Raw genomic sequence first — 72,089 nt, 5'->3', positions numbered from 1 at the left:
AGATCACAAACCTTCAGAAGTATTGGAATATAAACACGCAAAAATACCGTGGGCCTTCCGAATCCAGACTGACAAAGTTCTGGAAAACAACTCACCAGACAACACAGTTGTGGAAAAGAAAACGGTTTGGATCATTGATGTTGCCATCCCAGGGAACAGTCGCATTGACGAAAAACAACAGGAAAAACTCAGCCGCTATCAGGACCTCAAGATTGAACTTCAAAGACTCTGGCAGAAACCAGTGCAGGTGGTCCCAGTGGTGATGGGCACATTGGGTGCCGTGCCAAAAGATCTCAGCTGGCATTTGGAAACAATAGACATTGACAAAATTACGATCTGCCAACTGCAAAAGGCAGTTTTTGGGATCTGGACGCATCATCCGAAAATACATCACACAGTCCTAGACACTTGGGAAGTGTTCGACTTGTGATTTTGTCATACGAAATCCAGCATATCTATCTTGGTTGCTGTGTCATAATAAAATAATAATAATAATAATAATAATAATAATAATAATAATAATAATAATAATAACAACAACAACAACAATAACAACAACAACTGCAAAAGGCCACCCTACTGGGGTCTGTGTGCATCATCCGAAATTTAAGAAATTTGATTTGGCTTATATTTTTAAAACATAATTTTTTTTGTTATATATACTTCTGGTTATATATCTGGTAAGCATAATTGGTTTGCTTTCACATCTTAGGACTTATGGATTTAAGACTTCTGCATAGTCAGACTCTTTGATGGACATGTATCATTGCTCTTTGAAGATTTATTACCACCATCACAATTTTAATCTCTCTGATTCTAATCCCGCAATTACATTGTTACATTCATTCTTGTTTTATGCCTTGAAGTCGTTTCTGATTTAGGGCAGAAAATCCTGGTCTCCCAGTGTCCCAGTCCAACACTCAGACCATTCATTACGCCATGTTGGTTTCAACAGATTGAAATTCCCAAAAGCTCTTGGTAAAATAAATCAGTTTCAAAGATGTTGCTAGATGAGTCTTCTGCAATAGATTTCTCTCCCGTTTGTTCCCATTTTTTAATGCTGAAACAGGTTAACGTTGTGCTTGTTAATATGCTCTGAAGTGACACAAGTAATTTTGTGCCAAAGCAGATACCATTGAGTTATGTTTAGACCCCATGAATCTGTTTTATGTGATCGGGTCACACCAGCCTAGCGTCAGAAGTCTGTTTTTGACTGCAGTGACCTTCATTCCCCCGCTGCTCCATATTTTGTAAAGGTTAGGTTAATACTTGGTAAAGGTCAGGCACTGTCGCATTCTTAGCTCCGAACAATCACACCCTCAAGGCATGTCATCAAAAAAAGAAAAATGTGATCATAAACTGGGACATCAAGACTGTGAATGCTATGGGCATGTAATATTTATGCTGCAGGGAAGAAATGGCTCCTGCTGAGCATGCTGGAAGCACAATCCGTTTCAGGCGACAACATAACAAAGCACTTAGAGAAGAAAACTTTAAATGGCGAAGGCGTGTAAGATTTCTTTCAAAGATAGCTCTCTAAAGAAAAGATATTTACTGCCTGAAAATCACTAAGGAAGATTTTAAGGGGAAGACTATATATTAAAATAGGCCCTAAAGGCACCAGATCTAGTTAATATTTGGATAGGAGACTGCCAAGGAATCCCAGGTGCTGCACGCTATATTTTAGAGGAAAGAACTGGCAAAACCACAGCTAGGTATTCCTTGCCTTAAAAACCTTGTGAAATTCAAGGAGTTGCCGCAAGTTGACAGGCTACCGTATATACTTGAAGATAAGCCGAGTTTTTCAGCCCTTATTTATGAGCTGAAAAAGGTCAAGGCTGGCAATGGAGTCTGCAGGCTATTGCGTGCAATATGTGATGTATTTCTTTCTCCTCCTCCCTTGTCAGTGTTTTCTTTTGCAAAGCCTCCCTGCTCTTAATCAGGGGAATGTTTTGCAAAGAGAGACACCCTTGTAAGTCAGGAAGAAGAAAAATATATATTCACTAGCTATGCCCGGCCACGCGTTGCTGTGGCGTTGTCTGGTGGTGTTGGTGAGAACTTGTTGAGGTAGTGTATGGTTGTATGGTTGTCTTTATGTTTAGTATGCATTTGGTTGTTTGTGTACTGTGAAAGTGGTGAGGGTAGGGGGGGTCTATGTCCCTGTGTAGTATTGTATAGTATTTATACGTTGTCCATGTGTTGGGAATGCTTGGATTGTGTCCTACTGCATAGTAGAAAGGGTTGGGCTGGATGGCCCTTAGGGGTCTCTCCAAACTCTTGTGCCTGTCCTCTGGGCCGAGTGCGTTGCTAGGAGACCAAGTGGGCGGAGCTTAGCCCTCTAACTGGCAGCAATTGGATAAAAGCAATTATTCCTCTCCCTCTAATTATGACTTTATTTTTCTTTTCTTTTTGTTGTATCAACCTAGAGCCGTGGATGATGGGTTGTGTTGTCAAATTTCGAGGTTGGGGGGCCTGAATTTTTGTTGTTTTGTCCGCTGCCCTGATGCCATCACTCTTTTATATATATAGATTAATCTTATGAAAGCATTTTCCCCTGAAATATTTGTTAAACTCTCCTACAGATATACATGGCTTAAAATATTGAAGGGGGAATGCACACACACAAACATAGAGAGAGGGGTGGATTTGCAAACGTTTCAGGGGGAAATGCATATGTGAAATTAGTATCTATAATTATAGATCTATATCTAGCTCTGCATTGTTTATATAAGCATTGAATATTTGCCTGTTACTATGTTGGAAGCCGGCCTGAGTCCCCATGGGGAGATAGGGTGGGATCCAAATGAAGTTTTATTGTTGTTGTTGTTGTTGTTGTTGTTGTTGTTGTTGTTGTTATTATTAGGTTATTGTTGATACCATATTGTTTTTGTTGCCCCTTCTTTTCCACTTATAGAGCTAGTTTATTGTTTTTCTTTGAAATAGGGTAAATATTCAAAAACATTTAACCTAATGATGCCTCAATCAATAAAATTTTATTGGTACAGTAGAGTTCCGGTTAACCGACTTCCGGTTAACCGACACTCCATATTATCCGACGTCCCAGGCCCCTTGGGAGGCGCTCATGCACGTTGCTAGGTAGCTTGCTATCTACCTAGCAACGCACACAGGCACCTCCCAAGAGGCAGGGCGGCGAGCAGAGAAGCGCCCGTTCGCGTTGCTAGGTAGATAGCAAGCTACCTAGCAACGTGCACAGGCGCTTCGCTAAGCCGAGTGCTCGCTGCTCTGCCCCTTGGGAGGCACCTGTGCGCGTTGCTAGGTAGATAGCAAGCTATCTAGCAACGCGCACAGGCGCTTCCCAAGGGGCGGAGCGGTGAGCACTCGGCTTAAGAATCACCCCTGAGCGTTGTTAGGTAGCTTGTTATCTACCTAGCAACGCACACGGGCACCTCCCAAGAGGCGGAGCAGAAACGCTCCTGCGCATTGCTAGGTAGCTTGCTATCTACCTAGCAACGGGCACGGAACACTTCCTTCAACCGGCTTGCTGGATAATAGGGCCTCCCTATTATCCGTCAGATCCAGTTATTCGACATTCGGCCCGCCCGTTTATGTCGAATAACCGGGACTCTACTGTATCTATTTTTATTTTGAAATTTACTCGTAGCTGCTGCATTTCCCACCCTCGGCTAATACTCGAGTCAATAAGTTATCCCAGTAAGAAAAAATAGGTTAAAAAAAAAAGGAACCCACATACATCCCGTGAGTTAAAACTATGACTTCCCATTGTCCTCTTTAGGGTAATTGTTTTTCCTTGCATTTTTCAACTGTTGTTTGTTCCAGTTTTTATTCCATTATTACCGTTTATACATCAGATAGATTTATAATGAGTGGTGTTCCTCTACTCTGAATAAATTCTTTAAAGCACGACCAGTCTGGTTTTTTTTTTTTTTGGTTGCGTTTCTTAGTTTCTGTGTCAAACAGTCCATCTGTATTAAGCCAAACATTTTCAAGGTCCAATCATCTGGGGATGGTATTTTCTCCAGTTTCCACACTTTGGCTAAGACGAGTCTTGCTGCCGTGCACATAAGGAAAAACATTTTGTCTTGATTTACAGTTAGTTTTACATTTGTTAAGCTGAACAGGTACAGGTCTGGTGTTAAGGCGAAATTGATTTTTAATATTTTTTGTGACATCTGTCTTTCCAGAACTTTTTAACTTTTTTACATGTCCACCATTGATGGAAGAAAGTGCCAATTTCCTTTTTGCATTTCCAACATTTATTGGACATTCTTTTGTTAAATTTTGCAATCTTGGCAGGCGTATGGTACCACCAAAATTGCATTTTGTACCAGTTTTCACGTATGTCAATTGCGGTGGAGAATTTTAGTTTTTTGTTCAAGATTTCTTCCCACTGATTTATTCTAATATTGTGTCCAAAATCCTGTGCCCATTTTATTTGACAGTCTTTGATCTGTTCATCCTCTGTGTTCCATTGAAGTAGTTGTTGGTATATTGTTCTTATAATTTTTTTCTCCTTCTTCATTACTAGTTCCCATAGACCTTGTTCTATGAATGGTTTCTTTTCTTTTTGATTTCGCCAGCTTCTAAAACTGGCAAAACTAATGGGATTCCTTACAGATCAATAGTGTTTATTACAAAATCTAAAAATGTTTAAAAGAAATGATAATTTACTGTATGTGCAGAATCCTGATTTGCTCCTGGTTCTGATTTGGAGTTGAATTGGAATGTTCTATCATTTGTTTTTATTTATTGTCCAGATGTTGTACAACACAGGATTTTTAAAACTGAGAATCGTGATACTTTTTACAGCAGGATAACTGATAAATTATTTAAACTTGCATCTCTTCATTAACACCTTGAAGCATTGTGTATTGGCTAAATAGTAGACATGACGCCATATGACTCAAGGGGAATCAGAATGGAGGAATTATCAGAAATAGACAGAGAACAATAGGAACATTCAGAATCCAGGACAATAACATCTTAAAATAGAATGACTATCTGGGGCATAAGGATTGCTTTCATGCATAAAAATCTAGAGTCATTCCAGATGAACCCATACTCAAACGTACCAATGGATATCACTGTTCCTTTGTATTTCTTTGCTATAGGACTTCATAACACAAATCAGCTGTTCACTAATGGATAGGATAGGCAGCCATGAGTCTTCCAGATGTTGTTGGATTGCTACTCATATCAGTCCTACTCGAAAATATCTAGTGCTGGAGTTGCTGGTAGTTCCTGTCTAATAACATTGCAAGGACTATGGTTGCCCATTTCCACTTTGATGAATCAGAATATCAATTTTAAAGGATGGCTTCTTTCTTTAGCTTCTGCCAACCTAGCAGTTCGAAAACATGCAAATGTGAGTAGATCAATAGGTACCGCTCCGGCGGGAAGGTAACGGCGTTCCATGCAGTCATGCCAGCCACATGACCTTGGAGGTGTCTACGGACAACGCCGGCTCTTCGGCTTAGAAATGGAGATGAGCACCAACCCCCAGAGTCGGACACGACTGGACTAACGTCAGGGGAAAACCTTTACCTTTACCTTTAGCCCATACAGGCAGTTCTGGCAGTGGGATTTCAAAAGTTGTAGTAGTAGTTGCCATGCAATAGCTCAAAACCATGAACTTCATAGAGTTTCCTAGGCCAGTTCCTCCCTCTGAAATATAATCTAAAGCACTTCTTCTTAAACTATGGATCTCAGCCTCAAATGGAATTCCTTTTGCTCAATGTTGAGGTCACAAAAAAGTTGGCGATAGTAAAAGGTTTCTAAATGCCACTCATTAACTCAAATCTGATAGCAACAATTTGAAGTGTTTATAGTGGACTCTGTGGGAAATGATTCAGCTGTTCCCCATAAAAAGGAAAACCATTAGCAAATGCTGGTTTTATTTTTATATACCTACTAGCTGTGCCCTGCCACGCATTGCTGTGGCCCATTGGAATTGCACTGAATAGCTTTGCTGTTTCAAAGTCTGGCTGCTTTGTATATAGGGACCTCCTTTGTTGGGCTGGTTGAATGGGACGGAGTGGCCTGATGCTTTCTAAACCTGAGGGTGTTCTATGTAGGGGAAATCTTGGTTGGGCAGGTTGAAGAGCAGTGAATAGTCTCAGTGCAGCAGGTATGAATGTTGGTATTAGTTAACTTGATTATTATTGAATGGGTTTGCCGCTCCCAAGCCTGGCTGCTTCCTGGTTGAGGGAATCCTTTGTTGGGAGGTGTCACGTGAGCTTGATGTTTTCCTGTCTGGAATTCCCTTATCTTCTGAGTGTTATTGTAGAGATGATATTGTACCTGAGGGTGTTCCATGTAGGGGAAATCTTGGTTGGGCAGGTTGAAGAGCAGTGAATAGTCTCAGTGTAGTAGGTATGAATGTTGGTATTAGTTAACTTGATTAGTATTGAATGGGTTTGCCGCTCCCAAGCCTGGCTGCTTCCTGGTTGAGGGAATCCTTTGTTGGGAGGTGTCACGTGAGCTTGATGTTTTCCTGTCTGGAATTCCCTTATCTTCTGAGTGTTATTGTAGAGATGATATTGTACCTGAGGGTGTTCCATGTAGGGGAAATCTTGGTTGGGCAGGTTGAAGAGCAGTGAATAGTCTCAGTGTAGTAGGTATGAATGTTGGTATTAGTTAACTTGATTAGTATTGAATGGGCTTGCCGCTCCCAAGCCTGGCTGTTTCCTGGCTGAGGGAATGCTTTGTTGGGAGGTGTCAGGTGGGCTTGATATTTTCCTATCTGGAATTCCCTTGTCTTGTGAGTGTTACTTAGTGTCGCAATTTTAGAGATTATATTGTTCTGTATTCTTATTAGATCAGAGTAATTATTACATATTATATGTATATTCTTATATTATTGTTATATTATCTGTTTAGAACCGGAGGTAGGAAAGCTGGGCCCCCCAAAAGCAGTGAAGGGAAGGGGAAGGGCGGTGGGGGGGGACGGAGGAAAGCCGCAGTCCCCAAAAGTGGTGAAGGCAAGGTTCGGTCAGTGGGGGGGAGGGAGGAAAGTTGCGGTCCCCCAAAGCGGGGAAGGCAAGGTGAGGGGCGGTGGGGGGAGAGGGAAGAAAGGTGTGGTCCTCAAAAGTTCCCTTCCCTCCCTCGAAGTCCTCAAAAGTTCCCTTCCCTCCCTCAAAGTTTTTTGTAGTCCGCAGTTTGTGGTCCGTTTCCCTTGGTGAGGACCATGAGGGCCACCATTTCTCACAGACCTTGCTCTTGAAGTGTGAGGTCCTCTCTTCAGGTGCAGCGGTTTCCCTGTTGTTGTTCCTTATTCAGCGGTGGGGAGGGGGGGGGGAAGGTGTGGAGCCGAAAAGCGGTGAGGAGAGGAGAGAAGAGGAGGAGAGGTAGGAGAGGCACCTGGGAGGGTTGAAACCTTGTCGTTGAGGGTCTCTGGTTGAGGGGTGGGTGGGGGCTGTTCTGTCTTCACGTGGGGCCCATTTTGGCGCAGGCGCACATGGTATATTCCGGTTTTTGTTGTTTTTTAGGCCCTGTGGAGGTTTGTGAGGTGATATTTTGTGGTTTCAACCTCGAGGCATGGATGATGGATTGTGTTGTGAAATTTTGAGGTTGGGGGGTGTTTAGCTTTGTTGTTTTGCTCGGTGCCAGGATTCCATCACTCTTTTATATATATAGATATACCTGGGGTCACGTAAAACGTTCTTAGGTGGAAAAGGATTGTGAGTAGAAAAGCTTTAAGTAGCCCTGGTCTGTAGCACCTGATATTTTCTGGTGATCCCCCAACCAACTGAAAATCAGGTAGTAGGCTAATGTTGGTAGGACGAGCCAATTGTACCCTTGTTTCCTTTGCAAACTGCTCTAAAAATACATGAATAAGAAATTGCAAGCTGTTCTTGATCAGTAGGCAGCCCTTTCCACCTCAGCTCCTATGTTCTCCTTGACTGAGCTGTTAAATTGCATAGACAATGCATGCTTAAGGATTATACTGAAATTGTAATTTAAAGCTGGTCTGATGGGCCATTTATACATGTTGTCTAGCCAAAGACATTTGGGAGGCACAGCATACATTAATTTATTCATCCCAAGATAGCTGGTGGCAGAGGAGCTCACAAGGACCAAGCTTGCTAGTTTTAAGCTGTTGTTACAAGGTCTTGCTATATCATAGCTCTTTAAGTGTGAATTTGCACTAAGACTGGTGTGGCATTTTATCTGCGAATAGGCAGCTCTTCTAAAATGGTTTCTAATTCTTCAGGCTTTTCTCAGGTTTTATATTCTGAATGTAGAGAGTAAAAGGTCAAGTAAACGTTGTACAGAGTTGACCAGAAAGACCTTTGAACAACATCATTCTTAGTCTAGTTTAGGCAGAGAAAGAAAAGCATTTTCAGGCACAAATCTGATAAAATAAATGGGGATTCGGTAGATTAGCACTTCTTCAAGTACCATTGATTCTTTGGGTATACTCTAAGTATAGCTAACAATTGCATTGAGGTTAAAAGTTTTATGTATGTTGACAGCAGAGATATTTTCATGAGCAATCATTTTACTGAGTATTTGTCTAGTTCAATGATGGGCAACCTTTTGCGCTTGGTGTGTCAAAATTCACAAAAAAACCTAGCATGACTTGGGTGGTGTGTCACTTCGAGAAAAAAACCCATAATTTCGCAATATCTATAGTTTAAATAACAAAAATATATAATTGTAATATATAACTGTATTTAATAAATCAAAAACTATTTACTGCCATTATTTCCATGTACAACAATCTATGGTACCTCTTGCAGTTTCCACACTGATTTCTCTTTATTCTAGTTTCAATGTAGTCATGAATAATGAATAATAAAATAATAATATAATAGTAATAAAATGATAACATACTACAAATATATATATATATATATATATATATATATATATATATATATATATAAAAATGTAATGTGCATAATTCCCATGGAGTAAACAACAAAAACACTGGACCAAATCACACCGAATTTAGCCACAAAAGACATAGTCATCCAATCCATCTGCATGTGGCAGTATGTCAGCAAAAATGGCTAGGCGTGTCAGTGTTGACACGTGTGTCATAGGTTGGCCATCACTGGTCTAGTTTGCAACAGTCTACCAGCTCTAACACAAACTTCAATGAATGGATTTCACTATAGCAGCTCTCCTCCAATCTAGTGTCCTTCATATGTTTGGACTATAGATCCTATCATTCTACAGCCAAAATGCAGATGATGGGGATTGTAATCTAAATATCTGGAGAGGACACCCAAGTTGCATTTCAGAGATGGGCAATCTTATGTTAATTGAAAATAAGACATAATTAAACTGACTTTAGTCTAAATCCAGTTGCTAAACCTATCTAGGGTAGATTTGCTACATAAATTAATAAATTAATAAATACCCTAAAGGCATCAGGTCCTATCTGATCTTGGAAGCAAAGCAAGATCAGCCTTGGTTAGCATTTGAATGGGAGGCTATATTTCAGAGGAAAAGACTGGTATTTCTTGTCTAAGGCTGGATCAGCAGTGCCCTATGTAAAGAAGTATGAATTTTAGTTTACAGATGTCATGTTTAACTGTGTTTTAAAAGTCATGTTTAACTGTGTTTTAAAAGAGTCAGTATTTCAGTTACTCTGCTCTCATGAGTGGTTGCCATAGAAACATGTGTGGAGCCAACTGTCATTTGGCAGAAGAGAGTTTGAAAAGAAAGTCAGTCAGTCCGTGGTCAGAGAACCACAGGGAAGGTTGATTTTAGAGTCCGTGCCCTTATGAGGTACTGGGAAGACTGATTCTGGTTGAAGGGATCAGGGTGGCTCAAATGTTTGATTTTGAGTGAATTTTAATAATAAGTTTGGTGACTTATTTTAAAGTAACCTGTTTCCAGATAAGGAACAGATAGGCTGTGATTGAAATTCATAGGGTGGCTGCAATTTAGAGCAGTAAAGAAAGAAGTGACATTTTAGGAAGTTTGAATCACCTCATTCTGTTATTGCAACTGTTAATCTAAGTGCCTCAAACAAGAAGAGAAGTTATTGTAACCATTAAGCTTGTGCCTGAATAAACTTGTTATTGTTCTCTCAAACATCTCATTCTCTGTCATATACACACACATCAAGAAGAAAGAAGAAGAAAGAAAAACCAAGATTTAAAAGTCTCCTTTCTTAGTAGCCAGTGGCTAAATCTTCCAATAGTGGTGGCAAGAGTTGATAATCCCCTTAACATTTGGTGGCAGCATTATAAGAACATTTTTATATTGGTGGCAGCGGATATATAATATAAATATAATTAATTAATAGGAACTCCTCCACATCTCCGCAATCGGTGTCAGAGGTGGGATTTTTGGAAGGATTTCTCCCCCTTTCTGACATCGCCACACCCTATATCCCAGTTTATCTGCTTATCCCAGATTATATGGCAAGGTAGACTCATATAATCCTGTTCAAAGCAGATAATCTGACATCAGATCCTGGGATATAGGACAGTGTAGATCCAGCTTTAGAAAGCTCCAGCGTCTTCTAAGGTGGCAATTATCTGACTACAAATTGTATAATGATGATTATACTGCTGAAAAATGATAAATATATAGCCCTATGAGATTCTTGAGGTTGCCTTAAATCGACAGGTAACTTGAAGGCACATACACACAAGCACATTTTCTAAGATCTATTTCTGTTATGACTGTCATTTAGGTTTAAGCCCTTAATAAGTGTGGATTATTGACTGCTCTTCCTTCTACTAATTTGTCAAGATTGACCAGTGCTAAATAGTTACATATCTCATTATAGGCCCAGCTGGAAGCTCAGAAAGCAACACAGGATTTCCAGAGAGCCACAGAAGTGCTACGGGCTGCAAAGGAGACTATTTCCCTGGCTGAGCAGAGGCTGCTGGAAGATGACAAGCGTCAGTTTGATTCTGCCTGGCAGGAGATGCTTAATCATGCCACTCAAAGGGTAAGATTTGTTGCTTATCTTGGGAAAAGCTGTCCTTTGGTTTCTATCTTTTCCTGTTGAAGTTGAACATTCTTGAGAGTTTTGTGAAGGAGATGAACCTTACAGAATACTGTGTGCCATGTGTTGTTGACCAGGCTCTGACTTTGCAGTAATCCATCAGGAATTCCATCAAAAAAGAATTTGTGGTCAGTCATATAGGTTACTTCATACAGCATTTGGTCTGTTCTTGTCACATACATGGTATTAAAGGAACTCCATAAAGCCATCTTAGAAGATGCAAAAGAGAGCACAGGGGATTCTTTGTTAGATTTAATCTATTAAAAGACCACACTTTGGTTTATGTCATGTTTTAGATCATTTTCCCCTTGTACTTCTGTAAAATTTAGTAGGACGGTGGTTATTGCCTTTGTTTGTCAGTACTTTCTTATGATCCCCAACATCATTTAGGATTATAGACAAGTTCAGAATTGTCTTACATTTTTGTGGACTTCATGACCTGTGTTCCAGGATAAAATAGTGGTCTCTTTATGGTTTTTGGGTTATATACATAGGAGTCAGGCATTGTTCTGCATTTCCAAGTTATGATTGATTAAATTTTAGACAGATAGACAAGGGTATCTCCCTAATACAATTAAGTTTTTCTAAAAATGAAGTCTTAATTTAGCAGAGTCAGTATGGTGTAGTGATTGAGCTACACTATGTATCAAATTCAAAAAAAAATCTGCTCATGGCTTGGAAGTATTATTTCCTGTTTAATTGTGCGGTACTGTATATACTTGAGTATCAGTTGAAAATTTCAGCCCCTTTTTAGGGATGAAAAAGCCCTCCTCGAGTGAGGGTCTTGGCCTGCTTATACTCGAGTGATCACTCGAGTCCTGGCCGGCTTATATTCAGGTCGGCTTATACTCGAGTATATAGGTAATCAGAGTTGGACAGTCTTATCTTATTAAAGTATTATTAAATTACAGTTTTATGTAAATATTCAAAAACATTTAACCTACCTCAGTGATGCCTCTATTAATGTAATTTTGTTGATATCTGATTTTATCTATATATATAAAAGCGTGATGGAATCAGGGCACCGGACAAAACAACAAAACTACAGGCCACCCAACCTTGAAATTTGACAACACAACCCATCATCCACGGCTCTAGGTTGATACAACAAAAAGAAAAGAAAAATAAAGTCCTAATTAGAGGGAGAGCAATAATTGTTTTTATCCAATTGCTGCCAGTTAAGAGGGCTAAGCTCCACACATAGACCCCCTCTATCCTCACGACTTTCATAGTACACAAACAACTAAATGCATACTAAACATAAAGACAACCATACAACACACATTCAATACCACCACTACGTCAACAATTTCTCACCAACACCACCAGACAACGCCACAGTAACGCGTGGCTGGGCACAGCTAGTTTATTTTTTTAAATTTACCAGTAGCTGCTGCATTTCCCACTACCATCTTATACTCGAGTCAATACATTTTCCCAGATTTGTGGTAAAATTAGGTGCCCCAGCTTATATTCGGGTCAGCTTATACTCGAGTATATAGGGTACTTACTTTGAAAGTAATTGTTATACTCCAGAAACTTCAGTTTTGTGGCTGCCACAAACTATGTTGAATTAGTTGAGACTCTAATGAGATATTCATGTGCTGCAGGATGTCCCGCAAAAACAAAGATTTTGCAGTTTAATAAACGTTTCCCATGTTTTTTTATAATATAACTAGCTGTGCCCGGCCACGCGTTGCTGTGGCGAAGTATGGTGGTATGGAAAATAAAGTATTGAGGAATTGGTGGTAGTTAAGGTAAAGAGTAAAGGTTTTCTCCTGACATTAAGTCCAGTTGTGTCCGACTGCACACTGAAGTGGATTATATGGCAGTGTGGAGTCAAGATAATCCAGTTCAAAGCGGGTAATATAAGATTATAAATGGGTAATATAGCTGTGTGGAAGGGCCTTGAGTCTACACTGCCATATAATCCAGTTCAAATATGATCTGTATTTTATAGGCAGTGTGGAAGAGGCCTAAGTGAGGCCTAACTCTGCCTGTCCCCTGGGCTGAGTGGGTTGATAGTAGACCAAGTGGGCGGAGCTTAGCCTTTTAACTGGCAGCAATTGGATAAAAACAATTATTCATCTTCCTCTAATTAGGACTTTATTTTTCTTTTCTTTTTGTTGTATAAACGTAGAGGCATGGATGAGGGGTTGTGCTGCCAAGTTTAGTGTTTCTGGGATGTGTAGTTTTGTAGTTTTGTCCTAGGCCGAAATTTCATTACCCTGTTATATATATAGATCAGTTAGGAACTGACATGTATTTCCCAGGAGCAAAAATCGTGTTACATAGTGTTGTAGCTTAGCTATGGAAACCCACTGGGTGACTTTGAGTAAGTCACACTCTCTCAGCATCAGAGGAAGGCGAAGGTGCAAATCCCTCTCTGAATAAATTTTCCCAAGAAAATCCTTGATAGTTTCACTGTAGGGTTGCCAAGCTGACGGCCAAAACAACAGTTATCTAAGCACTTAGGACTTTGACAGAACAACATTAATTATGTTTATCACCAGCTTCCAAATTTTGTTCTGTGTTGTGTCTGTGTTGAGAAGTTGGGACTATATTGCTGTTAAAAATATACTCAAGCTCAGTGTAAAGTAGTTTGAAACTGCTTCAACTCAAACCCATTTTTTATTTCTTCTTCTTTTAAAGGTCATGGAGGCAGAGCAGACGAAAACCAGAAGTGAGCTGGTCCACAAGGAGACAGCAGCCAAGTATAATGCTGCCATGGGCAGAATGAAGCAGTTGGAGAAGAAACTGAAAAGATCTATAAATAAATCTAAGTATGTGCAGCCGCTTTGTAGATATAGGTCAAATTCTTACCTGCATATATTAGAGAATGATGCATGTGTGAAGAGAGGGAGTGAGTGAGTGGGTAGGGAACTGGGAGAGAAAGAAAGAGATTACCGTATATACTTGAGTATAAGCCGACCCGAATATAAGCCGAGGCACCTAATTTTACCACAAAAAAACTGGGAAAACATTGACTCCAGTATAAGCCGAGGGTGGTAAATTTCAGAAATAAAAATAGATACCAATAAAATTACATTAATTGAGGCATCAGTAGGTTAAATGTTTTTGAATATTTACATAAATCTCAAATTTAAGGTAAGACTGTCCAACTCTGATCAAATCATTTTTCTCATCTTCTTCAATGTAAATGTGCTTATGTATCCTTTTAATAATAATAGAGTAAAATAATACATGTAATAATAATAATAATAATAATAATAATAACAAATACAGGAAAATAATAAATGCAACAACAACAACAAGAAGAACAACAACAACAACACAGTAGAGTCTCATTTATCCAACATAAACGGGCCGGCAGAATGTTGGATAAGCGAATATGTTGGATAATAAGGAGGCATTAAGGAAAAGCCTATTAAACATCAAATTAGGTTATGATTTTACAAATGAAGCACCAAAACATCATGTTAGACAACAAATTTGGCAGAAAAAGTAGTTCAACACGCAGTAATGCTATGTGGTAATTACTGTATTTATGAATTTAGCACCAAAATATCACGATATATTGAAAACATTGACTACAAAAATGTGTTGGATAATCCAGAACGTTGGATAAGTGAGTGTTGGATAAGTGAGACTCTACTGTAATAATAATAATAAGATCAGAGTGAAATAATAAATTCATTAATAATAATAATAGAGTAAAATAAATGTAATAGTAGCAACAATAATAGGGAAAAATAATAAATGTACCATATATTCTTGAGTATAAACTGACCCAAATATAAGCCAACCAGGACCCTCACCCGAGTATAAGCTGAGGGGGGCTTTTTCAGTCTTAAAAAGAGGGCTGAAAAACTAGGCTTATACTTGAGTATATACAGTATATGATATTACATGAGAGGAGGGCTTTTAAAGGCTTTTGGTCATATAGATGAAGAACTCATAACTTAAACTTATATGTCTGTTGTCCTTGACCAAAGATTCTTCTCTATGTTATATCTTCTAATTTCTGGAAATCTTTTTGCCACTTTTTCTATAGAGTTGGATCACAATAAAACACAGAATTGAGTCTTCTCAAGGACAGGGGAATCATTATGCATACTTAACACTCTTTGTTAGGAAGTTGTTCAGGAAATATGGGACAAATTGTGGTCAAGACATGACGCTGGCTATGACATCCTTCTATGGAAAACAGAAGAGGAAATGAATAATTAATATTGGAATTCTTTTATCTTTGAATAGATACCTTAGTTCAGTAGAGTCTTGTTTATCCGGCCTTTGCTTATCCGGCATTCTGTCATATCCAACGCTCTTATCCAACATCCCTCTTTTCCTCCAGCATTAAAGGAGCATTCCCCAACTCTCTCTCCATTCCCAATATGTGAAAAAGGCAAGACAAGAAGGAAGAAGAGGGAGGAAAGGGGGAAAAGAGCCAGGGCCGGAAGCATCCTTCTTCTTCCCTCTGTGATTTCCATGCTTCTCTTCCGCATCCGAGAACTTCCTGCTGGGCCGCTCTAGCCCCAAGATGTTGCCTTGCCTTACCCTGAGTCCCTGTTGTTATAATCTAGGTGTTTAGCACAGTTCTGTCAAAAGTTGGTGCCAAAGACAAGAAAACTGGGAGGGATGGAGAGACAATGCAGAAGGTAGCTGACAAATATGGCATTGGATGAGTAACAGCAGGAGACTCCGTATTATCCGACATTTTCGTTTATCCGACCTTCGGATAAGCAAGACTCTACTGCAGGGGTCCCCAAACGTTTTAAATAGGGGGCCAGTTCACGGCCCTGCAGACCGTTGGAGGGCCAGACTATAGTTTTACAAAAACTGTGAACAAATTCCTATGCACACTGCACATACCTTATTTTGAAGTAAACAAACAAAACGGGAAAAAATACAGCCTCAATGTTGTTAATCATCATCATCATATCATCACCATAATCATAATAAAAATAATAAAGAGGGTTGGAAGAGACCCCTTGGGCCATTTAGTCCAACCCCCTTCTGCCTTTGTGCTCCAAGAGCACAAGCAAAGCACCCCTGACAGATGGCCTCCCAGCTTCAGTATTGTTAATAATAATAATAATGTGGAGAAGTCATAGTTGTTATATTTAATTTTAACTGTTAGAGTATGTATTTGTGTTTAGTTGACACCATAGTTTAAACAGAAGCCATCTTGTTTCAATCCACAGTAGTGCTGTTACCAAGGAGACAGAGCTGACTAGCTCACCAGAGGGAGAAGTGGGCGGAGCCAAGAAAAGGAAAAAGTGGGAGTTTTTTAAAAGAAGCCAGAGAGTGCGTGGCTGGAGGCTTTTCAGTCAAGAAGGGCTGAGGAGACAGGCCTGGCCAAAATCTTTAGTCAAGGCAGACTAAAGGGAGCCTAGTCAAGATCTCTAGTTGGGAAGGACTATTGATCAGGAATTTGATCGGTAATAGATCAAATTAAAGGCTTTTATTGTAGTTGGGACATTGTTCACTAAGGAGCTCAGCTGAGGTTAGAGTTTGCTACAATTTATATCATCAGTAGGAGAGTGAGAGTGGAATTACACCAGAGACTACTGTTGTGGTGGTTATAAGAGTTATTAAACCACTTGTTTATCTAAAGTTCCATAAGTAAATCAATCAACCTGCAACATAAGCTTTGTACGCAATAAACTTGTTGTTCTTTGTTAACAACTGACTCATTTAATCTCATCTGCATCTGTGGAGCCAAATTTCATTGGTGATACTTCAAAAGCCTCATGTTGGTGGCAGTTACCTTAATAAATCACCTAATTGGGGAAGAGTAATAGTCACAGTTACCTCAGAAAGGGAACAACAACACAGAGACAGAGGCTGGGATCTTGAAATAAAGATCACCCCCTGTAATCCTTCCCCTCATATAAAGGTGATATATATATAATATAGAGGGATTAAAGGATTCAAAAATCCCCTCAGCAGTGGAAACAGCATTTACAATTTGCTTTGACACCATTACAATTGGCTTGAGTCTTCCCAATTGGCTTTAGCACCATCACAATTGGTGGCAGCATCGGGATTGAGTCTTCGTAATTAGATTAAACCATCCCAAGTGAAGTAACATCTGCGCAGATAATAATAATAATAATAATAATAATAATAATAATAATAATAATACATCACACAGTCCTAAACGCTTGGGAAGTGTTTGACTTGTGATTTTGTGATATGAAATCCAGCATATCTATCTTATTTGCTGCGTTATACTGTGTCTTTGTGTCAATAATAATAATAATAATAATAATAATAATAATAATTATTATTATTATTATTATTTATCCACCACCGCGGGGGCCGGATAAATGGCTTTGATGGGCCGCATGTGGCCCCCGAGCCTTAGTTTGGGGACCCCTGCTCTACTGTATAGGAAACCCTGAAACATTTAACATTGGAATCCAGGAGAGATATTTCTCTTGCATATTAGTAGATTGATTTGCTAATAAATAATAATAACACCAACCCTTTTTTTCTGTACTTTCTCCCCAGGCCTTACTTTGAACTCAAGGCAAAATACTATGTACAGCTAGAGGTATGTGTCAATAACAATTTTCAGCAAAGATTTAAAACTTGAAATACATATATCGCAAATCAGTATTATGATTGTTTGATTTTAGAGACGAAATTTGGACCACTAATGGCAAATAGTCAGGATGGCTTTATGCTACTCGCTGTTATGACAGGCTATGTGCCCTTGTTTATCAGTTGCTGGAGAGATGAGGAAGAAGCACTGTTTTTCCATAGGCAATTGGCTTGTTTTTATTTATTTCTTGTCATTATTTTATGAGCCACCTTGGGTTCCACTTTAGGAGAAAAACAGTATATAAATGAAACAAATAAACAAGGCACTTTGTGAGGTTCTAAAGTTAATATATCTTCACCCCATATGCGAGCTCTGAATCACAAATATTACACTATGTAATACTATTTTTGTTCCTAGGTTATAAATGTCATTTCCTAATTGGTTCTATTATAAAAACATGGAAAAAGTTTATTAAACTGCTAAAGCTTTGATTTTGTGGGACATCTGCAACACGTTTTGCTATAGTTTTTCGATGAATATCTCACAGAGTCTCAACCAATTCAACATGGTTTGTGGCAGCCACAAAACCGAAGTATAATAACTACTTTCAAACTAAGCACCGCACAGTTAAACAGGAAATAACATTTTCAAATCAGGAACAGATTTTATTTCAATTTTAGTTACATAGTGTTATAAAAGCAAGGCAATAACAGTAAGCTGTTTGTCTGGGAGAGGGTTTATTGGGAGCAGTCAGAAATCCATGGACTGAGTTATTTGTCCCATGACCTTTAGAATCCAATCCTTACATGAGATCCATGCACATAATGCTTCAGTAGAAATTAGTCTTAACTTTGACTGAATCAGATTTTTGAATGGATTGAAGTTCTATGCTTATTGTCTCAAAAACAAATATCACATTTTATTACCCTAAAAAGTTTCTATTTAAGCAGTGTATGTCTTACAATAAGGTTGAAGCTACCTCTTTGCGAAGTTTATATTAATAAGACTCAATATAAGCAGTGTGTCTCTCTTAGTAAGAATGTATTTTGCTTCATTAGCAATTGAAAAAGACGGTGGACGATCTGCAAGCAAAACTGTCTTTGGCAAAGGGCGAATACAAAACAGCACTGAAAAACCTAGAAATGATCTCTGATGAGATCCATGAGAGGAGACGAACTTCCTCCATGGGCCCCAGAGGGTGCGGTGTGGGCGCTGAAGGCAGCAATACTTCGGTGGAAGACCTTTCAACATGCAAATTGGAGCCAGATAATATCTCAAGTAAGTAGAAGTAAAATGTGCAGAGTTTGGAATAGGTCTGCAAAACATTTCTGGAATTTCCACATATTTTCCTGTCTCAAGTCCTTCCAGGGATAGGGCTATGGTTCTCTGCCACAATAGATTTCACAACACTGCACTGCAACAAAGATCCCAAACTCAAAAAGAAGAAAAAAACCCATAAATAATAATAAGTAAAGGTAAAGGTTTTCCCCTGACGTGAAGTCCAGTCGTGACCGACTCTGGGAGTTGGTGCTCATCTCCATTTCTAAGCCGAAGAGCCGGCGTTGTCCGTAGACACCTCCAAGGTCATGTGGCCGGCATGACTGCATGGAGCGTTGTTATAATATATTATTATATAATATATTATATAATTATATAATTATATAATTAATAATAATAATAATAATAATAATAATAATAATAATAATAACTGACGAAAAACAACAGAAAAAACTCAGCCGCTATCAGGACCTCAAGATTGAACTTCAAAGACTCTGGCAGAAACCAGTGCAGGTGGTCCCGGTGGTGATGGGCACATTGGGTGCCGTGCCAAAAGATCTCAGCTGGCATTTGGAAACAATAGGCCAGGGGTCCTCAAACTTTTAAAGCAGAGGGCCGGACCACAATCCTTCAGACTGTTGAGGGGCAGAATTACCATTTGGGGAAAAAACCCGAACAAATTCCTATGCACACTGCACATACCTTATTTGCAGTGCAAAACAACAATAACAATGAAAGAACAATACAATATTTAAAAATGAAACTAATTTTAACCAACATAAACCTATCAGGATTTCAATAGGAAGTGTGGGCCTGCTTCTGGCCAATGAGATAGTCAGGTTAATTAGGATTGTTGTCGTTGTGTGTCTTCAAGTCATTTCAGACTTTGGGCGAGCTTAAGTCCAAAATTATTTATTTATTCATTTACTACATTTATTTACTACATTTATATCCCACCCTAATCACCCCGAAGGGAACTCAGAGCAGCTGTATGTACATACAGTATATTATATTATATTAGCATAGCACAATATTAGCATTATATATTACTATATTGAACTATATCACTATACTGTAATATTATATGTAATATATAACATATAATTAATATTATATTGTATTATTATTAGTATTATATTGTATAAAATGATAATATTATTATCAATATCATATGTATATACAATATATTATATTATTAAAATGGATATAAAATATTATATTATAAATGAGGGCAGGGGCCCGGTAAATGACCTTGGAGGGCCTCATCCGGCCCCCGGGCCTTAGTTTGGGGACACCTGCAATAGGCATTGACAAAATTACGATCTGCCAACTGCAAAAAGCCACCTTACTGGGATCTGCGCGCATTATCCGAAAATACATCACACAGTCCTAAACACTTGGGAAGTGTTCGACTTGTGATTTTGTGAAACGAAATCCAGCATATCTATCTTGTTTGCTGTGTCATACAATAAAATAATAATAATAACAACAACTTTATTTTTGTATCCCCCTCCATCTCCCAGAAGAGACTCAGGGCGGCTCACATGGGGAACAAGCCCAACAACAGAAGTCAAAACACAGATCAATAGAATTAAAACATTGTAACAAGATAAAACACATCAATATTAAATTAAATCCTAGACAATAATAATATCTAAATATTCAGAGGGTAAAATTGTATGGAACTTTGAATAGGGCTCCTGGGTGGTATACGGACAATCAGGGATAAGGGCGGAGGAGCAGTCTCAATTAAACACTAAAAACCTAAAAGGTGAGGAGCAGTGATAAAGTGCAATAATGCTCACTGCACATGTCTTATTTGTAGTGCAAAAAACCCCCCAAAACCCAGCAACAACTACTTATTTATTTATTTACTACATTTATACCCCACCCTCTCTCACCCCGAAGGAGACTCAGAGCGGCTTACAAGTTGCATGTACATACAATATATTATATTATTAGCATAGTACAATATTAGCATTATATATTACTATATTGCACTATACCACTATACCGTATTATTATTAGTAATATTACATTTAATATATAATATATAATTAATATTATTATATTATATAATATTATTATATTGTATTATTATTATTAGCCACCCTGAGTCCCCTATTGGGTGAGAAGGGCGGGGGTAGAAATACTGTAATAAATAAATAAATAAATATTATATTGTATTACATTATAATATTATCAATATTATATGTATACACTATATTATTTAATTACAATATATTATACTAGCTGTGCCCGGCCACACGTTGCTGTGGCAAAGTGGTGGTGGTATTGGTTAAAAATTGTTGTGTAATTTTTATTTGACATTATTTGTATTTTTTTAATTAATTTTATTGTAAGTTATCTTTTTATTTATTATATTTTATTATTTTCTTGTATTATTTTTAGTTATTTTCTGTTATTATAGTATTTTATTGTATTAATCTTTTAGTGTTTTTTATTATTTTTAGTGTTTTTTATTACTTTTTATTGGGTTGCTAGGAGACCAAATTGGAGGAGCTTAGCCTTCTAACTGGCAGCAATTGGATAAAAGCAATTATTCCTCTCTCTAATTAGGACTTTATTTTTCTATTCTTTTTGTTGTATCAACCTAGAGGCGTGGATGATGGGTTGTGTTGTCAAATTTCGAGGTTGGGGGGCCTGTAGTTTTGCTGTTTTGTCGGTCGCCATGATGCCATCACTCTTTTATAAATATAGATTATTACCATATGATTCATTTACAATATTTCATTTACAATATTGGTAAATGAAAAAACAATACAATATTTAAAAATGAAAATAATTTTAGCCAACATACTGTAAACTTGTCAGGATTTCAGTGGGAAATGTGCGCCTGCTTCTGGCCAATTAGATAATCAAGTAGGATTGCTGTTGTTGTGCCTTCAAGTCATTTCAGACTTTGGGCAAGCCTAAGTCTAAAACTGAAGGCGGGGGCCAGGTAAATGGCCTTGGAGGGCCCCCGGGCCTTAGTTTGGGGACCCCTGATTTAGGGCTTCATAGGTGATAACCTGCACCTTGAATTGGGCCCGGAAATGTATCTGTAGCCAGTGGAGCTGCTTGAACAAGAGGCTTGACCACTCTCTGTAACTTGCTCCAGTTATTAGTCTGGCCGCTGATCTTCGTACCAACTGTAGATTCTGAGCCGTCTTCAGAGGCAGCACCACGTAGAGTGCATTGCAGTAATCCATTCTGGAGGTAACTAAGGTCACCATGGCCAAGTCAGACTTCATGAGTCTGGCGATGCCAATGCTGTTAAAGTCATAACAGCTTAGTACTATATAACGGGTGCAAAATATTTGGTCCTCCATGTGTTTTAGACTCCAACTCCTAGAAGTCCTGACATTTGGCCAATCAACCCGAGACTCCTGGAGGACCAAGAGTAGGGAACCACTACTGTGGATGAAGCATTTACTCCTAACTAGCAGCTTTGCCTATTAAAATGCATGAAAATGGCAACCGGAAAAATGGGATCCCAAAGAAGCCTTGAGATCCCATGTCATTAATGAATAAATAACAGCTAAAAGCTGTTCCCCCTTTCCTGTAGTGCAATATGTGACTGAATTGGAAATGGCTGGTTACTTGTTACCTATAGTAAAGGTAAAGGCTTTTCCCTGACGTTAAGTCCAGTTGTGACCGACTCTGGGGGTTGGTGCTCATGTCCATTTCTAAGCCAAAGAGCCGGCGTTGTCCATAGACACCTCCAAGGTCATGTGGCTGGCATGACTGCATGGAGTGCTGTTACCTTCCCACTGGAGCGGTACCTATTGATCTACTCACATTTGCATGTTTTTGAACTGTTAGGTTGGCAGGAGCTGGGGCTAACAGTGGGCGCTCATTCCGCTCCCGGGATTTGAACCTGGGACCTTTTGGTCCGCAAGTTCAGCAGCTCAGCGCTTTAACACACTGTGCCACCAGGGCCCCCCACTTGTTACCTATACCAATTCCTTATTGTCACACTGACTGGTGCTTGTGAAGTTCAACAATAATAGGGAAGAAGGCTTCAGATTTCCCAGTCCCTTATTGTTTTACATCTGTTGCTCATGCCCGCTTTTGGTCTAAAACTATTTAGTTGCTTGTGATTTCCTCTTTTTTTTCCATCATTTTAAAAATTTATTTGTTATGCAATGCTTTTGACACGAAATAAATAAATAAATAAATAAATAATCTGTTGCTGTGGATTTTAAGACTGTCCCTGGTGATATCAAAGTGGTGAGAACACATAATCCTCAACAGTGATTTGACACTATGCGAGATCAATGCAGCTATCTTTAGAGCTGGCCTTTGATAATAGTGAAAAATCAGCTTGTTTTTAATGAGAGTTGCCATGGGTATATTTCAAAGAGTGTGTGTAATTATGATGATGGGGGGCAGAATCCATAAACTAGTGGCATCATCAAAGCGATACGCACTAGATGTCAGGGGAATAGCGTTGTTAATGAAGTTTTCTCTCAATGTTGCACACAGTGGCTTCAGAAGTGTTTGAGGACGACAACTGCAGCAGCGTTGTATCTGAAGAGGATTCTGAAACCCAGTCTGTGTCCAGCTTCAGTTCTGGTCCCACGAGCCCTTTTGATATGCCGACTCAGTTCCTTCCTGTGGCACGACCTAGAAGCTTGGATCTGTCCAGTCCCGTCTCACTCTCTGAATTTGGCGTATTCCCTTTATTAGGACCTCGCAGTGAATGTAGTGGGGCTTCTTCTCCTGAATGCGAAATTGAAAGAGGTGAGTTGAACTGAAGAGGTTCATTATGTTTTCTGTGTTGAGTCACTAGGTTAAGGTTTGCAGAGAAAACCACCAATATCACAATGACCTTCTAAGGGATAGGTAAAGTTTTCCCCTGACGTTAAGTCCAGTTGTGACTGACTCGGGGTTGGTGCTCATCTCCATTTCTAAGCCGAAGAGCCGGCGTTGTCCGTAGACACCTCCAAGATCATGTGGCTGGCATCACTGCATGGTGCGCTGTTACCTTCCCCCCGGAGCGGTACCTATTGATCTACTCACATTTGCATGTTTTCAAATTGCTAGGTTGGCAGAAGCCGGAACTAACAGCGGGTGCTCATTCCGCTCCCCGGATTTGAACCTGGGACCTTTCGGTCTGCAAGTTCAGCAGCTCAGTGCTTTAACACACTGACCCTCAGTATGATAGAATGCAACTTCCCAAATCTCTTGTATTTCATTTTGATAGCAATGGCTGATATAAATCCTGATCTAACATCTTGAGAAGCACATATTTCCCTGCCCTGATTCATGTAAATTTACGGTATGACTAAGATATAGCTGAGAATCTTTACATATAATCTGTGTAAAAGTAGGATCTTTTCATGCAAAGTTGATTCCACACTTTCTGGGATTAATGAGATGGCTCTGGATTGGGTTCAGATTTAGTTATCCTAAATTGGTACAGTAGAGTTCCGGTTATTCGACATAAACGGGCGGGCCGAATGTCGAATAACTGGATCTGATGGATAATAGGGAGGGCCTATTATCCAGCAAGCCGGTTGAAGGAAGTGCCCCGTGCACGTTGCTAGGTAGATAGCAAGCTATCTAGCAACGCGCAGGGGCGCTTCTGCCCTGCCTCTTGGGAGGCGCCCGTGCGCGTTGCTAGGTAGATAACAAGCTACCTAACAACGCTCAGGGGTGCTTCTTAAGCCGAGTGCTCACCGCTCCGCCCCTTGGGAAGTGCCCGTGCGTGTTGCTAGGTAGATAGCAAGCTACCTAGCAATGCGCACAGGCGCCTCCCAAGGGGCAGAGCAGCGAGCACTCGGCTTAGCAAAGCGCCCGTGCACGTTGCTAGGTAGCTTGCTATCTACCTAGCAACGTGCACAGGCGCTTCTCTGCTCACTGCCCTGCCTCTTGGGAGCGTTGCTAGGTAGATAGCAAGCTACCTAGCAACGTGCATGAACGCCTCCCAAGGGGCCTGGGATGTCGAATAATACGGAGTGTCGGTTAACCGGAAGTCGGTTAACCGGAACTCTACTGTACTTTTCAATCCATGTTCATGATTTTTCATAATTCAGAAAGACTTAACCACTCCATTTCATCTTCACAGGCGACAGGGCTGAAGGCGCAGAGAACAAGACACTTGACAAAATGAATAAGAACAGGAGTAGCAACGGCTCTTCTTCTAGTGGCCCAATGTTGGACAACAGGATGAAGCGACTCTCCCTCCAATGCCTGAAAGTCAAAGATGGGATTTGTCCCGACAGAAAAACAGTACAGATTGGATGAAATTTATGATCCTTCTTTCAGCGAATGAGAATTCTAACTTATTTATACACAAACATCTTCTGGATGTCAGGAGGACATTGTGCCAATAACAAATATATGCCAAATCTCTTGAGTATTTACTCTTTAAGACTGCACTAAGTTACATCAGTGTTGAGGGCTGAAGTGTGTGTGTTTTGAAAAATAAGTGACAGATGTTGACCACATACATCATCAACCGTGCTTGTACTGCACACTTCATATATCTTTGTAGCAGTTTGGCAGAAGCAATAACTTGTATTGTGCCACTTGAGCACAGAGGCCACGCCAAATGTTTGAGAGGCGCAGCCAATTGCCATTTTGTGAGCTGAGCTGCTGTTCAGACATTCTAGAATTCCAAAGTGCCAGTGGCATATCTTTTTAAATACCTTGATCTTTCACTGTATTATGTTTTGGGGTTATAAAACAAAGCTCTTGCATGTAATTGAGCCTAGAAACATCTGCTCTTTCTCTAGAGCTAATGAGTGGTAAATTAAACTTCAGTGGTAGCATAAATGGATAAGTATTGGTGCACATGCAATTGGGGGGAGGGCAGGTTAACATGATGATGAACCCAGTGTGTATATTGGAAGTTCTTATCAAGGACACCTTTTCCAGCACTTTTAAAGTGATGACTGTAGGATATGGTGTCAATCACTAGGCATGGTTAGGAAAAGTTACATTTATCCCTTGGCCTACCAAGTAAAAGTGGTGAGGTGTGCATGAAAGGTGGCATATCTGCGAGTTAGGACTGAAGAATGGTTGAATACTTTCTAATATCTTTGTCGGGTGTCATGTATAATGTATTTGGACTCATTAAAAGGGACGTATACATGTAAGCATCCCTTAAGCAAAAAGCTAAATGAGACTGGAGGGTTGAAGCATGCTTCAGTAGCAGCTGTTAGGCAGTAGAGAAGTCTGGTAGTTACACTAAGAATAGTTAAAATAGGCTTTTTTGCTTTGATAGTATTTCTGAAAATGGCATATGCCATCCCTAATAAGCTTATTTATTTTCTGGATGTTTATTGCCTCACGTTTTGTTTGGTTTAGTTTTGTCACATTTCCCCTCTATTATGTAACTTATACATCTATTCTGGAAACAACTGTAAAAAAAATCCTCTCACACTACAGTAAACATCTCCTATCCCCCTTTTAATTTTGTCTACATGTGTAATATGGTTACATTAAGTGTTTTAAATGCTTTTAGGAAAAAAACTTTGATAAATGTGTTTTCTGAGTTATACACCTACCTTTCATTAGTTTGCTTGGCTTACATTTCAGCAGAGGAGGTGAAAGCTGTGAGTGCCAAATGGAATGGTAAAATAAAGAGAAAAGTAGAAGTCTTTGGTGCGGTGTCTTTGTTCTTAAAAAGGTAAAGGTTTCCCCTGACGTTAGGTCCAGTCATGTCTGACTCTGGGGGTTGGTGCTCATCTCCATTTCTAAGCCAAAGAGCCGGCGTTGTCTGTAGACCCCTCCATGTGGCCGGCATGACTGCATGGAGCGCCGTTACATTCCTGCTGGAGCGGTACCTATTAATCTACTCACATTTGCATGTTTTCAAATGCTAGGTTGGCAGGAGCTGGGGCTAACAGCGAGCGCTCATTCCGCTCCCGGGATTTGAACCTGGCACCTTTCGATCCGCAAGTTCAGCAGCTCAGTGCTTTAACACACTGTGCCACACACTGTTCTAGGGAAGCTAGAGAAAAAGAAATGTGAGGTGCTGAAGTGTGCTGCTTTGGTACTTTAGTGCAAATGAAAGTGCAATCCTCAGGCCACATTATTTCAAATCATTATGGTATCTCAGAGCTTAAAGGATTGATCTGCCAATTAATAAGTGCCCTGGTATTTAGCAAACATACATTTGAAAGAGCCACTGGCTTAACACAGACACTTTCCTCATCCTCTTGTTACTGTATTAACCAGCTTGTCAGAGTTTAAATATATGTTGAAATTCAAACTTTCTCAAATTGGTTTGCTGTAAGGAGAGCCTTAAAAGATAAATTAAAAGCAGCAGTTGCTTTTAGGTTTCTACTTACTTGTCAGTCCAAGCAGCAGCTTTAACTTTCATCTTACTAATTACCTGGCAAAGCAGATAAGCTGCCAGTTACTGTCAAGTACACAGCGTGAGTCGATTCCCCTGAGCCCAAGTGGTCCATTACTGAAGAGCAATTACAAGGCATCTGATTTTAATTTTCTTTTCAAAGGCAGCTATAATTCAAGATTATCCCAAAAGGAGAGCTTTCTTGTTGCTGCATGATAATGTGGCAGTAACAACACTGAGCCTGTGCATCTGCCGTCCTAAGATCAAAAGCAACACTTCAGTTCTATTTTTAAACAACACAGGCATAATGCAAAGGCAGAGGTGTCTAAAGGAAACAAATGGTATGGTTTCTATGTACAAATAGGATATGAATGAAGCTTCCTCCCAACCTTGCTTTTGTTCAGCGGAGCCCACATGCAAAATAAAGATTTATTTTCCCCACTATGAGCAAGGATAGAAAAAGCTTTGGAGTAGAGTATATATAACTTTCAAATTTGGTACAAACCAGGAGGTTAGATTTTTACAAGGGGAAAAGGTTTTCTGCCTAAGGACATCTGGGCTACAATTTCCACACAGTGCAGGATGTCTGTCCCATGCCTGCTGGAAATGAAAGTAATACCAATAGTGTTCAATAATGTCGAACTTGTAATTGACTTATGACAACCCTATTATGAAAAAAGAACCTCCAAGACTAATTAAATGCTAATCAACGTGATTAATTACAACATTCACACTTGCCTCCAACAGACAAGAGTTCTTTCTCCCATCTGGACCTTCCACAGATATCTAAACCTCCCTTTCTTAGTTTCCAATATACCTCACAACCTCTGAGGATGCCTGCCATAGATGTGGGTAAAATGTCAGAAGAGAATGCTTCTGGAACATGGCCATACAGCCCGGAAAACACACAACAACCCACTGAAACCCACTGCTTGATTTGGACAAAACACACTCTCAGAATTAGAAAAGCCATAGGAAATCTGTTTGAATTTTTTCCCCCTAGAAATTCTTCTGATAGGATCACAGCAAATCATAATGTAATCAAAGACACATAGCAACAATAGCAAATGAGTTAGGGAGTTTTAGGAACTTTCATTTTAGGAAATGTCAGGAGAGAATGCTTCTGGAACATGGCCTGGAAAACTCACAGCAACCCAGTGATTCCGGCCATCCAGTAAGACACTTTACTATTCAATGTCTTACATGCTTAGGGTTGTGTAAATTAGTCCTTTTTATTCTACTGCCTTTTACTTTACCAAGCATTATCATCTTTTTTGCAAGCCATAGCCTCAGTATAATTGTCTTGGCTTCTAACAAGATATGAGGCCCACTTATTTGTCTTTTCAGCAGCTCATGTTATATACAGATTGCTCCACCACATTTTGAATGAGTTGATTTTTCTCCTATCAGAACATTTATTTGTGGCGCAGGCTGGTGAGCAGCCTGCTGCAATAAATCACTCTGACCATGAGGTCATGAGTTCGAGGCCAGCCCATGGCGGGGTGAGCACCCGTCAATTAAAAAAAAATAGCCCCTGCTTGTTTCTGACCTAGCAACCCGAAAGATGGTTGCATCTATCAAGTAGGAAATAAGGTATCACTTATAAAGTGGGGAGGCAAATTTAACTAATTTACGACGTTGGAATGAGGAAGTGGATGATGAAGCAGCTGCTCCCCCCTGTGGCCAGAATCGAACATCCCCTCAGGAGAAGGTTAAATTGCCTCTGCGTCTGTCTCTGTCTCGGTTCTATGTGTATATGGGCATTGAATGTTTGCCCTATATGTTCATAATGTGATCCGCCCTGAGTCCCCTTCGGGGTGTGAAGGGCAGAATATAAATACTGTAAATAAATAAAATTTACGGTCCAGCTTTCACAAGAATAGATAGAATTTGAAAATGTAATGGCATTGATAATGCTGACTTTGGTATTCAATGATGTATACTTAAATCTGATGTCATCTAGTTTATTATTATTTATTTGCTTCATTTCTATCCCGCTTTTCTCCACCCCAAAGGAGACCCAAAACGGCTTAAAAGTTCTTTCATAGCTGCCCTTCTAAATCCTATTGTTCTGATTTCTTGGCCACAGTCTCTATTTTGATTTATTACTGAGACAAGGTAAAGAAAAACTTTAATCATTTCACTGTCTACAGTACATAGTACTATATTGAGAAATAAATATGGCAAGCCTTTTCTTCCTGAAATGGCTCTGATCTAGACTGTGACATCTAAAAAAACCCAAAAGCAATATTCCTGACTTGTTTTCTTTTTTTCCTTTTTTTAAAAGGAAACAGGACAGGAATGTTTGGCATACTTTATACCAAGCATAAGCATTTCACGGGGACTACGTTAAATACAATCTTACTTCAGGCAAACTGGCAATATTGAATGTACACTTCATGACAACAGACACATCAGAGTGACAAGTGGATAGCATGAGTCATCACAAGGCACAGAGGACTCAATCATAGTTGCTTTGCCAACATGATTCAAGACACATATAAAACATAGAGCAAGCCCTTGGCCAATCCTTATAGACACCCTCCCAAATTATTGTAGCTTGGCAAGGCTCAGATACCAGTATTTCCTTCTGCACAAGACAATTACATCAGCTGCTAAATATTAGCCAGTTTCATAAAAGCTGAATTTATAAAAGAGCAGTTATCATAGATGGCTAATGTTATGCTTTGAACAGACAGTGTTAATGCCATTATGCTAAATGTATTTCTGAATCTTTATCCTTGACAGTGTTAAGCCTTACCAGTTAACTATTCCCATAAGGCAGATTTTAAACATCCATCTAGAATTAGGCAATGAATTTTTGAGACAAATGATTGGCTATAACCAATGGCAGTATGGTACATTTGGCCTACATTTCAAGAAATGTGCAACAGGTTGAGTCTAAAGCACAAAGCATATTATCATTTTCACACACAGGACCCTATATTCAGGGAACATTTGGTTCTTTAGCTATTGTGGACTACAACTCCCCAGACCCCTTCTGTTTAGCCATGCCACCAATGCAGTACAAACATTTTTTATTTCCTTCTTGAACTAATGTAGTAATGTAATTCATGTGATCTACTATGGGAAATCTGAGAAAGATATTCATGAAATTGGGTTATGTTGTATCCACTGCCAAAATAATAAACAGGGTGTTTGAAAAAGAACTCCCTATTCGCCATTTAAATTAAAATTAAATGGCGAATAGGGAGTTCTTTTTCAAACATCCTGTATTTGAAAAAACAATGGATACCATCTGAATTCACCTCCAGTTTTGGCCGTAGCTGTGCTTGGATCATGACACAGAATAGTCAAAGATAGTTAGTGGAAAAGAGGAGTGCTAGGGACCCTCATCGCAGAAAAACATAACTGTGCAATCTATCTATATATATAAAAGGACCGGGCAAAGCAACAAAACTAAAGGCCCCCCAACCTAGAAAATTGACAACACAACCCCTCATCCACGTCTCTACGTTCTTATGCTCAACAAAGGATTCCCCCCCTCAACCACTCTTTGAAAGTCCAAACCCATTCGGTACTCATCACTCTCTCATCTCAAAACACAAAATAAAGAGCAACACTCTGAAAACAAAGGAATTCCATCCAGGAAACAATCAGGGCCACCTAACACCTCCCAACAAAGGATTCCCCCCCTCTAAGACACGGAACCACCTAAAAAAACCCACAGCAATGCGTGGCCGGGCACAGCTAGTGACATGCATATGTGTTGATGTACAAATCACATATCCAGAACCTTCAGCTATCTTAAAAAAGTGGGGTTGATACTTTCCTTGGTTCTCCCAATAAGTTACCTGAGGAGTACCTATGTATCTTTCTCAAGGAAGTACTTTGGAAGGCCTAGAGAGAACTGGCTTAGCCAGTTTGCTCCCTACTAAAGGGTCAGTTTGTAACTTGTAATTAGGATTGGCAATAGATTGTAGGACTCTATGGCTGGAGCAGCTGCTCCTGAAACAAAGCAGTTAATTCAATAACAGCAGGGGCAACAATGGACCTGATGGAAAAGGAAATAGTATTCTTGGTGGCAGTCATGAAACTGAATCTTGAGCAACGTCCTGTGTGAAGTCTGGCTATTTATGTTAAAGTTATTTGCAAAACCTATCTATAACAGAAGCGTAAGCAACTACAGTCAAAGCTTGACAGGATTTATTGATAGCAAGATTTGATCTTTTTCTCAATGATCCTTTAGAGGAACATCACCTTCCTTAAATGGAGGACTGCTGTATGGGTATCTGCAAAACAACCCACTTTTTTGTGCTAAACTGACTTCTTACTTTTGTTGCGGATCATCTTCCTTTGACTTTCCTGGATCTAAAATGGCTTGGGAGCTCAAAATATGGTGAACTGGTGGGTATTTTTTTTTAAAAAAATATTCAAAATAGTCTGCATCTTCTAAAGGCACTGATATCTGACTAGAAAGGAAAAATCTTTAGGCTTTTATTTGTAATAGAGAGCTGGAATACAGCGACCAAAACCATATTTTTACTAACAAACAAAAAAAGTTGACCTTTATATGTTCAAAGCATTTAAAAGGAGATCAGAGTATATTGATCAGATTGGTATACAGTGGACATACAAGGACATTTGATGTATAAACCTAATATTAAGGTACATGTTGGCCACCCCCATTTTCTATCTCTGTACTTGTATATTTATAATTTTACCTGGACTGGATGTGTACTCTATGTTGTGTTTATATTGTCTGTTTTGATAAGGCCCATTGGCTGATCAATAAAAATCATTTTGACTAGATGGCTTGATAATCATAAAACTGGAAAATGGGAAGGGAGTGGCTAAGAGTTAATTTTGGCACAAAAAATCCTTAACTCAATAGGCTGAATTCGAAGAATGAATCAGACCCTTTAAGAGAAAGTGCAAAGCTATGATTAAAAGATTTGTCATAAATGGCAGTGTCATTTGGGAGGTCCCTGAACCAACTGAGGGTAAATGCTTGCAAGATTCCATTACCTGGGAAACTACACTTTTGAACGCCAAAGAAACATTTGTAGGGATCTTCTGGGCAAGGCAAAGAAGCAACTCAAGGTGAAGTCAGAAAGTTGCTTCTATTCTTTCAGCGATATCACATAGCAAAGTCTCTTTTCTCTAACCCAATTTCATGGATGCTTTCTGTACACTTTTCAAGAAAATGGCATTTGCATTTAACCTACCCGCCAGTAAGTAACATAGTGCAAGCAATAACCAAAGTCCACAATGCACCTGATCAGAAGCAAACCAGGCTATTTCAAGCAAGACAAACAAAGGATTTTCACAAGTCCACGGATCCCAGAATAACATAATTGGAGGTATTTCATCTGATTATTTGAAAAACACAAAGTCTAGGAAGTGAGCTGCAAGAACAGAAAACACAAAAGACATTTTAACCCCAAAACCTGATTCAAAACAACGTAAGGTGCCAGAGCCATGCAAAATTAAGGAGGTTTCACATGAACAAAAATGATTTCAAGCACTTGCCTTTGCTTACCCTCTAGTTGCCACTACTGAAGAATTAGCGTAGGCTAAAATAAGAAGCTATCCCCAACTTCTACACTTTAAGAGACTGCTACAGTCCAACAAAGGATCTGGGGACTTCAACTCTGGGGTGACATTCCCTGTAAGAGAGTCCATGTTCAGTTTGTTCATCCCATGTAAACATTTTAGGGATGGTTCTTTGATTGTGCTCCAGTATGTCATTCAAATGATCAGTTCTGCCATATTCTTGATTGAAAATAGGTCACAGAGCAAGACTACCTCATTGCAGCTGTGATACTTTAAGAGGGATAGCACTATTGAAGTCCAAGAAAAATTGTCCTTCCTGCTGAGGGAGAAAAGTGCTTGGAATAATATTGTAAACACCAGCAGGTAGACTCTCAACTTCCAGATAGCAAAATCCACACCTTCAGAGGAGAAAAAGAGAAAGGGAGGGAACAAATTTAACAAAGGATCCAATGTTACATAATCAAATATGTATACGTCAAATAAGAAAATACCTGTAATCACCACTATTCTTTTTTTGAAAGCCCAAAGGACCTGGGTCTCCTACTGAAGAGACTGTCACGAGTTCAAGTCCAACACTATATTGCCTGTGAATTCAACACAAGTTGGATTATCTTTTGGACACAACAATTTTAAAAAGGTATTGTGGAAAGAGATTTGAAAAGATAAGAAGCTGTTTTCCAGGGTTATTTGAGCAATTCCATGAAGCTGAAAGATTTTGTAAAGACTGAGGCTACAATTCTACATCCTCAAAATTAGCAATGTTTAAAAACAGCTTTTTAATTTTTAGTGCAAAAAATATTGATATGGTCAATGATTGATTAGAACCTCACAAGTAAACTAAAGAAAACACAATATGTAACATCATGTAAAGGGATTTTGTAGTCCCTTTGAGACTGAAATAAATAAAATGGTTCCACTGGCTCTCACAGGCTGATGAAATAAAAGCTTACGCTATTAATTTCAAAAGTGCTGTAAGATCCCTTTACAAAATCATCCAAACAAAGTTTCTGTGAGTTTTCTGGGCTATATGGCCATGTTCCAGAAGCATTCTGCCCAGAGTGTGGTGGAGACTCCTTCTTTGGAGACTTTTAAGCAGAGGCTGGATGGCCATCTGTCAGGGGTATTCTGAATGCAATTTTCCTGCTTCTTTGCAGGGAGTTGGACTGGATGGCCCATGAGGTCTCTTCCAACTCTATGATTCTATTATTCTTCTAGAACAAGGCCATACAGCCCGGAAAACTCACAGCAACTCAGTGATTCCGGCCATGAAAGCCTTCGACAACACATTAATCCGAACTACCTTATTCCACTAATATGTACTATTGTGGACCAACATTTACCGTATTTAAGGAATGAATCATGTTACTTTGACTATGTTTTGCTACTTGTTTTATTCTGCACAAACCTTGGTCCTCGGAGCTCAATAAGGAGGGAACCAGTTTTTTCCAGCTGGAACTGGTAAACAGGATTGTTCTTGGAGGTCTCTCTAAAATTGCTGCATCCACCAGCACTATGTCCTTTCCACTGGCCATTCACCTGTAGGAAAGTCAATCTAGTTCTCAGCATGCATAGATAAATGCACTGTTTCATTTAACCTTCTTTCCCATCCCTTTCGAATTTTCAAAGCTTCATTAGAAATTTCAAAGTCTCTCAAGCTACACTGGCAATACTGCAAGTCAGATTAGTGTTTTGATCTATCTGCTGTGAAAAACAGGAGCAAACAGGAGCATATAAACAAAAAGATACAAAATGTTCTCTTCCTTAAATGAAGTGCCAAACTAAATTGCCAGGTCCATTTAAAAATTTGAATTGCTTATGTTCCATGAGAGAGGGTCTGTTGAGTTTCATTGGATTTTGATAGAATATAAGAAACCTGCTTACTGTATATACTCATGTATGTGTCAATCATATGTTTAAGTTGAGGGCAGGTTTATGGGGCAAAAATATGAGTATGTTGAGGGTAATACTTAGGAGCATGTTATAAAGGATGGAAATGATGAAGCAAAGGAAAACAATGCCAAAGAACTGATAAAGTTCTGGCAGGCATAAGTGTTTGTGCTCACCCTAAAGTTTGGATGGATGAGGATGGAACTACTGTAAATGCTGGCTGTGTGATGTGTGGGGGATTGCCAGAGAAAGCAGAGGGGGCCCTTCTACACTGCCATATAAAATCCAGATTATTTGACCTGATAATCTGGATTATATGGCAATAGGGAGTGGTTCTTCTTTAGGTCCTCCTGGGAAGGACTAAGCTCTTGCTTCTACCATACGATTCAAAGAAAGGAATGGTTCCTTTTTTGGGATAAAAATTAATATACATTACTTACATTGGCCCACAGATATATTGACTTGGATTTTTTGTGACGATTTTTTGACTTTGATTTCTAGATACATACATGAGTATATACAGTAATATATTTTTGTGACGGTGAGTTTGTGACATCAGACAGGCTTTTGCTGAGGACTAAATATTCTAAACCAGGGATGTCAACAAATTTTAATTGAGGGGCATATCAGCCTTATGGTTGCCTTCAAATGGCCACTGAATCCATGAATGGAGAATCCGTGGACACAGAGGGCCAATTATTTTTTGCATAGTGGTCAGTGTTCTTTAGTTTTTACCCAGCTTGGGACCCTAAATGTGATTAAATGACAACTCCCATCACTTTTGATTATCTGCCATGCAGACTGGGGATGATGGGAATTGCAACCCAACTGCACATGTGGCTTTGAGATTGGGGAAGAGTTAAAGGACACTAAAGTCAGACATCAGATCCACAAGCCTTGTTTTAAAATTCAAACCCCATTATCCCGATTAACATATTAATTTTCATTAGCTCTGGTCATGGTGTCTAATGATGATGAATTCAGAAGTCTAGCATCTGGAGGGCCACACAAAACAACATGGTGGGACAGATTCGGCCTGCAAGCCTTGAGTTTGACACATGTGATCTAAACCACTACTAGGCAGCAACAGCGGTGGAAAAATAGGGGACTGACACTGATGGAGGATCTCTCAGAGACAACTGCAGTGGCTCCATAGTTAACACTTGTTAGCACTGTGTTGAAGGAGGCTGGGAAAGTCTCACTCTCCACATATTGCTGAACTGTAACTTTCATTATTCCTCACTTTTGCCTATATGAGCTGGGGATCATGAGAACTGCAGTACAATTTCTTACACCTGCATTAAGAGACAACCTTACAACTCTGGGTCAATAGGGTTTCAAAAATATACAAGGCACTTCTCTTCATTTAGAATGTGTATCTGATTTTGTGTATTCATCTCCCAATGCTCCTAGGTGACCAAAATGAATCCAATCATATCTTACCCTTTTGGATACTGTATATGGTGTTGGGATCTTAGAGAAGGTAAATTTACATGCTGAATATACCTACGATAAAGCAAAAAGAAAATGTAATGTAGAAGTATTCATATTGCATAACAATAAAATTAACTCTTATAGGAAAAGACAATTGTATTTTTTACTTTCTTTCCAACTTAAAAATCATACATACATAGAGTTTTTTTCAAGGAAAACTTTTAAAATATGTGAACCTATATTATTCCTTCTAGAAATTTCAAAAAGAAGGAGGATAAGGGCGAATGGCTTTCCTTTGATATTTGAATGCTCTAAAAACAGCAATCCAGAAAAAAATATCAGGCAATTTTCAACCAATTGTGGTTAGGACAGGTTTGCCTGTAGCAATCTTCTTCTGGCTCTTACGGCTTTTATGACATTTCTTATGATCCCAAACATTGAACTATGAAAGAGTTGTAATTATCTGTCCTTTCTACTTAGGAAGTAGCTGTTGTAGGCCAAAAAAGAGAACACTTCAAAACTATTTGACAGGAAGCCAGCTGACTAACAAACACTTCTCTCTTTCCGTAGGCCTGTAGTGACACACAGGCATCTTTTAGTAACAGGAACTGCCTTTGTCTGTAGGTAACAACAATGTGCCATAATCTAGGAGCCATCCGGTCAAGGGAAGCCAGAGATTTTCTCACAATATTTTCACAATTCTGAAACCTACCCTGTTCTTCAGGTGTTACAAATGCAGAAAAACCAAAACTTCAGATTTTGCTTCAGGTGGAATTTCCCACTAGCACATATTTGGAAGAGACAATGTGTGCAAGACCTTTCCACTAGAGCAATTTTGACTAGTATTATTTATATGTCATGCATAAGAAATTAAAAACCTCTACAACATCACTCCTATAAAGCTTTAAATTATAATTATTTGATTATAAGACTTATCCCAAAGCCAATTCCTTAACATGGTGGCTGTGGTGATAATTCCCCCCAGCATTTCCAGATTTTACTTGCAAAAGTGTCTGTGAGTACGTACCCTTAGGGTATAGTGAATTGTGTTCTGTTTCTCATACTGAGAAACCACCAATGTAAACGTATGTGTCCCTGGAGACGTCAGTGTCATCTTGGTCAGATAATGCGGACTATTGATCCGAATGCCATCAATATATGGTGGTGGATCAGCTAAAAAACAAAAAGACATTTATAAATTCATGTTTGAAAATTCTTTAGCACAGATTAACTTCCTGGAATTGAGGAGCTCTTTCGGGGAAATACTGGAATTTAACTTCCTGCTGCTGCTATTAATGAAATTTGGTGTTTTCCCTTTGCTGCCACCTACAGTACTTGCTAAAATCAGGCTGCAACTACAGTAGCTTTCGAAGCTGCAAGAGTGTCCTTTGTATCATGGACTTCGAGAAATTTTGGAGTAAAAAGTGACAAGTAAAGAAAAAAGGGAAAAAGGCTGCAATTCTGACAGTGTGAGTTGTTGTAATGGTGGCTGCCAATGCAATGGGGGCCACAAAATGGGTAATAATAATAATAATAATAATAATAATAATAATAATAATAATAATAATAACTTTATTAGAATACAAATAAAGGGGACTCAGGGCAGATTCTAACATACAACCACAAATATTCAATGCTTCCATAAAACAAACAAATACTGACATAAAATCCCAGGAACATCCCACATATGAAAACAACAATTAAACCTAACATCAATAAATTAAACCAATATAGACAAACATTATATAATGACATAAAATCTGAACAAACATCCACATTAATTTACATAAGCCAACTGGAGATCTCGAAGTTATGTGGGCTAGTTGTGTGGCCTATGGTGGTAAATTGAGCTGACATAGACTAGCAGAGCCCAGATGCCCTGTAGTGGTCATTCAATGTCTAATTCTCCTCCTCTCAGTATGCTAGTGAGCAGAAGCAGGGCTTCAGTTGTTTTTTGAAAGACAGGAGGCCACCTTTACTTCTTTAGGGAGAGAGTTTCAGAGGTGGTAGTGGTGGGGCAACCACGGAGAAGGCCCTCTTTCTTGTTCCTACCAGCCGTACTTAGGATGGGGGTGGGACTGAGAGCAGGGCAGGGCTGTTTTAACTGGTTTAAACCATCTTGTTTTATCCTGTTACATTGTTTAATGGGCTGTCTAACATACTGGTGTAGTGGTTTGAATATTTTTCTAGGAAATGCATGGATAGTGTTTGAATCACATGGTGACCCTGGGCAAGTCACACTCTCAGTCTCAAATGAAAGGCGTTCCTCTCCAGGAACAAATTCTGTCAAGGAAACCACATGAGAGGATTTTCATAAGACAGAAATGACATACAAGTCACAAAACAACAACTTATTATCGCCGTTTTAAATTATTTTGAATAGTGTGCATTGTTTGTATCCACTGTACTGAGATCCTCTATACAAGTTGGGAAAAAATATTTCAATAACAAGGCTCACAGACCACTGCTTTTCTGGACCCCAAACTGTTATAATATGAACCACCACATCTTCAAATTTCTAAGAAACAGTAGTTCACCAGTAAGTAGCTCTTCAATCATTAAAAGGCCATATTTTTCTAAGTAGACATGGATTTGAATGGGGGACATTTTTGGCAGTTTGTATGACCTTGATGGGGTTTTAGAGGGAGGTAACTGACCCTTGGGATCATCATGGCTGCCCACCCTGTCGTATGGGGAAGACAGGATGTTGACTCTTACCAGGGTAGTAAACCTTTTTCCCGTCTGTTTTGTACACAACCATTGTGATGAATTCTCGATTGCGCGCAAAGTCATCCTGTGGACAAACCAATTACAAATATAAGTTTACTAGTGTATACTCTATGTACTGTACTTCTAAAGTAATGATTTACTTGTGTCACTATTTTTAATTCATCTAATGTTTGACATAAGATAGAAAAGACAAACTCATGTTTAAATTTTCTACAATTTACTCAAAGATCAAATTTTTGCTGCAGTTCTCTGTGTGCCAAATTTCTGTCAGGCAAAAACTTGTCATCTATTTTATCAGAGTACACGAGGTGTTTTTCTTATAGTATACAGGCAGTCTCGAGTTACAAACATCTGACTTACAAATGACCCATAGTTAAGAACGGGGTGAGACAACAGGAAGAGATGGAAATCTACCCCTTGGAAGGGAAATTCACTCTTGAAAGAGTTATCATGGGGAAAAGGTGTCTCCACTGAAGTTTTATCACCAATCCTTGTTTCCACAACAAGCCAAATTTTTCAAAATCCAGTTATCAGGGAGAGAAAATGAGGTGAAATCTTTTGAACAGGGGCACAGACAGCAAGACAAACACCAAAGGGGTTTGTACCCATTTTTACTTACAAAGAAATTCAACTTAAGAACAAACCTACAGAACCTATCTTGTTCATAACTTGGGGACTGCCTGTATTCCATCAAGACAGCTTGGTTGGAAGATTAGTGCACTTAGTGGAACTGAAAGAGTTCTGTGAAATGTGTTGTTATCGTTGTTACAATTTATATCCCATTTTTCCCCAGTCAGGAACTCAAGGTGATTTATGAAAGTCAAATCAGTTACAACTAGAAATGTAGTTAAAATGTAATCAAATTATCAATAAAATTAAAAGAACTAAAAGCAATCCATTAATGAAACCTACAAATTCAAACAGTAGAGCACATATAAGGCCCATTACCCTTGAGCTGAGAGCCCTCAAAGACATCCCATAACAAAATGGTGTACAGCTGCCTATAAAAGGATATAAAGGAGGAAACCAATGTAACATCTTTAGAAAGTGAGTTCTAGAGCTTGGGACCAGACCCTGAGAAGGTATTCCCTTGTGTTCCCACCAAAAATACACATGTAAGTGTGGTGATACAGTGAGAAGGGCGTTTCCAAAAGATTTCAAGACACAGGTAGGCTCATACAGTGCTCTTTTTGCCCTCCTCCCCTTGGTATCGTGAGTCAGGGGTCAGACTGCGCTTCCATGCTATGTGTTTGGAAAAAACAGCACAAATTCATATTCATACCTTGTCTGTGATGTGTCTGCTGAGGAGAACCCAGACGGCAGCACCACCTTGTGGGCACTGAACTTCCAGTTTGTACTGTGGATTATTAGCCAAGCTGTAAGCATCTTTCATGGGACCCTGTTTTGCATCCCAGGTACTAGAGAAAAGGATAAACAGAGAAGGAAGTGGGGGTGGATGCAAATAGTGCTTTATATAAAGAAATTGCAATTCCTGCATACAAAATTCAATTTGTCCTAAAGTTTCCAATGTTTCCAACAGAGACATTAATTTCAAATGATAGTGATTCTGACAGTGTAAGATATTAGCTGAGAAGGAACACTCTTTTTACAAGGAGCAAAGCAAAAAGAGTGCCAGAAAACCTATGCATGCCAAGGGTCGTCTCAGCATGATGCGCTACAGTAATTAAATTCTATACTCTGCATATTATCCAATATTTGAGTTACACTCAAGTCCTGGGCTAGTTCTCTAATTGTGAGAAGAGTTCCTGAAAAAAGGGGAAATGTAAGGGGAAACTAAATACAGTGTTCCCTCACTACTTCATGGTTCGCTTTTCACGGACTCGCTGTTTTGCGGTTTTTTAATAAACACTAAAATAATATTATAAATAATGATATTATAAATCTCTCTTTCTACTTCCTTCCTAAGGAGAAGCCTATGGAAGGAAGGAAGGAGAAGCCGAAGGGAAAGAAAAGGAGGCTGAAGCACATTTGTTTTTGCCTCACAAGGCCGCAGCAGCGGCGGGAGCGTCCCTATATAGCGTCCAAATATAGTGTCCCTACTTCATGGATTTTCACTTTTTGCAGGTGGTCCTGGAACGTAACCCCCACGATAAGTGAGGGAACACTGTACTGTATTTACTCGAGACTAGTGTGCCATCAAATCTAATGCGCACCTCAATTTTCAAAACCCTGAAACCAAAAAAGCATTTGCTGCCAAATGTAATGTGCAGTGGCAAAAGTGTACCAAAGCTACCAGCTATGGAAAAGAAAACTTTGGGATGCAGCTCTGCCATAGAATGAATCCACTTTAATTGCCTTGGTTCAATGCTATGGAATCATGGGGCCTGTAGTTTTACAAATAATAATACTGTAATAATAGTAAATAAAACTTTATTTATATCCCACCACATCTCCCAATATGGGACTTGGAGCGACTAACAACATAAAAGGCAAATATTCAATGCCCATCTTAAGCACATCTGCCAAAGAATACTGATGCCTCACTAAACTACAAATCCCAGGATCACATAGTATTGAGCCCTGGCCATTAAATTAGAGGCGATGTCTTTCAAATAGGAGCTCCTGAAGCAGCTTTCCCTTTTGGCTTTGGCTCAGCACTAAGATTACTGTATGAGGCGAATCTAATGAGCGCCTAATTTTGCAGAGATAATTTAGCACCAAAAGGTGAGCATTAGAGTAAATAAGGTATTTGAATATGGAAACAATAGTGATGGGAAAGGAACACGAAGACAAAATTATATGTATTGCTCTGATTTAGTCACACATTCTATTTCATATCCAATATACTCTCTGATACACTGCCAGAGAGGTATGCCTTCATCAGAGTACACAAGAAAACAATGCTGTAAACTTGTTGGAAACATAATGGTCTTTCATCATTTTTTTATTGGACAAACCTGTGAATGCATGTTGATTCCTTAAAAAGACTTGGATTCCAGCTCAAATAAATAACATCATAATATTGGCACAGATCTTCCCAGGAGATCCAAAAAATTCCTACAAAAGGAGAAACATGTAATGGTCAAAGATCTGTAAACCAAAAGGCAGAGAAGCACATACTTTTCAAACAGGACTGTTAATCTTCTCCTGAGCCATTATACAGTTTGCAAAACCTGCAGAATCCCCAACATTTTTCTTATTATCCTAGATATTTCTTTATGATAACAGTCCAGTGACTACTGAAACAAAGAGAGGTAAAGGAAACACAACCACCAGGTAAAACTGTTTTGACACCACTGAACTATGTCAAAAGAACAGAAAGACACACCAATCTTATGAATGTTTTTTTTGAAGTCCTAAAGTTTTTTTTAGTTTTTTTTAAAAAATTATATTGCATTTAATCCTTGAAAGCCACTTTCTTTTGTTGGGTAAAAAGTAAAAGAGGAATAATAATCATTGTAATCAGCAGTAAACAAGTTTCAGTTTCCCTCCGTTCCATATGGACTTGGGGAGAAGTGAGTCACTCATCTGTAATTATGTTTGCTTAAACTTCCATATATACCATTGTCTATTTTCTGAGCAGTTCTGGGATCAAAATTCAAGTATTTCTGGAGTTCAGGGGTCCAGTTTTTCATATCATTCTCACTATATCTTCCTTTCCAGCGCAGGTGGCTCCAGGGGTTTTTCAGCTGGAGGAATCGAAGTCCCTGGAGAAATGGGAAATAAAAAGAATTTGGATTACTTCATTTGAACATGTCTTTCTGAAAGTATAGGAGAGCAAATATTATCAAAATCTTTGAACTTGATCTGGAAGAGGTACTTTAAAGCTTCCTTTCTTTTGAGCAATGCTACAAAGGTACAATACAAAACAAACTGGCAATCTGAAGAAGGCATTTCAAAAGTTATTATTCACTGCGTACCTTGTATTCTCTAATATCCAAGACAGCATAGGCATGGGTTGGCACTAAACCCCATCTTTCTCCCTCCTCTTCCGTCATCATGCCTGTCGCTGTTGTAATGAGCACATCTCCTTTGTGAAATCTGGCCACCAAGAACAAGAAAATTTGCTTTAGGATTTGCTTCCAAGAAGACTGAACAAGCTTTGTTGTTTCTGATTCTTATTGTCCTAACAACTCTAATGGAGGGAGAAAGGGGCAAATGACATTTGGAAAAGTTCAATGGCATACATTATAGCATAATTGATGCCACTCAGAGCTAATACAGTAGGAGCGGAAGATAATGTGGAAATGAATCCCCAAAAATGTACTTAGTAAAACATTATAGAAGGACCTAAAACTTCTAATGAAGCCAGTTTCCAAGCATTTGATAGAAGCAATCCATGTCTGCTGAGTTATTGAAAAATATTTACATCCTTCTATCTTGGTCCAAAGATGACATATTGCCCAAAACGTGCCAGTTTTTACACTCTTCTGGTGAGACTAAGACCCTTTCTACACTGCCGTATAATACAGATTATCAAAGCAGATAACCCACATTATCTGCTTTGAACTGGTTTATATGAGTCCACACTGCCAGATAATCCAGTTCAAAGCAGATAATCTGGATTTTATATGGCAGTGTGAAAGGGGACTAAGGCCCTATTGCATCATGCTGGCTCTCTTTTAGCACAAACATGTCACTTTCTAAATCAATCTGTCTCAGTAAAAAAACACACACACATATATAAATTCAACATAGACAAAAATGCCCTCACCATTTCTAAAAATAAAAATAAAAAGTAAATCTAATGAAAAATATTATCACACTATTAAGTTTATCATATTGTGTCTGCAACCTCTTTAAAACAATGGACAACTTACCTTTGATAAAGCATTCGGAAGGAACTGTCTTTGTTAAAAGTCTGATTATCTGAGTGCATAGCAATCCTTTCAGGTATCCAGCCAGTCAGTGCATGTAGATCAATATTCTGAAATGTATACAGAGTTCATTAGAAGCAACAATGTGACATAAGTAATCGTACCAGTAACAGCATAACAAACATTAAAAACACTGCCGCTTTTACAACAGTTGTCAATAAACAGGCATTTTAGTAACCGTTTCTGTTCTGAAACTTTTTCATTTTTCTTCTGTACAGGCAAACATGAAATCTTTTATAAAGATTCAGCATTGAGACAAAGAAAAATGGTTTGCAAACAAATTTTTTGAAAGCACTTCAGATTGCAGAACACCAAGAATACTCAGATTGAAGATCAGAAGAGACAGTACTGCAGCATATGACTCCACTCCTTATAGTGAATCTTTGTAAAAATTAAACTGTAAATGTTACAGCAGAAAAAGCAAAGACTCAGACACAAACAGGAGACCCAAATGTATTACATGTCTAGAATATTGGTGTAATAAAGATGTTTGCAATGATGGAAAAAGCATAATAAGAACTCCTAAATCGAATAACTATTCCATCTTCTCTAGCCAACCTCTTTTTAAAAAGAAGAAATGGATACTCACAGAATTTGATCCTGGGAAATCATAACCTCCCATGACTTTCATGTAAGCTTTCTCTATCAGTGACACCCAAAGTTCATTTTTGTTGTTTGAATAAGAGCAAAGAAGTTCTCCACTGTGATCTACTGGTAAGAAATCATCAATAATTACCTGGAAAAAACAGTACAGAAAACAAGGTAAAGCAGACAGTCAAAATAAGAAGGCTGCTGCACATAGTGCTCTGAAGAAAGTCAAGATAAGAACAGTTCTCAAAACCAAGCCTATAGATGCTTACAAGGAATTGTGTAATTTGTGTAACGCACCCTTAAGCCATCTATTTAAGCACCCCATTTTTTACCTTCCTGGGGACACCATTGATATGCAGCTTGACCATATATTTCCCACACGGATTATATTCTGGCTCTCCCTTTTTGTTCTGTGGGTAAATGATGCTATTTTGAAGAAGAGGGAAAGTGATAAAAAGAAAAATTAGCAAATATTTTGCAGAAATGCTGTGAATCATACAAGTTTGTTTCATTAGTGTTGTCAATTTAAGAACTCATGGAAGAACGGCATTGCGTTGTGCCTCATTATGTTGAAAAGGAAAAATCTCAATGGAGAAACACACAGTCAACAAAAGGGAGACATTTAAAAAAAATTAGGGCACTACTTTTTAACGATTATTGTGTTATTTGTGAATTTTATTTGCTTGTTTTGATTGTTTTTTTACTGTTGTTTATTTCAATTTTGTTTTTGTCTTTGTAAGCTGCCTTGAGTTCCTTCGGGGAGAGAGGGTGGGTTATAAATAAAGTTGTTGTTGTTGTTGTTATTATTATTATTGCTTTGTGTTTGCTTGGTCTCTATTTTATGGCGATAATAGAATCACAGCAAACTGACTCATAAATTAAAGACAAGTTTTTAATGTGGCGAAAATGAAGATTCTGAGGTTTACATGGCTGGGTTTAAGTGCCATCATGAACAGACAATGACTTACAAGTAAAGTCTTATGTATCAGGGACCATGAAAAGAATGAGAAGAGAGTTCTCGCAGGATCTATTCAGAGTAGGTTGAAATCACCACAGTACGTACGCAGAGCACAGAAGTGTTTTATTTCTAACATAATCAAAATAAAATATAAATAATAAAATAACATAATTCTACAAGTCTGACATACCTAGTAATCAACTTCTTGTTGTATCGTCGCTCATATGCTGCACTAATTGCAAGTGAAGCTACAAAAGAACAATCTGACACGATTGTCTGAAAAACAAGAATTTATCTCATTATTAATTTATATCCTGCCTTTCTCCATTCAGAACCTGAAAAGAAATAAGAATGTATCAAAGAAGAAATAAGGATGTACTACTGAGTAGGAGCCAACTTCAAAGACACACACACACACACACACACACACACACACACATCTTCTACTACTGAGCCCCCGATGACACAGCGAGTTAAACTGCTGAACTTGCTGACCAAAAGGTTGGTGGTTCAAATCCAGGGCACGGGGTGAGCTCCCCCTGTTAGTCCCAGCTTCTGCCAACCTAGCAGTGTGAAAACATGCAAATGTGAGTAGATCAATAGGTACCACTCCGGCAGGAAGGTAACGGCGCTTCATGCAGTCATGCCGACCACATGACTTTAGAAGGGTCTATGGACAACGCTGGCTCTTTGGCTTAGCACTAAACCCCAGAGTTGGACACGACTAGACTTAATGTCAGGGGAAAACCTTTACCTTTACCCTTACTATTACTTCTACTACTACTAGGTTTTCTTCTTCTTTGTATTCTGCTTTTTCTCTCTCAAAGAGACTCAAAACAGCTCACAATAAAACCAATATAATACAATTTAAAACTGAAAAATATACAAACATTAAAATAGAATAAAATATGAATATTAAAATAGTTAAAATCCTTAAAATCAATTAAAAACTTATTTATAGCTAAAAACCACAACACCCCCAACTGATCTTAAAAACCATCCTCTTTAAAAGCCTGCTTGAAAAGAAAGGTTTTAGCTTGTCACCAGAAGAATAGCAGGGAGGGGGTTATTCTGGCTTCCCTGGGCAGGAGATTCCAGAGACGAGGGGCCTTCTCCCTCATTCCCACCAACAGAGCTTGCAATGGAGGTGGGACAGAGAGAAAGGACTCTTCCTGAAGATCTCATAGCCTGGGCAGATTCATACAGGAAGATGCGATCAGTCAAGCAGCCTGGTCCTGAGCCATCTAGGGCTTTAAGGGTCATAAACAGCACTTTGAATTGTGCCTGGAAACAACTGGCAGCCAGTGGAGCTGCTGCAACAGGGGGCCTGTCTGCTTCCTGTAGAACACCAATCTATTTACTTCTCTAAATTCATCTAATGTGATCCAACTTGAAGCACACACATTCAAACAGTACACTTTACCTGACCCCACATGTTGGATAATTTTTATAAATGTCTACATTCTCATAATCTAATAAGCACAAGTCTTCCGCTCCAAAATCATGAACAATAATATTCACAACTATCTTTTTTAAGAGATGAAACTAATTTTATTCCCCTGTGAAGTGCAAACTACTATAATTCTCATGTAGTGTAAAGAGCATCAAGTCCCTGGAAAATTGGTTTCTACTGTATCAAAGATTGCAAACAAAGCAACAGTTTTAATTTCTGAACAATAACTTCAAGAACTAATTAGCACATTATTCTAGAATAGTGGTTTCCAATCTTTGGGCCTTCAGGTGTTTTGGACTTCCACTCCCAGAAATCCCAACTAGCTTACCAGTTGTTAGGAACTGTGGGAGCTGAAGTCCAAAACACCTGGAGGCCCAAAGGTTGGGAGCCACTGTTCTAGGAAGTCCAGAAGAGAGATGCTGAAGGCATATAGCTTTTTGCTGTTCCTAACAGAGAAGGAGCAACATGGTCAAGAAGACAACTTGTCTTCTTTTCAATCATAATACTAGTTTTCGTTTTCTTTTGTCTCTTACAAAAGTTAATCTGCCAGAGTTAATATTCCGCATTAAGTCCCTTCTTCGTTTCACAGAATCTAAATATACACACATACTAGAAAACACCACAGCAGAATTTACCAGAAAAATACAGGGTGTTTGAAAAAGAACTCCCTAGTTTCCATTTAAAGTAAATGGAAACTAGGGAGTTCTTTTTCAAACACCGTATACCTTCTCAAATTGAGGAGGAAGTAGCATCTGCCAGAAATAAAGGTCAAATTATCTGAGAAGCTTCCAACTCATTCCTAATGACAGATGCAGAGAAAGAAAATAAAATGCAACTGGATATAAAATGGATCCCTACCTGTTTTATGCTGAAGCTGGACACAGTATAGATCATGGTGGGATTGTTTGTTATGTCATCTGGCCGTACCCATCGAGAAAACATGGCTTTTTGCTTCGGAGACAAAGGTAACTTGCCACATTTATCTCTGAATTGGAAAAAAAATCAGAACTATTTGTGAAATGTAAAATTCTTGTTTCATCACACAGTAATTTTCAGATCAAGGTAGATTTACAGCCTACTCATTAAAGATCCTGGGTAGTCCATCCTAACATTCTTGTTCTCCCTGATTCCTGGCTTCTCTAGTTCAGTATACTAGTTTCCATTCCTTGAATGATATCGTACGGGCTTCTAGTTTGACTTACAACTTGCTTATCATCATAATACTGGTAATAAGTTACATTTCACTTCTTGTAACACCAATACTCTCCTATAAAAGCCTTACCCAATCAGAAACACACTGGCCTATAATTCTCATCATTCCAACCAGATACATGAACACTAGCCAACAACTGGTCATGATGGCTGCGAATGAAGGGAATTCATATGCAGACATTGAAAAATACCACTTTGGAGAAATCTGGCTATTGAGTTCTTGGCTGCTTAGAACTGAATTTGGCTTTACACCTGGAAAATTGCATAAATGGGTCAAAACTGCTTAAGAACTATACATTATAAGACAAAAAGATATATCCTTACAATAAAGGTTGTGCCATGTGATTTCCAATGATAGTATTTTTCAGGTTCTGCTGCAATTTGAAATCTGAACACCAATAGCACTTAATAATAACTTATGATCACTACCCAAAGTAATAGTCAAGTTAGCTTTGTAACATCTTTTAAACTAATTAATATATCTATTTTACCATGTGATATCATGGATTTAAATCTAATTCCTCGGATGCTGACAAGAGATGACAAGAATGACAAGAGATGCAGGAAGTATTTCAGCAAGCCTATAGCTATGGCTATCTGAACTGAGGAAAGTAATGCAAACTAAGGGAAGCATTGGCAAAGTTGCAATGTTAGCTCATTAAGGATTCTGAGGTCCCAAGATACTTAGCTTCTAGAACTTTAGATGTTGCCTCTAATTTCTCCAAGATTAATGGCGGGAATAATTTGGCCCCTCAGATAATTCCCACCATTGCTGGACTGCAACTTCCAGCAACAAATGATGAAGAATGTGGCTACATGATTGCTGTCACTCTTATACATTTAGAAGCTGAATACATTCCTACATTTACTATATTATAGATTTCCCTTTTGAGAAATGTGCATACAGGACCCAACTGTCTTATGGTCTTCCCCAAAGCTGCCAGAAACATCATAGCAAATTTGCTTAATCTTAAAATGATGCCACTGACATTCCTGTCCCTTCCTCTTATAATGGTAACATGGAACAATGCTTTGCCTGAGGTTTTCATGATGATAATCAAAAACAGTGCATTTTATATATAAATGAGTACAATAAAGATGAGCAGAGAGCAATGAACTTTGCTTTTTGCACAGTAAGATTAAAGCTATAACATAGATACTGAACACTCTCAAGTGTTTAAGAGACAAGAAAACATTTCAAGGAGCATATAAACTTATATTCACTTACGAAAAAGGAAGTGGAAAAGCAAAACGCTCTCTCAGATCAACGCTCATGAAGGGAACATACTCGATACCATTTATCTTTGATGTCTTCCTGTTAAAACAACATGCGAGATATTAGACGCACAATACATACAAAATCCATTTGTTTCTTATTATAACAGCCTCTTAAAGTACTGATATAGTAAATTTCTCTGAGTAGGGTTAACACAATGGAGGACCCAATTTCAAAAGTCTGAAATGGCTAAAATGATGTAGTGTGGCAGTGTTTGACTAGGGGTACATTTACACTGGAAATTAATGCAGTTAAACATTACTTTAACTGCCATGGCTCAATGCTATAGAAGCCTGGGAGATGTAATTTGGCTTTGATCCCGTTTCATGACTTTAGCGGCACAAAATGCTAAAACATTGCAGGTGAAATATTTTTCCAAAATTGAGTTTGAGGCCAATACAAAAATAAAATAAAACCCTCCAACCTTTAGTAAACCTTGTTAGACTTTATTTCCTGCTGTTACCTGAGCACCTCAATCTCTTCTGCTGTGTAGCGCTGGCCCTGAGGTTCACTGGCATGCACAGGTCTAACGGTTTGAGGCTTATCGTTCAAGGAAAAATCAGGTCCCAGTGGGAAAAAGGTTCTCACAGGCTGATTCGCTTTAACAGCAGCTGGCTTGTCTTTCTGAGATGGCTTTGAGTCTTTCAATGCCTCTGCTCTAAAATAATACAAAGTAGCTTTAATTTTCAATAGAGCAACAATGGCCACATAATTCAAACATGGTTAAACCTTTATGGATTTCTGCACACATCAAAGCTGTGTCTAGTTTGTTGCCAAAGAAATTGACTAGACAATGTTACAGGCTAATAATAAATATTTTTTATGTGCAGCCAGGAATTTAGTAATATGCAGCTTTTCCAAAAGCTGATGTTAGTACAAGATAAGCTATACAGTTTTCATATTGTTGTCCTCATCTGCTTCCTTTAAAAGACATGCATCTTCAAGATGCAGAAAATCTTGGCCTGCTATCATTACAATACTCTCAAACTTTCACCACCTATAAATGTCCATATTGGCAATGACTACACAAGGTATGTATGGTCTAAACCACATATTTTCAATGCAATGTCCACAGGCTGAATCCAGACCACCACATCATTTTATTGGCCCTGCAAGGCTTTCAATGCCAGGGTAACATATTTACATTTATATAGGCTTACACTTATAAACGGCCTTTTGAATGCAGCCATATAAGGCTGATGTGGCCCTTGGTGAAAATCAGTTTGACACCATCTTGATTGAGAAGTTGTTTTTTTTTAAAGAAAAACAACAAATCTGGGGATGTGTCAAGGCTGCATCAATCCACATGTATTCCAAGGTTTTGACCATTTTTCTAGGTAGAAACATATTCTTTGGCTGCCAAGGGAATAATTGAGAGGAATTTCATGAGGATTTTTCTTATTAAAATGAATACATTAATTGAATACATTCACCAACTTTACACAACCACCATCCCCCATGCTGCTATAGGATTTTCATGCTTTTGAGACCTGCACTGCAGGAGCTGAAGCGTTTTCTTAATGCAACAGAGAAGAGCTGAAGGAGGCCTTCATATAATATACTTGGACAAAGTAATAAGAAAATTTACCTGTCCAATGCCTGTCGGGCCAGCTGCTTCAGTTTTGTTTGGAGTACTGTTTCTGAAGTTTCATTAGCCTTTAACATTCAATTTTGAAAAAAGATTTTTAAAAACCATAAACAGTGTCAAGCTAGTACATCATACAAAGATACAACATCCAATAGGTTGGCTGTAAGGAAATTTCAGCTACTTCTTCTTAAACCTTTCCTATTTATTACACAATTGTTATGCTGGGGAAAGAATTCTGACCATTTCATAATACAGTAGAGTCTCACTTATCCAACGTTCTGGATTATCCAACGCATTTTTGTAGTCAATGTTTTCAATATATCATGATATTTTGGTGCTAAATTCGTAAATACAGTAATTACTACATAGCATTAATGTGTAATGAACTACTTTTTCTGTCAAATTTGTTGTATAACATGATGTTTTGGTGCTTAATTTGTAAAATCATAACTTATTTTGATGTTTAATAGGCTTTTTCTTAATCTCTCCTTATTATCCAACATATTCACTTATCCAACATTCTGCCGTCCCGTTTCTGTTGGATAAGTGAGACTCTACTGTATTGTTCATTTGTACATTACCGCCTTGAACCCTAGGGGAAAAAATATCTGCTTCCATGTCATCAAATGCTGAGTTAAGAACAAAAACGACTACACCAGTTAAGGGCACCATATCTTGCCTTAATAAACCTGATACATAAATGAGACATCTGCTCATATGTGTAGTTCCTTTATGATGTAGCCAATCAAACCAGGAAGCCTCCTAAAATTAAGGCGCATTTCCAGATTTAGACATGGGAAATGATGCATATGGTCATTGGAGCCAAAGTAGTAAATCAGGGGTGGGCAAAGTGCAGCTCTCCCTAAAGCTTTTTTTTCAGACTGTGACCCCTTTGCACTCTTTTGTGCTTTAAAAAAAAGGTGGTACATGAAATGCTTCTCCTGTGAGCAGTAATTCATTGTTTAATTAGGTGGCAGGTCTTCTTGTACATTAACATCCAAAATTCTCAGAGGCAGAAGTAGACTCCTAGCCATTCTGGTTTGTTTTCATCACCCCCAACCATTCATACTGGTTGGGCCTAATGGGAGTTGGAGCCCAACATTTGGAGCACACATTCACCAAGCATATAATGGATGGCTCAAAGGTACACCACAGACCAGTGACCTTTTATTATATTTAAGCATTTCCCATTTGTTTCAAATGTAATAAATAAAGTATGGGTGTTGAAGTTTGACAAGGTTTTTAGTTTTCTCTGTCAAAGATTGCTGGTGCCTCACCAAACTACAGATACCAAGTTTCCATAGCATTGAGCCATGGCAGCTAAACTGGTTTCAAACTACATTAATTCTACAGTGTAGATGCACTCTTAGATTACTTTCAATACTATATAAGAGAGAGGCAAAAGGTCCAGACATTCAAGGAAGTTAAACATTGCATTTTAAGTAGCAAAGTATTTTCCATGATGCACTTTCAAAACAGTTTATTTCAACAAATTAGAAGAAAGGAAATAATTGCACTTGGTGGAGTTACATCATGATAGTGAGCTCTTCCTGTAACGATTTTTGACTATTGGCTGGCTTTGTATTTAAAAAGTGGTATCTGCAATAATTAGGGTTAGATTCATATCAGTAACTTGTGCACAGTAACTTGTGGCTAAGGCTCATTCAACTCAGAGGCTTAAATTTGCTTGGTAGACATGTGTAGGATTTTGCCATATATTACTCAAGCTCAGGACCCATTGAAACCCAAGGGGTAAATTAGTCCTGACTTTATGTAGTTCTCATTAAAATAATTCACTTGGGCATTTCCTTTGTGTTTCCTCAGCAGCTCGGGAAGAGCAGTTAAGAGAGAATAAATAAAATGTGCTGAAATAATCTACTTTGTATTTTAGCCCCATTTAACGCAGGAGGTATATTCACATCCAATAGCTTGCACAGTAAATGGACAGGAAAGTCATTTTAATATGGTGTATCCAAAAATATACCTGAAGTGTGAATGCAGTATGTGCCATTTAATGCAAGGAAGTGTGACAAATAAGAAAATGCAGACTTATCTTATCCCCAAATAAGAAATACAAGTACCACTTTTTAATCCAGCATCCAAGGGTGTGTATTCACATCATGTTTTGCACTAACCTGACTTGATAACAGAGGCTGGAGGCATAACCCACAAATTTCTACTCTCGCAGGCTTCCTCCTCCACCATATCTAGCCAATGCTCTGAGATTCCCAAACATGATGTGTTCACACACCTTATTTTACAAGGCATCTGCATAAATGGAAGAATGTCTTACCATAACATAATTCCACCAAGTTATGTGGTAGCTTTAACATACTGTTTTCAAGCACAGCTCCACTGCTTCCGTGTAGAGCTCTATCGCTTCATCTCCATTGCCTTTCTCATCTTCATCAAAAGCTTGAGTAACCAGGAAATGGGCCCGTTCTAACTCCAACTGCTGCTTTGACTTCAGAGGGTCGACTTTCTGCGAATGAACTAGATTAGAAGGAAAGTCACAAGCTTTTATTTACTGGCCAATGATAAATTTTTGTTAGCTCGTTTTGCTTGCAAACAAGACCACAGACCATGTTACTTCCATCTGCTATGAAAACAATGTTTATCAGCTGTCCCATTCATATGTTGAAAAGATATACTGTTCTTGTTATGATTGAGCCTCATGGCTCTGTTACTGACAGACGTGGGCGTAAGACTCCTCGAGAGTCAGATACTCTCGAGGAGCGAGAGAGAAAAAGACTGCGAGACATATTTGCAGCACCATCTGACGAGGAGTCTTTCGAAGGGTTTACGGAGAGAATGGAGGAGGGGCTGGTTAGCTCAGAGGAGGATGAGATGGATTGGACTCGGGTAAGGGAGGAAGTGGGTGCCACTGGCCATGATGGGACAGAAGATGAATGGGGACCTTCAGGATTAGACCCATGGTTTAGCTGGAGGGATGGGACGGGATCCACAGCTGGAGATGCTGTTGGGCGTAGTCAGAGGTGTTCCAGCTCTGACGAGGAAAGTGATGAGGAAACGCCCGGGTTAAGGAGGACAGCTGACAGTGATGAAGATTTGTAACTGGCATAAAATGGGGCTTGGGAGCAATTGCAAATTGCGTTGGGCAAGGTAATCTGGGCAAACGCTTGGGATCCGTGTGTGTGTGGGACGCTTCCCTGAAGACTTGTGTGCTTTCCTGTGCTGTGACGTAAGTTGATTGGAATCCAGGGTCAGACGGCGGGAGGGATTGTGTGGGCATTTGTTTGTGCAAACCTGTGCTTACTCTTATTAGCTTGACCCTCCGTCGTCTTCTTGACGGACGCCATCTCCTGCTTTGAGAACTCGGACTGAACTGACCACGGCTTGTCTTCCCCCCTTCTTGGACTTGGAAAAACTACAAACGTCTGCTTCTGGCTTTGATCTACGGAACGGAACTGGTCTACTCAACTGCTACAATCCTTGGCTGTTTTACTCGTGTTGGAGATCCTGTCTGCTGTGTGTGTGGGGGAGCGACGCAAGTTACTCTAAGCACAGTGTTGGCAGCAGAGAGGAATCTGCTGCCAATTAGTTGCATTCTTTGTATCTTTTGTTCCTTGGCTTTCGTTTCGTTTATACCCAGGCTGACGCAAGCAGTTTGTTTTTACCCGGATTAAACTCCGGTTTAATCCGGTTTATCTTTTGAACATTTACTTTTGCCCCTTTTTGCTCCTAAAGGCAAAAACTGCCTGGCCCTTGTGTTTTACGGGCATTTTTTGAGTTCTGTAATCTAATAAACTCTGTTACTTTGAATCTTGTGGCGTTCTGTCCTTGACAGATTGCCCAACGCCCATAAAAAGTTTATTACAGCAATAAACCCGTCAGGAAGACGATGGATGAGTTAAGGGCCAAAGTAGACCAATTGCAAACGGCTTTTACCGTTAGCCAAACAGCTCAGGCTGTGAAAGGACATGTTTTGACTCCTGAACGCTTTGACGGAACCAGGTGCAAGTTGCCAACCTTTTTGGCACAAGTGGAGCTTTATTTTTCTCAGCTCAGTGCTCATGCTTTTCCTACAGACACTAGCAAGGTGGCCTTTATTTTGAGTTTGTTGACCGGTCCCGCAGGACAATGGGCCACTAATTTAATTTTGGGAAATGACCCAGTCAAGGACAATTTGAATAATTTCAAAAAGTTGTTAACTGATACTTTTGGGGATCCTCTCCGCACGGAGAACGCTGGGTGGGCTCTGTATCGGTTGAAACAGGGAAAGGGGACTGTTTTGGATTACTTAAATAAGTTTAACCTGTATCGCCACCAGCTGGATTGGGGGGAAAATGCATTCATGCTTTTATTTACTGCCGGGTTAAGTGATATGCTCCAGGATGAATTAGCACGCTTGGAGCCGGCTGAAAGCTGGGACGCCTTAGTAGCTAAGGTGCTGCGTTTAGACGCAAGGTTCGAGGCTCGTAAACACTCAAAAGCAATGTGTGCGCCACCCATGCATGTAACCAGGGCACCTGTGGTGATGGGGGAAGAGCCCATGGAGCTTGGGGTCTTTAAAAAGCTGTCTACAGAGGAAAAGAGCCGTAGGAGGCAGCTGGGCTTGTGTTTGTACTGTGGGAATGCTGGGCATTTTGCCAAAAATTGTAATGTGAAACCTTCCCAGCTTTCGGGAAAAGGCCAGCCCTAGTGCGACGTGAGTCCAACGCACTAGGGCTCCTCAAGCAGTCAACTGAGGGGAGGAAGCATGTTTTCGTACCTATTACATTATCTGTTGGGGGAAGGGAACTTGTTTCTACTTTGGCACTGCTGGACTCAGGGGCTACGGTCTCCTATGTAGATATTGAGTTTGCTAGGAAGCATGGCATTCCTAGAGTGCGCAAGGCATGCGACGTGTGGGTGGAAGGAGCAGATGGGAGACTGCTGGAGACTGGGGTGGTTAACCATGAAACCTCAGCAGTAACGTGGGAGGTGCAGGGAGTAACGGGAACGTTTGTGTGGGATATTACGAGCTTGCCTAGATATGATGTGATCCTGGGGATGGATTGGCTAGCTGTAGTAAACCCACAAGTAGATTGGGCAACACGTAAAGTGATCTTAAAGAGGCAGGATTGTTGCACTCTAAATGTTACTCATTCTGATATGGAGGGAGTGCCTGCTGAGTATGGGGAGTTCTCTGATGTATTTTGTAAAAGAGAAGCGGACAAATTACCACCGCACAGGCCATATGATTGCGCCATCAAGTTGGCAGAAGGTGCGAAACTGCCAGCAGGGAGGCTGTATGCCTTGACTGTACCGGAAAGGCAAGCTTTGCGGGAGTTTCTAGATGAAAACTTAGCCAAGGGGTTTATTCGCCCATCTAGTTCTCCAACTGCGGCACCAGTATTCTTTGTAGCCAAAAAGACTGGGGAACTTAGGCTGGTCTGCGACTATCGGATCCTAAACAAATACACCATTCGGGATAGGTACCCGCTCCCTTTAATCTCGGAACTGTTATCAAGGGTGCAAGGGGCTAAGGTCTTTACCAAGCTTGACCTGCGGGGGGCCTATAACTTAATCCGTATACGGGAAGGGGATGAATGGAAGACGGCATTTAACACGTGTTTCGGATGCCACGAGTTCCGAGTCATGCCTTTTGGGCTTTGTAATGCTCCTGCGGTATTCCAGAGGTTCATGAACGATGTGTTCAGGGACCTAATTGACCAATTTTTAGTGATTTATTTGGATGATATCTTGATTTTTTCTAAGGACGAGAAAGAACATCGTCAACATGTCAAGCAGGTTCTGCACCGACTGCGGGCTAATGGGCTTTTCGCCAAGGCTTCCAAGTGCGTCTTTCATGTGCCTGAAGTGGAGTTCCTAGGTCATGTAGTGTCAGGTAGGGAACTTAAAATGGACCCACATAAGGTTGACGCCGTCAACTCATGGCAGGAGCTGAAGACTAAGAAGGATGTACAAAGGTTCTTGGGTTTCGCTAATTACTACCGGGAGTTTATTCCGAATTTTGCAAAGCTCACGGTACCTTTGACGCAGCTTCTGCGCAAGAAACAGCCATTTGTGTGGGGGCGGGAAGCTCACGAGGCGTTTCTACAACTAAAGTCTAGTTTTCAATCGGACAACATACTAACCCATCCTGATGTTGACAGACCGTTCGTGGTAGAAGCGGACGCTTCTAGCTACGCGTTGGGGGCTGTATTGTCTCAGAAGGATTCCTCAGGGACCTTGCGTCCCTGTGGATTTTACTCGCGGCAACTAACACCCTTCGAGCAGAACTATACCATATGGGAGAAGGAGTTGTTGGCGATTAAGGTGGCGTTTGAGGTGTGGCGGCACTGGCTTGAAGGGGCACGGCACCAGATCGTGGTCAGATCTGATCACAAGAACTTAGAGCACTTGCAAACAGCAAAGAAGTTAAACCAGCGTCAAATCCGCTGGGCTTTGTTTTTCTCCAGGTTTAACTTCAAGGTGCAGTTCGTGGAGGGGAAGGCAAACTTGCGGGCCGATGCTTTATCCCGCAAGCCGGAATTTAAGACCAATGAGCAGGTAGTATGTCAGACCATCTTGCCTACTGCCTCTCTGTGTGTTGTAGATAATGAGCTTGGGTTACATGACCAGATCCTTGAGGCTCAGAAGGATGATGTGTGGACTCAGGAGCAACTGATGCTGCTCTCTGCAGGTAACCGTACCATACTGCCGCATCTCCAGGATCAAGACGGGGTATTGGTGCGTAGGGGGCAGGTTTACGTACCAGTAGGGACCCTCAGGTTGGAGGTGATTAGAGCCCACCATGACGAACCCATGGCTGGGCACTTTGGCAGGTTCAAGACCGTACAGCTTATCACCAGGAGCTACTGGTGGCCAAAGATGCGGCAAGACATTCTGCGCTTTTGTGACAGCTGCGCCGTTTGTCAGCAGAGTAAGACGCCTGTTGGGCGCCCTAGAGGGTTGTTATCGTCTTTACCTGTTCCGGAGAGGCCATGGCAAATCATTTCCATGGATTTTATTTCAGATTTGCCTAAGTCTGGGGGTTATACTTGTATTTGGGTGGTGGTGGATTTATTTAGTAAACTGGCTCATTTTATTCCTTGTTCAACCATTCCGGCGGCCCCTACGTTGGCCTTACTATTTACAAAGCACATCTATCGTTTGCACGGAGCACCCGAGGTGATTATTTCAGATAGGGCTCCGCAATTTGTGTCACGCTTTTGGAAACACTTCCATGAGTGTTTGGGGACTAAGTTAAACGTGTCTTCAGCTTTCCATCCGCAAACGGATGGACAGTCGGAACGAGTTAATGGGCTCTTAGAGCAGTATCTGCGTTGTTTTTGTTTAGATCAACCCACGGCTTGGGTAAAGTGGTTACCGGTGGCGGAATTTGCTTACAACAATGCGGTGCACACGTCTAGTCAGCATACGCCATTTGAGCTAACTTATGGTTTTCACCCACGGGGAGGTGTGGCGCCGTCGACCAATGTGGTCTCTTCGGACCCTGTGTACCGCTCTTCGGAAATGGCTGCATTGCATGATGTTGCCCGTCGCTTACTGTTGGAAGCTAAGGCAACGCAGAAGACTCAGGCTGACCGCCACAGGCAGGCAGGGGAGGAGTTGGAAGAAGGGGATTTGGTGTGGTTATCTTCCAAACATATTAAACAGGCTGGGGGAAAGTTTGCGCCTCGGTATTTGGGTCCCTTTCCTATCGTTAAAAAGATTTCTTCTGTTGCGTTTCGTTTGCGTTTACCGTCTAGTTTAAAGGTCCATCCAGTCTTTCATCGTTCACTGTTGAAACTTGATACCTCTAGTCGTCGTGGTGCTATAGCGGAGGGTATCACTGCCACTTCTCCGCCATCGGGGGAGGAGGCCTTTGTGAGAGGGGATAGTGTTATGATTGAGCCTCATGGCTCTGTTACTGACAGACGTGGGCGTAAGACTCCTCGAGAGTCAGATACTCTCGAGGAGCGAGAGAGAAAAAGACTGCGAGACATATTTGCAGCACCATCTGACGAGGAGTCTTTCGAAGGGTTTACGGAGAGAATGGAGGAGGGGCTGGTTAGCTCAGAGGAGGATGAGATGGATTGGACTCGGGTAAGGGAGGAAGTGGGTGCCACTGGCCATGATGGGACAGAAGATGAATGGGGACCTTCAGGATTAGACCCATGGTTTAGCTGGAGGGATGGGACGGGATCCACAGCTGGAGATGCTGTTGGGCGTAGTCAGAGGTGTTCCAGCTCTGACGAGGAAAGTGATGAGGAAACGCCCGGGTTAAGGAGGACAGCTGACAGTGATGAAGATTTGTAACTGGCATAAAATGGGGCTTGGGAGCAATTGCAAATTGCGTTGGGCAAGGTAATCTGGGCAAACGCTTGGGATCCGTGTGTGTGTGGGACGCTTCCCTGAAGACTTGTGTGCTTTCCTGTGCTGTGACGTAAGTTGATTGGAATCCAGGGTCAGACGGCGGGAGGGATTGTGTGGGCATTTGTTTGTGCAAACCTGTGCTTACTCTTATTAGCTTGACCCTCCGTCGTCTTCTTGACGGACGCCATCTCCTGCTTTGAGAACTCGGACTGAACTGACCACGGCTTGTCTTCCCCCCTTCTTGGACTTGGAAAAACTACAAACGTCTGCTTCTGGCTTTGATCTACGGAACGGAACTGGTCTACTCAACTGCTACAATCCTTGGCTGTTTTACTCGTGTTGGAGATCCTGTCTGCTGTGTGTGTGGGGGAGCGACGCAAGTTACTCTAAGCACAGTGTTGGCAGCAGAGAGGAATCTGCTGCCAATTAGTTGCATTCTTTGTATCTTTTGTTCCTTGGCTTTCGTTTCGTTTATACCCAGGCTGACGCAAGCAGTTTGTTTTTACCCGGATTAAACTCCGGTTTAATCCGGTTTATCTTTTGAACATTTACTTTTGCCCCTTTTTGCTCCTAAAGGCAAAAACTGCCTGGCCCTTGTGTTTTACGGGCATTTTTTGAGTTCTGTAATCTAATAAACTCTGTTACTTTGAATCTTGTGGCGTTCTGTCCTTGACAGTTCTATATTGACTGCAAGCTACAATAAATCCACCTTCTTTAAGTCTTCAGGCAGACTGCTGGACTGTAATTGTTATCATCCCAAATCATCCCAGTTTGGAAATGGGAATTATAGTACAACAGATCTGGAAAGTATACGAGGACCAGGTTGAATAAGGCCATTCTCAAAGAGAATTCAATGTTTTTTGTGATGCTGGAAAGCTGGGATGAAATTAAGTATCATGCTTTGAAAATGCAATGAGAACATTGTAACTGAGTATCCTATTCAGTACAAGAGAGCAATCTTCAGCCAATCTTCATTTAATGTTGGGAGGCACTTTACACACAATGACATGTCTACAAGCTGTGACAAGGTATTATGTGGCCCTGAAAACTGTACACATACTCTTCTCAGTGTTCCTACTTCAAACGCAATTTTAATCATAACTGGGATTGTGAGGGTATTGGAAATGCTAAAGGATGTGCTTGGAAGATTCTTTAAATACAAGAAGGTTGCCACTCCCCCCCCCCCCCGCCCAGTTTTGTTTACTAACCTGCAGAGTGTAGGGCTTGAACCCTTTCCAAATATTCACTTATTTTCCCTGGAATATTTTCCAATGTTGATCCTGCCATTGCAGCATAAATCAGTGCTTGTGCAGCTTCCTGGAGAGAGGGGAAATATAAATGTAAGTTTAAACTTTCTGGTCATTTTAATTTTATTATCGTACTAGAGAATATAAATGTGAATATGCTTGGCAAGAGGACAGATACCTTGCTGTGAAGTCACTACAAACGCCTGTTGAAAATTCACAGATTTATAAAGGATTGACTCCTATATTCTTAACAGTAATGGAAAAAAGAAAAATGCCTTGGCTTCAAACTTTGCTAAAGGTCAAAATACACATAAATCACATTCCACAGCTATGTGTATATGAAGGCTACAAATGAAAACTTAACACAACAAAAACAGCAGTATACTAATAAAAATGGCTTATGAATGAAGCAGACCATTCTTGAAAAGGGGACGACCTGTATGTGTAACAGTGGCTCCTAAAATCTTCCCATACAGTGACCAGCATCCCTATGAAGAATACATCTATTCATTCACCACAGGAGGACTGCATGTTTATTAAAATAGACTTAGGGCACCAGATTCCATCTATCTCCAAAGCTAAGCAGGGTCATTCCTGCCTAGTACTTGGATACAAGGCCACCAAGGAATACCAGGTGCTGTAAACTATACAGCAAAAAGGAAAAAATGGAAAAGTATGGTATATAATATAATATAATATAAAGTAAGTTATGTTATAGTTATATACTTCTAGTGATATGGTCACTTATATATTATGATTGTAGTATGAGTTTATATATTCCAACTGTACAGGTAAATACATATGATTCAAAATTGTCTCAAATCTAAATTGGGTTTAAATAAACCTGATGATTGACCGTAACTCTGTTCCTGTCGTTTACACAATGAATAATGGTAGACTTATGTATAGTATCAATATCAATATAACAAACCACGTATAATTCAATGTCCAATTCTAACATATATAATTATTGGTACACAAAGTAATCTTATTAAAGTTTTGATAATATTCTCAAGGTTTGTAACACTATTCTTCAAAATCAATCATTCAAAGTAAATCAAAGTTCCATGTCAATAGTAACAAAGAAGGATATAAACTACACAGTCAGCCTACCACATTTGTGGGGTGAAGGATCCCTCGTTAAAGTGAGAAAATTGCAAATATAATGACCCCCTCATATTATAAGACACAAAAAATACAATGAGATCTGTGGATTCAATCCATCGTCTTTTGCAAGACAGCTATGATGCCACCTGTGCCATTTTAACAGGGTTGCATAAGTCTTGCCTTGTACCTGCAATCTTTCAGAGAGACTGGGAACATGAGCAAAGTTTCAGAGAGACTGGGAACATGAGCAAAGTTTATACATCCCTATTAAAATTACATAAGGTAGCAGCAATTAATCCACAAATGATTAATTGAACCCTCAATTGCAGAGTTGACAGTATTTCAGGAAAACGTCATGGCAAGCCACCTCTGAGTATTCACTGCCTAAGTAAGCCCTATGAAATTAATGGAATCACCACAAATCAACACATAACTTGAATGCGCACACACATTATGGAAATACTTTTACGAGCCCAAGAACAAGCACACAATATTGTGTGTCGGTTTTGGAGACAGTCACATTTGATCATCTGATAAGGTGTTGCAAAAGGTAGGGATAAGAACAGATAGAAAAAGAGAGCCAATCAAAATACCATGAAACACTCGGTAAACTTTCAGCTTTTCCAGAACTTTTCATCAGGTTTGATACTAAGGTTAATGGGGATGGGGCAGAAAGGAGAGGTTTAAACAAAAGCTGGAGATGACATCAGAGTCCTTTATAGTTTTGGACAGTCTCAAGTTGGAACTGGCAGTATCAAGCAGATCTGATTAACTGGGCTTTTGTGCTATGTGCAAAACAGACTTCAGTATGTGTCAAGGGTTGCTGGGACACAGAAACACTTATTCCTTCAATTTCTGATGTTTCAGTCTGATTGTTTTTGCATACGTAGCCAATGGCACCTGCCATTGACAAAAGAAAGACACCAGCAGGCTCAGAGGAACAACAGGCTTAGCAGAAATAGAAAATGTTTTCAGGTTTAATAGAAACAACTGGGTGAGAAATTCTAAAAGAGCAGAATGAGGATGAACACATGCTCAGAAGCACCAAAAAGCTAGTCAGGTGTTGGGAAGACTAGAAATGATGTGGGAGGATGACAAAAAAATATCTCGGAGGAAAGAAACACTCCAAATAAAAGAGTGCCTAGCAGAATGCCACAAAAACATTTTGATGCAATTTCTGTTTCTAACAGCTGTTACCAACAGAGTCTTTAGAGTTCAACTGAGATTCTGCTCAAGCAACATCTGCCAGTGTGGGTACAATGCATTATCATAAAGATTAAAAAAAAAAAAAAACAGCACCCAGAATCCTCCAGATATGGTCATGCTGGCTGGAGATTTCTGGAATGGCAGTCTCAAAAAAAAAAAAAATCTTTTTTCAGACTTTGCATTAATATCACATATTACCAGGATGCAAAAGGTACTTTTATTTAGCCAGGAAGTTCTGTGCCCAAGATCTTTACAAGACACAATGTGTTCTTTGCCATGTTTACAAAGGATTACTATGCGAATCAGCTAAACTGCTTAAGACTGAAGTATCTGTCTCTGTGTTGAGTTACTTTGTGAACACATGATCCTACTAAATTTGAAGAGCATTGAAAAATACAGATATAACTCATTTAACAATGTATCTTGCAAGGAACCATTTTATAAGGCCTTTTAGTGTTTACCCAGCTCTCATCTCCGTCATCTATCTCTCTGGATGTTTTTCAGCAGTACTGTCATTGGGAAGATAATATAGGAGGGCCAGAGAAACCTTGTGTTCACCTTTTATACCAGTGTGTCTGCAATGCAATAAAATGTGAATAGGAAAGGAATTGGATTCTCTGCTGACTGATCCTATATAAGTGTATGTACAACAAGCTAGGTAAAACGCAGCTGCCTCCAGAATCCCTTATATCTAGTAATGGTAAAAGAGAGAGAGAGAAAAGGAGAAAGTCGATTAATCTGCCTCACCTGCGACTCCCAGCATACTAAGAAAGCATAGACTTGTAATTTGGCCACCAAATTTGTAAGAAAAGTGATGGCTATCAAAAGAAATAAAATCATTTCTGGAAGCATTTTCTAAAATGTTTTCAGTAAGTCCTTAAAAAGTTCCAAAGTTTTTATATACTTATGCAAGACTTCCCTGACATGGTTATTTTATTTCACACATGTACAGACTTAGTTTGCTATGACAATACTTTTGTCTTTTTTTGGACAGTAGGAACCTATCTCTATTCTTCCAATGATCTTTCTGCCCCTGGTAACAAATTTTCTGTTAATGTAGTAGAAACACTAAGAACACTTTGTTAATTAAGGTATAATTATAGACTGCCTTATCATAATTTGATAATCAGCTCTAGGCAACACAGCCACAGCTAAATAGGTAAACATATAAAGCTTTTGCAAAGGAAAAAATAAACCACCTTTCACTTTTATCTGAAGTAATTATCTGGCAATCAAAAGCACATCATACTCGAGTATAAACTGATCTCATGTATAAGACATGTATTAGAGCCCAAAATTACAGATTCCAAGAAGACATCCAAAAGGCCTGGTGTAATGATAGGTAGTTATTTGTAGTTATTTGTTGTTAATTACCTGTGTATTTACTTTTTTATGTCACAGACTAAGTTCTTTTCCTTCTGGATGGTTTAGAGGGGGGAAAGAGTGGTCTATTCATGCGGAAGCAAGTAAAAGATCACTCCACCCTACCTATCTGCCCAGGGCATCTTCCTTCTCACCTGTTACCACTGCTGCTTTCTCCTGTCCTTATAATCCTCTCAAAGTTCTTGATGGTGTGTTTTCCTTTTCAGCAGGATAGCTGTAGGCTAACCCAGAGCAGCAGCTCTTGCTAGCCCTCATGGCCATCTCGCTATCCAGAAACAAGAGTTGAGGAGCATACTACCACTACTGGAGAAGGAGTCAGATCAGGAATGTGAATATGGGGAGAAGATGGCAGCCACTTTTGCAGCAATTGATTGCTTACTCATATGTAAACCACTCTGAACAGCCCAGAAGGGAAGGATCTCAAGTCCATCCAGGAGGAAGCTAAAAGGAGCACCAACTGCCTCTAATCTCTCTCTTGTAGTGGGAAAGCATCAAAGTGCTGCTGCCGCCACCATTTTATCATCCAAGTATTCCAAAAGGCCAGGAGTGGTGCTGTAGCAGAGACACATACTCACCTTGACTTTTTAAAACTTATAAATGAATATATATGGTAATCAAAATATATGACTGTACAAAAGAAGGAAGACAAATCATGAAATGACCGTGTGCTACAAATAGGGCCCAGTTATGCATGACTAAAGATTAGTTTTCAGAATCATAGCCACACCCTATGTATATTGTTGCTGTCAAGTCAAACTACATTTTAGAAATACCTATGGCATTTGATAATTGCAATCTGACAGTAATCAAAGCAAATGTTTCTGAACCAGTTATTAAGGACATTTTGGAAATTTATTTTAGATAATATTTTGTTAGCTGGGGATGCCTTTAATCCAGGTTTCAACAACTGCTACAAATATTCTATGGAAATGATAAACAGCAAAGTATAATAGTGGTACAGCACTTAACTGAATGGAGATGAACACATTTCTGCATGAAATGAGTACTGTCACAGAAAAAAGGTTTATGGCACATGTTGGCCCTTTGCATCCATGGATTCTGTATCCATGACTTAACATGATTTTCACCTCCCCCCCCCCCTCACTAAAAATCCCAAAAGTAAACCCTTTGTTTTGAAATTTGATAAAAGGGATGCTATTTTACTATGCTACTGCATGTAATGGGAGCAACCACGGATTTTGATGATTTTGATATCCACAGTGGTGGGTAGATCCTAGAACCAAATCTCTGCAGATACCAAAAATCCACTCTAATAAAAAAAAATCATAACATAAAAATAAGAGTAGTTTGTTTACATTATGTACCTGCCTATAATCATACCTTAATTCAATGTCTTTAACCCTTCACTGATTGCACTGCTGGGCTTACTCAAGATGTACATGCAAGAAATTGCTGACTTATTCTTCTCTAAGTAGACACAAAACTCCCTGTTATGAAATTATTAGCTCTTGTTGATACTCGTAGCCTTGTAATAGGTTTCCTAATACCTCTTGGAAATGCTCACTTGTGTTGAAAACCTAGGGATTCAAGTTCAGAAGCCCGTACTCGGAAGATTGTCCCCAATGCCCCTGTCATTCACACCTGACAAATATAAGTACTTTTTGGACTCTTCTGCGCTGCCATATAATCCAGATTATCAAATCAGATAATCTATTATCAGCTTTGAACTGGATTATATGAGTCTACATCGCCATATAATCCAGTGCAAAACAGATAATCTACATTTTATATGACAGTGTAGAAGGGCCTTTGTTGTTGTGTGCCTTCAAGTTATTTCTGAATTACGGTGATCGTAAAGTGAACCTATCATGGAGTTTTATGGGGCTGAGATCGTGTGATTTGCCAAAATTCATTTAGCAGGTTTCAGTGGCTGAGTGAGGAATTGAACCCTGGTCTCCTGTAGTAAGGGAGTCCAATGGTCAATTCTCTACAGCATGCTGACTCTTTTAGAAACTTATTTTAAAAATAAAGTCCAGTGAGATCAGCACCCTGAATTATGTTGGATGCCTTGTCTATATATATGAAAACAAACCCAGCTTCCATAGCTTTTAGAAAGATATGATCAACAAGTGGAAAGAAGGATCAAAACCATGAAAACAATACTGCCTGGGAGTTGCTTACTGGGTCCTGGGAATGGCAACTATACAACAGGTTACAGATCTCAGATTAAGGAAGGCCATGTAGATGCTCCTCAGTTAAAGCATACGATCAAATCCCATCCCTTGGCAAAGCAAGAGTGTGCCAGTTGGCTTCAGCAGCATCTCCTTCCCACATTACAGAATTATAATAGTTTGACACCACTTTAACTGCTATGGTTCAATGCTAGAGAACTTGGGATTTGTAGTTTGTTGTGGCAATAGAGCACTCTTGCCCCTTCGACGCTGCCTTGTAAAATCCAGATTATCTGCTTTGAAATAAATTATATGGCAGTGTTGCCTCATATGATCCAGTTCAAAGCAGACAATATGGATTATCTCCTTTGGTCATCTGTGTTATAAGGAGTTGTGGTGGCAGAATGGGTTAAACCCTTGTGAACTACTGCCCTGAAGGTTGGGTTGCTGACCTGAAAGTTGCCGGTTCGAATCCGTGAGACGGGGTGAACTTCCATCTGTCAGCTCTAGCTTGCGGGGACATGAGAGAAGCCTCCCAGTAACACATTCGGGCATCCCCTGGGCACGTCTTTGTAGACGGCCAATTCTCTCAGACTAGAAGCGACTTGTAGTATATTCTCAAATCACTTCTGATGCAATTAAAAAATCATCTGGGTTATACGGCAGTGTAGAAAGGGGGTTCTGAGAGACGCAGCTAAATGTCTCCCCAGACTACAAATCACAAGAAGTCTGTATGCAAAGATACAGAATGCGAGATGCCTGGCTTGACAGCAGTACGTGTGAAAAGGATCTTTGAGTCCTTGTGAACATTAAGTTAAACATGAGCCACAATGTGATGTGGCAGCTAAAAAAGCCAATGGGATTTGAGCCTGCATAAATAGGAGTCTAGTGTCTAGATCCAGGGAAGTCATGCTACCTCTCTATTCCGCCGGGGTCAGACCACACCTAGAATACTGTGTCTAATTCTGGGCACCGCAATTGAAGGGAATTGTTGACAAGCTGGAAGGTGTCCAGAGGAGGGTGACTAAAATGATCATGGATCTGGAGAACAAGCCCTACAAGAAGAGGCTGAAAGAGCTGGGGATGTTTAGCTTGCAGAAGAGAAGGCTGAGAGGAGACATGATAGCCATGTATAAATATGTGAGGGGAAGTCATAGGGAGGAAGGAGCAAGCTTGTTTTCTGCTGCCCTGGAGACTAGGATGTAGAACAATGGCTTCAAACTACAGCAGAGTCTCACTTATCCAACATAAACGGGCCGGCAGAACGTTGGATAAGCGAATATGTTGGATAATAAGGAGAGATTAAGGAGAAGTCTATTAGACATCAAATTAGGTTATGAATTTATAAATTAAGCACCAAAACATCATGCTATACAACAAATTTGACAGAAAAAGTAGTTCAATAGGCAGTAATGCTATGTAGTAATTACTGTATTTACGAATTTAGCACCAAAATATCACAATGTATTGAAAACATTGACTAAAAAAATGCGTTGGATAATCCAGAACGTTGGATAAGTGAGACTCTATTGTACATGAAAGGAGATTCCACCTGAACATTAGGAAGAACTTCCTAACTCTGAGAGCTGTTCGGCAGTGGAACTTTCTGCCCCGCAGTGTGGTGGAGACAGACGGATGGCCATCTGTCGGGGGTGCTTTGAATGCAATTTCCTGCTTCTTGGCAGGGGGTTGGACTGGATGGACCATGAGATCTCTCCCAGCTCTATGATTCTATGTAGTCTTGGCAGCTAAAACAGTGTCAAAATCACTACAATTCTGCAGTGCGACTACACACTTGGAGTGCATCTACACTGTGGAATTAATGCAGTTTGACAGCACGTTCCATGGCTGAATGCTATGGAATCCTGGGAGCTGTAGTCTGGAGAGGCACAAGTGCTCTTTGGCAGAAGTTATAGACCAGGCATGGGCAAAATTGGGCCATCCAGATGTTTTGGACTTCAACTCCCACCATTCCTAACACCCTTCCCCTTATGCGACTGAGGGGGAAAAGGAAGGGGCCTGAGGCTGTTAGGAATGGTGGGAGTTGAAGTCTAAATCACCTGGAGGGCCCAAGTTTGTCCATGCCTGCTATAGACTTTGTAAAACTCCATAGCTCTGACACACTTAAAGTGATGCCAAACTGCAATAACTCTATAGTGTGGCCGCCTCCCTGCTAATCTCCAAAACACACCCCTATACCTTGTAATAGAAGACAGCTTCTTGGTAGCGGCCTCCCTGGTCCCTCTGGACGGCCAGCTGCGCGAACTTGACGGCATCCTGTTCCAGCGCCGCGGCGTCCATGGCCTCCTGAGGAAGGCAATACGGGCCCCAAACACCGCCTCGAGTGACAGGCCGAGACCTTCCCTTTGGGCCTCAGCGCCCAAACACAGCCACTTCCGGCATTGGCTTCCTCTTCCCTGACGTCACGGCCCGGAAAAGGAGCGCTCGCTTTCTCTTTCACTACACATGCGCAGTAGGTCGCCTCAGCTCTGCCAAATGGTGTATAGCAGGTGTCCCCAAACTTTTTAAGCCGAGGGCCGGTCCACAATCCTTCAGACTGTTGAGGGGCCGGATTATCATTTGAAAAAAAAAATACAAACAAATTCCGATGCACACTGCATATGTCTTATTTGTAGTGCAAAAACAACAACAACAAGAACAATGAAAGAACAATACAATATTTAAAAATAAAAACAATTTTAACCAACATACATTTATCAGGATTTCAATGGGAAGTGTAGTCCTGCTTCTGGCCAATGAGATAGTCAGGTTAATTAGGGTTGTTGTTGTTGTTGTTGTTGTGTGCCTTCAGATCATTTCAGACTTTGGGCAAGCCTAAGACTAAAATGTATTTATTTATTATTTATTTATTTACTGCATTTATTTACTACATTTGTATCACACCCTTCTCACCCCAGAGGGGACTCAGAGTGGCTTACAAATTATATGTACACACAATATATTATACATTTAGCATAGCACAATATTAGCATTATATATTACTATATTGAACTATACCACTATACTGTAATATTAGTAATATTATATGTGATATAGAATATATAATTAATATTATTATATGGCATTATAATTAGTGTTATATCGTACTACATTATAATATTATTATCAATATTATATGTATATACAATATATTATATTATAAAACTGAGGGCGGGGGCCAGGTAAATGACCTCGGAGGGCCGCATCTGGCCCCCGGGCCTTAGTTTGGGGACCCCTGGTGTATAGAATACTGTAGTTCTCGCAGTGAAAGCAAGGTTGCATCAATATACTGTGGACTTAATGCAGCTTGATACTTTAACTGTCTTTTTTCTTCTCTGCCAAAGAGTGCTGGTCTATTGGAAATAACTGCCCCCAGTCTCTGGGCACATATCCCTTTGGCAATAAATGGCAATCATAACCTTATTGAAAAGGTAAAAATGATGTCACATCCGTTTGGTAAACGTGAATCTCCATGAACATATGGAGACCACCTCTTGAAAACCACTAGTCAGAAAAAACATGACCTTGTTAGAAGTCAACCCTTTGAACAAGTGATATTCATAAGCATTCATGTAATGGCACACAGGTTACTCAGCTGTTAAACTGAAGAACCACGTCTTTGCACTATTTATTGTGTCAGAAGCAAACCGAGGATACAAGTTGTATTTGAAAACACAAAGTTTAAAAAACACAACAACAACAACAACTTGGCATTCTACTAAATGTCCTTAACTAATAGCTGGCCACTTGGAGTGCCTCTGGTGTTGCTGTAAAAAGGTCCTCCATTGTGCATGTGGCAGGGCTCAGGCTGCATTGTAGTAGGTGGTCTGTGGCATGCTCTTCTCCACACTCACATGTCGTGGACTCCACTTTGTAGCCCCATTTCTTAAGGTTGGCTTTGCACCTCGTGGTGCCAGGCCACAATCTGTTCAGCGCCTTCCAAGTCACCCTGTCTTTTATGTGCCCAGGAAGGAGTCTCTCATCCTGCGTCAGCCACTGATTGAGGTTCCAGGTTTTAGTCTGCCAGTTTTGGACTCTCGCTTGCTGAAGTGTTCCTGAAAGTATCTCTGTAGATCTTACCAAGGACAAAGACATGCCACTACAAAATATAATTGATTAGCAGAGGATCATTGTTTCTTTGAAGTTGAAATTGCAGTTGCCCAAAAGATACTCCCTTGAAACCTCTTAGTTTAAAATATGCATTCAGAGATTTAAAAAACACAAAATCTTATTTGAAAAATAACCTCTTGTTTACTCGCAAACATCTTGCATTAATTGACCATACAGGAACATTTCTCATTTAAGTTATAGATAGGATGTAGCTCTCTCTCTGTGTTGAGTACACAGGGTATCATTCTTAATCAATAGTCCATAGTCTTTAGGTATACAGTAGAGTCTCACTTATCCAACATAAACAGACCGGTAGAATGTTGGATAAGTGAAAATGTTGGATAATAAGGAGGGATTAAGGAAAAGTCAATGAAACATCAAATTACATTATGATTTTACAAATTAAGCACCAAAACATCATGTTTTACAACAAATCAACAAAAAAAGCAGTTCAATACATAGTAACGTTATGTAGTAATTACTGTATTTACGAATTTAGCACCAAAACATTGCAATGTATTGAAAACATTGATAACAAAAATATTGACTACTAAAAGGCAGACTGCGTTGGATAATACAAAACGTTGGATAAGTGGAGGTTGGATAAGCAACAGTCCTGTCATTGTACTCACTGAAGTCCACAAGTCATACTTGTCTACTGATGTCAAACAGCAACATGCATTCACCTTCACTGAGGTCTGATGCAGGCTTGCATCCACCTCCACTGAGGTGTAAAGCAGACACTGAATACAAAATGGGAGTCCTGAGTCTGAACATGTTCAGTACAATCACATGTCTATAACCTCTCCAACATCAAAGAGGTACAGTCAAACTGGCATAGCAACATACACATAAAATACAGGATAACAAATAAATAGAGAAATGCTTGGGAGGAAACTATTTCCAACATAGTCCCTAATCCATCTAAAATGCAGACATGTCATTTTCATCTGTTATACATTATTTTAGTAGTTATACACTATTTTAAGTCTTTATCAACCAATCGTGTGTTGATAAATCGCCTCCTTTTCCTCCTGTTGCTGTTTGGGCTTCTTTTCTCTCCCTTTGGCTTCTCCTTCTGTTGGAGACTAGCCCGGAGGGGAAGTAAAGGAGAGAATTCCAAGAGAGCAATAAAACAAGCCTTTTATTGTTATCACAGCTGATGATAAGGCAAAACAGCCGTAGGCAAATGGCCGTATGCAAATGGCTGTCGCAACATGTGCGTAGCAAACAAAGAATTTATATCTTGGCTTATCTAAAATTGACCAATGGCTGAGGGTCTTTCTCACCTTCCACACCTACTTGGCACAAGTGATACCAATGACCTAACTTGTTTACTCTGAGCTTTCTTCTCCCTTTGGAACTTCCTGGAGAAAGGCACCAGCTCACAGGAAGGGAGGGGCATATGCACAGGCAAAACTACATAGGCAATAGTTTACTATTTTTCTGGCTTATAGTCCTGACACTTCCTCCCTTCCTTAGGCTGTAAATTGTAATTTTTTATGATTTATAATAGTCTTTTAGGGTTTATTGAAAAACCGTGAAACAGCAAATCCACGAAAAGTGAACTGCGAAGTAGTGAGGGAACACTGTATAACAAATGCATTGAATTATGATAAAATAAAAAAGTCAAAACAGCTGAGTTAGAGTATTCTAATTGGAAAGAAGTTCAAGAAGGCTGGAGAAAGTGGAAAACATATACAAATTCAAGAGAAGAGGAGAGGAGAGGTTTTGACTATTAGTATTTCTGTAGAGCAGGCAAGCACTGATTTGGCCAAACCAATAAAGAGTTTTGACACATGAACCTTTCATCTGGATTCCCAATTGGGACAGTGGGTTCAGGGCACGAATTGGGCTAATCACACACTATAACAACAGGTATAAAAATCAAACATTTACCAATAAGAACTCAGCATTTGCAAGACTTGCTAAGCAGACTGATTTTAGTTTTTTATGAAATACATCAATTTTAAAGTACTGCCTCCTGAAGAATTCTGGGGCTTGCAATGTAGCGAAGTTGAGGACCTCTCTGGTTAAGAAATTCCAA

At 39.7% G+C, this 72,089-nt stretch overlaps 2 protein-coding genes across 4 annotated transcripts in view; one reads left to right on the top strand and one right to left on the bottom strand.

The window, feature by feature from the left end:
- Positions 1–26,347, top strand: part of sh3bp5 (SH3 domain binding protein 5) — an 80,615-nt gene extending 54,268 nt beyond the window's left edge. Inside the window, exons 4-9 of the mRNA XM_003222201.4 lie at positions 10,730–10,894; positions 13,604–13,734; positions 17,429–17,471; positions 18,521–18,740; positions 23,229–23,486; positions 24,814–26,347. Coding sequence (XP_003222249.4) covers positions 10,730–10,894; positions 13,604–13,734; positions 17,429–17,471; positions 18,521–18,740; positions 23,229–23,486; positions 24,814–24,992 — 996 coding nt within the window. The 3' untranslated portion in view covers positions 24,993–26,347. The remainder of the gene's footprint in view (positions 1–10,729; positions 10,895–13,603; positions 13,735–17,428; positions 17,472–18,520; positions 18,741–23,228; positions 23,487–24,813) is intronic.
- Positions 26,348–32,568: 6,221 nt separating this feature from the next.
- capn7 (calpain 7) lies at positions 32,569–68,360 on the bottom strand. 3 transcript variants are annotated; one of them, XM_003222193.4, is made up of 21 exons: positions 68,132–68,359; positions 60,066–60,174; positions 52,868–53,025; positions 50,533–50,600; positions 49,408–49,602; positions 48,897–48,983; positions 47,315–47,441; positions 45,194–45,279; positions 44,378–44,471; positions 44,044–44,190; positions 43,398–43,504; positions 42,498–42,618; positions 42,140–42,284; positions 41,535–41,634; positions 39,899–40,034; positions 38,605–38,680; positions 36,914–37,059; positions 35,896–35,958; positions 33,971–34,101; positions 33,057–33,149; positions 32,569–32,963 (listed from the first exon to the last, which is right to left on the bottom strand). In XM_003222193.4, exons 1-21 carry the CDS (start codon positions 68,231–68,233, stop codon positions 32,819–32,821), a joined length of 2,436 nt encoding a protein of 811 aa, XP_003222241.2. In that variant the 5' UTR covers positions 68,234–68,359; the 3' UTR covers positions 32,569–32,818. The 3 variants fall into 3 exon arrangements, with proteins under 3 accessions (XP_003222241.2, XP_062813998.1, XP_016849886.2); XM_062957928.1 differs by lacking the exons at positions 36,914–37,059; positions 39,899–40,034 and having other exon boundaries at positions 68,132–68,360; XM_016994397.2 differs by lacking the exons at positions 60,066–60,174; positions 68,132–68,359 and having other exon boundaries at positions 52,826–52,964.
- Between the last annotated feature and the right edge of the window lie 3,729 nt (positions 68,361–72,089).

Source organism: Anolis carolinensis, chromosome 6 (assembly GCF_035594765.1).
Source record: "Anolis carolinensis isolate JA03-04 chromosome 6, rAnoCar3.1.pri, whole genome shotgun sequence".
In the NCBI taxonomy this organism is placed as follows: Eukaryota; Metazoa; Chordata; class Lepidosauria; order Squamata; family Dactyloidae; genus Anolis; species Anolis carolinensis.
This window is presented reverse-complemented; position numbering and strand designations above follow the sequence as displayed.

Excerpts from the sequence above, each read along its gene's own strand:
- capn7 (XM_003222193.4), bottom strand. The coding sequence starts at position 68,233 with ATGGACGCCGCGGCGCTGGAACAGGATGCCGTCAAGTTCGCGCAGCTG. Across the intron at positions 60,175-68,131 it reads AAGCTGTCTTCTATTACAAG|GAAGCTGCACAAGCACTGAT; the intron begins GTATAGGGGTGT and ends CCCTCTCTCCAG. Across the intron at positions 34,102-35,895 it reads CATATACAGTATCCAAAAGG|GTGAATGGCCAGTGGAAAGG; the intron begins GTAAGATATGAT and ends ACTTTCCTACAG.